Source organism: Aythya fuligula, chromosome 1 (genome assembly GCF_009819795.1).
Source record: "Aythya fuligula isolate bAytFul2 chromosome 1, bAytFul2.pri, whole genome shotgun sequence".
In the NCBI taxonomy this organism is placed as follows: Eukaryota; Metazoa; Chordata; class Aves; order Anseriformes; family Anatidae; genus Aythya; species Aythya fuligula.
This window is the reverse complement of record NC_045559.1, coordinates 181748886-181820974: the sequence shown is the minus strand read 5'-3', so window position 1 is coordinate 181820974 and position 72089 is coordinate 181748886. Positions and strand designations below refer to the sequence as shown.

Below are 72089 nucleotides of genomic sequence, written 5' to 3'. Positions count from 1 at the left end.
CATCACATCTCAGCTCTGTTTTTATATTTAATGACCAAAGGAAAAAGAGCTGTTATTCTGCGAGGCACAGTATATGTGTTGCATAAGACTTTCTGAAAACACAAGAGATGGTCAACCAGCTGTCAAGGTTACTTCAGTTAACTCTGTCCAAAGAAATATGTTCTGCATACATGTAAAGCTTAAAATCTGGTGATGTGACAGCCTTCCAACGAGGGTGGATTTCAGCAGGAAAAGCCTGTCACTTCCCAGCAGCAGAGATGTGGTTCTTTCCATCTGGGGAAGCCAGAGTCCCCTTGTCAGCTCAGCCAAAATGGTGACAAAAACATGACTTGGAGAGCTGGAAGAAGAAAGATTCTTTCTCTCTCTCTCTCTGTCTCTCTTTCTCCCTCTCTCTCTGTATTCCTCAGGTTTTATGCTTGCAAAGCTCTAAGATGTAAACTCTTGTTTTGAATAAGAATTAGAAACACAGAGGTTTTAGCTCACTCCCTCCTTGGCCAGCCGCTGTTTGGAAACAATAATAAAGAGGCAGTAAAGAGGATAGTACATATAAGAGTGGTCAGGGGGTGAAATTCAGGAAAGCATCCTGTCTTTGCCCATAATTAGTGTCTATTAAATATCCTGCTGCCTCCCTGGTGGTGGCTCCTCTGCAATGGAGGTCCAAGTACTCCTGAGCCTGTCCACAAAGAAGTTTTTATTCAACACAGCAAAACATGGGCAGCACTGAGCACAACATTTATTTACCTTATGCTCTCTATCTTGGCTTCTATATCTCATACAGTTTGTTTTGTTTGTTTGTTTGTTTGTTTGTTTGTTTGTTTTTCTCCATTCATTTCTTTCCTCATTTTTCTCTCATTAATTTTACGAGAAATTTCCTACCTTCTTTTTTGTCTCTACTGAAATCTCAAATCATGTAAATAGCTGCAAATACATGCTCTATTTGCAAAATCATAGGAAAACACTCACATCTTCAAATAACCCCCAAGAAGCAAATAAAGAAATACGAAGCACGGATAGTTCCTCTTCCTCCAAATCTGAAAATAAATAAATAAATAAATACATAAATAAACCAGATAACAATGAAATCAAAAGCTTTGACATTGCTTCCTGTATTTTTATCACTTTATAGAGCCAGAGCCAACCTTTGAGAAGTTCCAAATCTTGGAACTTAGAAATCCTCACCCAGTAAATAAAATTCATCGACTTAGGAAAAAAAGATCAACAGCCTGATCATATTATTCAATTCTAAGTGTTTAAATGCATTAATTACTGTCTGTATCTATTTGTGATCAGTAAATTTGTTCTGAAACTCTCTGTGAATCAAGTCTCTATACAACAGGGGACTGCTGTTCTCTTTCTGGAAACCAAGGGAGCAGGACAAGTAAATGAAGAAAGATATTTCAAGGGATTTAAAGACTGAACCAGACAAATTCATCAATGTGCTAAAGAGATAGAAAGCACTTTTAGGAGAAAACACATGGAGAAAAATACCCTAGCATATGTATTAGAAAATTACAGTCTTTCTACATTCCTTTCCAGTTTGCCACTTTATTGACCTAGCAGGGCAATATATCTAATGGACTTTGAAAGTATCATCTCTGGGAGACTGCCAAAAAATCAGTCAAGTAAACTATTCTGTTATAGCACAGATGATATCATTTAAATATATATTTCTCATGTTTCATGGTGTGTGTGAGGAACCTCATTCCATTGGTTAAGCACAAATTTATTTACATTACAGCATTTCTGCAGGAAAAAAAAAAAAAAAAAAAAAAAAAAAAGTTATTGGGGTCCCAGTGAACTTAAGAGTATATAAAACACCAGCCCAGTTCACAAATGGCTCAATGGCTCATCAGACCACATCATCCAGGCTAAACACATCCTAACCCAGCAGTCATGATTTCATCACTCTCTCACTGGATTAGCAAAGATGAGCAAGCAAACAGAACTGAATTAATCTCTGTTAATGAGTTTTCCTCCCATTTCTGTTACGTAATGCATTGCTAAGCCCTCCTTTGTCAGGGATCCAGATCCTTCCCTTGCACACCTTTACAGCTACCAACAAGCTGCATAGGACCAGGATGGCCAGAGCTGTTAGACATATGAGTATATAGTGCTAATTCCTTCTCTGATCTTCAGTAGCAATTGTTGGCTCTCAATTTTCTGGAAATATCTGAGAAATGGAGACCTATCACTTTCTTTGATAAAAGATATATTTAATTCTAGCTATGGATATTGAAAGATAAGTGAACTTCAAACATACTTATTGGCCATCAGATGACCTGATTAGAGCTCTTCCAACTAAATTTCCCCAACTATCTTTTGTATATATTCTATATACAAAGTAGAGTTGAACCAAGTCAGCATATTTATTTGTCCTTTAACCTCATGCTAATGACAGACATAGGCCTGGATGTATGTACATACACTACTGATGTAACGGAGAATGACAGCTTTTTTTCACTGTAGTCTTGCTGACTTGTCTCTGTGTTGAGATGCAAAGACTGTTATCTGGCTAAACTCCAACACCTGAGTCACAGCTCAGGATATGGTTCAAAATCTACTTAAGCTGTTTTTTCTTGTAGCTCATCATAATTTGGCTACTACCTGCTAGTGAGCTATGTGTCTGCATAAAGCATGACTTTCAGTTAATTTATTGTGAATTCTCATTCACCAATTAATCATTTCATCCTCCGATAACTATGCTATGAGAAAAATTAGCTCCTACCTTGCTTTTGAATTGGAAAGGTATGAAATACAATTGTTCATTTCTTTACATTGAGTGACAAAAACTGTTAAGGATAAATTGAGGACTGTGCACATCCTTTGAGAAAAATGCCTGACTTCATTAGAGTAACTTGTCTCTCATAGTCTGGTTTTAAAGTCATTTCAGAAAAATAGCCTAATCGTCTGCACAGAAGCTTATATTATATGGTATTTGATCATTTTATGTTATTCATAAAAGTGGAAAGTTTCTTGAGTACACCTTCTTGGCTAAAAATCTTGCCTTGGGGAAAAAATGACATTTTTACTGATAATTAGATGGTAGGTAGAATAAATAAATAGTATCTGGAGAAACAACTTTTAGAGGACAATTACATTTTCCTGTACAACTAAAATAAAAAGGCTGAGACACAACTGATAAAAATTTACAGCAGCTGTAAAATTGTTGTGATTTTAAATTTAAACATTGAGAAAGGAGTTATTTCCTTGTTAGCACAGTAATTATTTATTTTTTTTTAATGTGAGGCTAGAAATATTTAGAAAGGTGAAAACATTGTTCAGAGTGTTGTGATGCTCTATTCAAATGGTCAAAGAGCTGGTGGGAGTACTAAAGAGGCTAAAATGAAGGCAGATTACTACTAGTACTACTTTGGGTACCTCTGTCACCAAACCATGGGGGTCATTAAGGAGTGATTATAACGGATTAGATGACCAACACAGTTTAGTTGTCTATTTCATAATGAAGTGGATCACCAACTACAACTGTTTGTCCTGGTCCCTTGAGTTGGACAGTCTGGTTCAGAGTCTGCATTGCAGATGCCGTGTTTGGCCATACCACTCCCATCCTTAAAATTCACAAAAAGGGATGGCAAGGCTGTGTGACCTGCAGCAGCATGAATGCTCCCAATGAGGCTGGAAACTCTGCCCATCTGCAGGAACTAGAGAGGAGCTTTCAGGTTGTGTTGCAGAGGCAGAGGTTCATACCTCTAAATACGTGTGAAAAGTCACTGTAAGTAATAGTAGGCTTACTTGTATGTGCAATGGTCATCAAACTGGAAACCAAACAATGCTTAGCTCAATTTTCTTGACTGTAATGTATGACATTGCATTCCCTGAGTTGTCTAATTCAGGCATCAATTAATACCTTATATGGTAGGAGTACTCTGCCACACATCAAGATACCTTATTCTGTTGGCTAACCACTATTTATATTTACACCACATCACCATTACAGGCTACAATGTTACTTTTCTTGATCTTAAAGTAAATGTCAGGCATTAGGATTCAAAACGGCTTGAATTCTGTAGCTATAGTACCAGTTGTCAGAAATGTAGCTCTCTAAACTTAGTCTAAACACATTTTCATTTCAACACATCAGCTACATCAGCACATCAGAGGGTTTGCTACTTTGCTATCTAGTTAGGAAAAAAAAAAAAATTTTTTTTTTCTTGAAAGTAACATTCATGTTCCAATCTCTTCCACTGCAACTATCAAACTCCATTTCAGAAATTGAGTCCCCTTTGATTTACATGACTACAATTGCTGGAATTTTAATGGAGAGAAAATAGATCCTATACATTAACAGGTAATAGGGAAAGACAAAGGAATTAATTTATTTTAAATATTTTTCTCCTGTTGTTAATCATGGTTATAAGAATATGTAGAAACCTACCTCCTGAAGAGCAAGGCATGGCAGAGTCTTTTAAATGTTTTGGTGTCTATTCCTATTTCAGGACTTATGATTTTGGTAGAATTATAGAAAAGGCAAAGTGAAGGGCTATCAACTCACTGTACTGTGAGTCAGGCATCTGTGGACCATACTCAAGAGATGTTCGTCTACATTTCTTTGAAGATAAAAAAAAAAAAAAAAAAAAAAGATTCTCCTTTTCTCCTTCTTTTCTAGGCCATGGAAAGAATGGCAAGAGCAAGAGGCAAGAAAGTGGAGTCAATCTTACTTGAAGGGTAGGAAGGAACAGAACAAGCATGGGTCAAATTTAATTCTTCAGTCATCTGGTGCAGCACATGTCCAGGCTGCACCATACTTAGGGCAAGTTACCTAGTCATGACCTCACTGCCTGAAAAGTTTGTATTCATATTTGGGCTGTGGCATGGAAGGTAGCTAGCAGCTAACTGCTGGAATTTCTGGTTTTGCATGTGATCACATGCCAGACACATGTTCTGCTGAGGTTGATGATGTACAGCCAGTGTGTTAGGTACAATTATTACCTAGTCCCAAAAATTATTTGAAAGTTTGTCAGCACCTGACTTACAAATCAATGCAGGAGGTGCAAGAGATCTGTGGCAGTGCAACTAAGTGTTTCAAGTGCCATAAACAAATGGGGTTTAAATGCAAGCAATTCTGAAATTGTAGTTTTGGAAAAAGTGAATATGGGAGTGCTGCAAGCACAGCCCCCCTTTTGATGATGTGTGGATATTTATGTTGCTGTTGAATACTAAGGAATACTAATTAACTGGACTTCATTGTTTGAGAGAGTCTCCCACCTATTTTTTGAGCTGCAGGAGTTGATGAGCCAACTAATGTAATTATCACCTTTAGGAGCAGTCACTAACTGGTAGTTACCAAACCACTTAGCATGGATTGCAGCCTAACCCTAACAGATTGCAAGAGATCTCTTACTGCAAGCCTACACATACCATATACCTAACATAGTTTTGCTGCCATGTACATTGAGCAAGCAGGGAAAAACTAATTGACACAGACTTAATACAGTGCTGTGCTACTGTTTTGGTGCAATGCTATCCAAGCCACCAAGTGTTCGCAGAATCACAGAATCACAGAATTTCTAGGTTGGAAGAGACCTCTAGATCATCGAGTCCAACCTCTGACCTAACACTAACAAGTACTCCACTAAACCATATCACTAAGCTCTACATCTAAACGTCTTTTAAAGACCTCCAGGGATGGTGACTCCACCACTTCCCTGGGCAGCCCATTCCAATGCCTAACAACCCTTTCGGTACAGAAGTTAAAGTGTTGGGCAACAGGAAGACATGAAAAGAGTATGCTCTGTCTTTTCATAGTCTACTGTGACCACAGGAGACCAGCATTCAGAACTGGACATACTTAACAAAATTAAGGCCTTGTAATACATTTGGTCTTCCCAAACACTGCACAAAGAAAGAGGAAATAGAAGGGAAGGTGGTGGGTGGCTCAGATATGTATTTCATGACCCTCAACATCCAAAGAACCTGATAAAGAAGATCAAGGAAGTTGCTTGGAAGCTTAAATGAAGAGAATAAGCAACCAATGAATAACAGCAATGATCAGAAAGTGTGCTGTGGGTCAACACAAATTTTGCACTATTTTTTTTTTAATGAAAGAAAAAAAAAAAAAACATTAATTTTCTCAGGTTATATGCAACCAGGATGAAAGTGAAAATTTAAGATGCAAAAAAAACCTCCAGGAACCTTAAGTTTTATTAGGCAAGCAAGGACCACATGACTTATGTCCACACGTAGATAAAACTGAGCATGTAGTGTGAATTCTCTCATTGGATAGACAAGGCTGGAAAGGGCAAGAGACCTTCTTGCAAATAGAAGGTTGTTAATCATACATGGATGAGAAAAAATTACTGTGAAAATAATATAATGTGCTAATTAATCCTACAAGCAGAGAGGAGTGTTCTCTTTTTTGCACCTTATCAAAATAATAGAACACAGACTGCTCTGCCATTTGGTTTAATAGGTTCATACAATTTGCAAGCAAACTCAGTTCTGGTTAAAGAAAAACTCACATAACAGAAAAGACACTAATTCTTTTTAATATATATATATACATAAATTAAAAATATTTTTAATTTAGTCAAACAGGCAGACATTTAAAACATATATAATCCCAAGTACTAGTTTTCAGCATAATTTCCAAAAAGTCTGTGGAATTCACTTGCACTTTGTGGTTAATCACTGTGACTGGCAGAGTAACTTGACTGATAATAAACTAAAATATGCCACAGATATCTTCCTTGCTGAAGCATGATAAAAGTCTGGCCACAAAAAGCCTTACTTACTGCAGGCAGAATTATTTCTCCCTGGAAATGTAAGCTCATATTTGTAAGTATTGATTGCAATAGGCTCTTTTTGCCATTCACAACGAAGCTGTCTCAATATGAACTGGAATTACTAGTCATGGTGGTATATTGGTAAAACAGGTCCACAGAAGTCAGTCTGTCAAAGTGAAATTGGACTAGGGAACACATTTTACAGGAAAACCATCAGTTAATACATGAAGTAGAACAAGTTTTGTATCCCTTTCTGTCCGCAAACATCACAGCATGTAGAAAGCCTGATCTGCACCATCAGATTTTTGTTGAAGAGATTTCTTCCTATAAATGTGAAAAAATGGAACTGTGCAAGTCCTGAAGCCTGCTCAAAACCAGAACTGCCCCAGTGAATGCAACAAATATCAATTCCATCAAAGTGATAAGGGGGTGAGGAAACTAAGAAAGCTTCAGCAGTGGGGGGAAGCATATATTAACAAGACATATGTGGGTATTTTCTTGCATAATGTATCTCTTTTAGCAAAGGAAATAAGGAAAAATATTTATAGTTTCTGCAAAATATTTTGAAATAAGAGAGAATCCCATTTTCTTGTGCTCTGCACTGCAAGGATAATTTGTGTCATAAAAGGTCTGTATCTGCATTTTTTGTATTAGGCAAATTGTGTTCCCCCAGATATAAGTATTGGAAATGGATCTCTCAAAAATAATAGTGGCATTGAAAGAAAAGGAGGGCACTTTTTTAAACAAAAAAAAAAAAAAAAGTTCTTTTTTTAATCTGAAGCTGTTATGACCTGGGTCCTAAACTGTTTAATGTCAAATGGAACCATCAGCAAATACACGATCAAGTTGTCCTCTTCATATAACACATCCCATAAATACTTATTTGGAAATAGGATTTTTGATTATGGGTAATGGAAAGGTGGAAGTTGTAGACGTGGATGTTCTGCTTAACAGAAGTAGAGGTGTGTATATGCAGAGGCATACAGATGGGACAAGCATCTATAATAATGTCTAAATTAGCTCCAGCCAACATAGAGAATCACAACACAAAAATCTACTTGATGTTAAAAAGAAAACAGTTTTAGTAAGAAATTATTAACTAACATGGGAGCCTAATTAACTAGAAATTAGTCTTTGACCCTCAACAAGAAGACACTTGCAGGAATTAGCAGTTTACAAAGGGGAAGATAGTATTGCTTAGTAACAGTCGTCTTAGAAAATATATGTCACTTTGCTTGTAATGTCCTTACTCCAGACTTCATTTTCACTCTCCATATACAAGACAGCGTGGGCTGAGCTATAATTATGTGTTTTCCAATCTCTGCAGTGAATCCATTATCTAAGGGGAACCCCACTGTGAGAATGAATTTGGCACTGTATATAAATAAACCTGCTTTTGACATAAGATACAAGCCCATTAGCTTGAAAATAGAAAGCATTATTTGATTACAATTATGGCTGTAATACTAACATCAGCAATTGCATACATAAAGTAGAAGAAACATGAAATGATTTTGCATGTGATGTCGATTTAGAAACACATCTCTCTAATATGTGTATGAAAATTAACGTGGTGGTCCTTTGCAGTCCCAAATGCTCTGAAGCTGTAACATGACTTGAAGTAGTGGAAGTTTGTACTATTGCACCATGGAGTAGCTAGTACAAACATGTTATTCAGATATGTAGCTGGCTTCTTCCATTAGAAGTCTGTTGGTGCTAGAGTAAATTTACAAAAATCAGTAAGTTACATGCATGGTATTCACAATTTATTGTGGTAACACCAACAGAAAGAGCAGCAGAAGTGGTAACTATTTATCTTTTTTATTTTATTTTTTTTTACTGGTGAGTGAAAGCAATGTGACAGATTAGTGAGTCTCCAAATATTTATATTTTATTTTTGATATAGAGAAATTAATTTACTTCTTTTTCTGCATTTTAATCCCATTTGCTTTTGTATAAACTATGATGTAAAACCACAATTATATCATAAATTCCTTGCCTTTATAGTATGACTTCTTATTGAAATTAGTTAAATTAATTAAACTAATTAATTAAACTAATGAAATAGTTTAACTTTGGAATCTCAGTTCTGTGTACATACAGATCCAGCAGACACAAGATCGGTTTTCTTCTGGTGCCTGTGAAACAGGAATGTCTTGGTAGGTACAGTTAGCACAAGGGCCTTTGAAGGTTTGCCAAAATCTGAGTTATTAGGAACAAACCAAGATGACAAAAAGGTGGATGAGATCTGTGAGACTGTGAAGAAATACCTTATCCAATTTAAGCAGAACTGATGGCTGGAGAACTGGATGAATACGTAACAACTCTAACATTACCCATTCTACTGGTAATATATGGACTATTCTTTTTCTGCTGAATACTATTAAATGCCACTGACTTACAATGTTTATGTGACATGTTATTGATCCCCTTTGGTTGAAGAACTGGAAGTTTTTTTTATCAGAAATTTTTTTGCTTACATGCCGGTAAAAATGCTAAAAAAAATAAAATTTACCCCATTATTTGGCAGGGGAATATCTGTTTTCTAGATGAAAAAAAAAAAAAAAAAAAAAAAAGATTACTTAATACATATGACCTCTTAAAGCTGTTTTTTTTTCTTCTACCAAAAATATACTGTTGAATACCAGTAACTGTGTTTTATACCAACATGTTAGAGTTTTAGGTGACTTCGGATATTTGCACACAGTGACAGCCAATTCCTATGGTGTGCTTCTTCTTTCACAATAAAAGCAACACCAAGTCCCACATCCCATCCCTTCATCATATACCGAAACTACAAACTTGTGGTCAGAAGCAATTTTCTTCGTAACAACATTTGGGAAGAAATACATGACTGATCCAGAAATAGGTTTGATATTTTGAGGTATGGAATAGCTTTGCAAGGACATGAAAAAAAAAATAAAGCCCAATTTCAAACATGATACTCACAAGAGTAAGAAACACTTATTTTTACAGTGACTATGGAGCTGAGCCATGTATTATTGCTGTGATCAAGATAAATCTGCTTCCTAAGGGAAGTGAAGAAATATATCCTATATGAATTTTAATTTCAAGGACAAGACCTCAGTCCTGCAGAAGCCTGTTTATTTAGTCTCTTTCGCCATGCAAGAAACTCTATTAACCCTCTAATGAGCAGAGGCAAGTAGGTTGGAATGGGGATTGTGTTTTCTTATTAGAAGTTATTGCAACAAAGGCTCTTATATTACAAGAAAGTGAATTTTACAGATTATATTCCTGACTAGTGATGGACATAGAGCTGATCTTGTCTCATCTGTGTGTAATTTCCTGCCTTTTTATATCTTTTCAACATTGTCTAGTTTCAGTGAAATTTTACAGAGGAGTGAAAAATCTTAAAATTACTAAACCCCATTAATTTCATGCAAATTGGCAAGGCGGTGGAGGAAGCAGATTCCAATTACTTAATGGACTGAAGTGAAGGAAAGGCTGTAGGATGAGCTCTGTCACATTATCAGATGTTGGAGAATCCACAGGGAAAGAAGCCATATAGCTGAAGAGGATTATTTGGTCTTCTGGTATAGACAGAACTACAGCTTGAAGGAAGAGGCAGCCACTGCTTCAGTAAGCGTCTGTCTGGCTGTGGCACAAAAATACTGACACTTTAGACCTTAGTCTGGCAAATAACTAACACCATAATGTTCTTACCTGCATTTTTATATAAGCTACGCCTTTGTAACACAAACACATGGTGAAATTTTGCACTTCTCTATGTCATTTAGGCTTTTAATATTGCTCATAATATTCTGTGAAAGCAAAGAACCCAAGGCGTGTTAATGAAATCTGTTGATAAAGATGAGGAGAGAAAACAAAAAACTGTCTGAAGAGAAAACAATCTGAAACTGTTATAAAAGGTGTCTGCACAAAAGAGAGTTACAGATGAGAATATTTACCAGAAGACACAAAGAAGTGTGCTGGACTGATCCTTCCTGAGCAAGCAGAGCACTCGGCTGCTGCACTGCACATGGGCTACAAGGAATTCAGAGAACAAAAGCTGATGAAGGTCTGGAGAAACTCTTACACCAGCTGATGTTTTTGGCATGATTTCCTCTGTCACCATTAAGAAGATGTACAAGACACATTATAGGAATATTTTAGATTTGAAAAAATGTAATGTCTCTTTTCCATATTAGGTTGATTGAAGATGCTAGCAGAGGCTTCACTTCTACCTGTGAGAAGCAGTTTAAAAACCCTGATAGTCAGCAGAAAATATGAAAGAATGCATATCATAACAAATGTGTAAAACAAAACATGAATCTGTTTCAAATAATTCAAAATTAAGACTACTTTACTACTTCTGCCAAGCATATGCATATGCATACAAACACAGCCATAGAAAAAGTCTCATTATGCAACCTATTTTTCTGGTTAAAATTAAATGTTTTCTGGATTAAAAAGCAAATAAGCACCTAAATATCCTAATAATGGTTGGAATAGTATATTCACACACAAATATATATTTATATTCATGTATGTAGTGCTTTCTAGCAATACAATTGTGCAGAATTATAATACTTATATATGATATATATTTATCATAAATACTTATGAATGTATATGTGACATATATATATGCTTGAACCCAGGAATATTTCTATAAAATACAAGCAGTTATACATCAGACATTAACTAATATGGATTTTATTTATTTTTATATTTTTTATTTGTTTGTTAAGGGGAAGCATACTAATGGTCCAGCTGTAAGTCAGACTGTAAACCAGCAGAAGATTTGTCAGGATTTCTGGTGCCTACCTGTTAGGCTATGAGTTACCAGATATCTTTAGCACATGATCTGCTGTTCTTACTGTTTTATTTCTGGAGGGGGCTGCTGAGGATAGGCAGTGTTACCTGCAAGACATCTGGAATATGTTGTGCCCATGAAAAGGTGATAGACCATTAAAGTTCTGGAAGCAATTGCTGCTGGGTCAGCTGAGCAGAGACACCCTTCTTCCCCTTTGCTTATTCCTGTCTCAGATACATGTTTATCAGATTTATTAGACTGTTTTCAGCTGTAATCTGAAATTTTTCTTAACTCCATCCAGAGAATGGCACAACCTATCCTATCCCAAGAGTTCTACCACTAACAGGCTGCTTTTAAGCCTTAGGGGAACAAAACCAAACAAAACAAAGAACAAGAGAAACGGAGAGAAAAAAAGGACTTGTGCACAAAAATATTGTTTTGTTATAGTTGTTCAAGAGGAGATAAAAGCAGTGAGGACAGAAGGGTTACCACTACAGATGGACATGATGGTACCATGTAAAAATCTCACCCTGATTCCCAGGGGCCAACAGCTGAAAAGAAAAAGCGTAAGTGCAGTGTGCTACACAGCAGGAAGAATAGGAACTAATGTATAATTCAGACAGTGTGTTAATTAGCGGAACATAGATTACAAGCCCTGGGAAATGACGGAAGAAGTAGTTTCTCTTTGAATTTAAAAGCATTGTAAACTTGCGCCTGAGGATTATTTAACAACAGATTTCCTCCTATCAGATAATTAATAATTTATCAGTTTTAAGGATAGGAAAACTTAAAAAAAAAAAAAAAAAAAAAAAAAGCATGAATATCTGAATCAGCCTGGTTACTCTAAAGGTCCCCACATAGCCTCAAATGAAAATACTTTGGGTCTCACAGCATCAGAGGGGAGAAAGAGAAAGGTTCACATGGCAGGGGAGGGTATCCTGGAGTTTGCATTCCCGATGCATTTAAAAGTCAGTTTAGCCATAATAAATCCCAAATGATTGACAGAAATATTTTCATATTTCCTCCTCACAGATCTGAGCTTGACTTTAGTCGCCTGCTACCCGAGTTTGGCAGTAATTCTGCCTGACACTCCAGTATTAATCACAATGCTAAATCAGCACTCTTGGGCACCAGTACACATCAGTAATGCCAGCTGACATTAAGACCACACTAATTTCTTCCAGCTCCTAGGGAATGTGACATACAGTCACTCTCCTAGCATGGCATGCCCTAGGCAGGATGATATTGCTGGGTGTTCGCCATGGCACTGGGCACCATAAACCTCACCCAACATCCCATCACAATCCTTGGGCTTGGGCAGGTGAACAGCCCCATGTATCCTAAAAATTCACTCTCTTTTCAGCCTTGTGCCAAGGCACAGCACTGCACAACAGGTAGCAGCAGCTGTAATGCAAGAGCGGCTGCCCACCCCTCAGCTGGTTTTACTGCGCTCATAAATTGGAGGCCGTGTTATTGATTAAAGGCAGCAGAGCAGGTCTTTGGGGTTTTATCGGAAGCAAGATGAATCTTTAGGAAATGCAGCTCCCTGTCTGAGGGATGTGGAGCAATGCCCAGTGGGGCTTTGAAGCAGCCTCACATTGCAGGAGTGCAGGGGAGTAACTGCGCTGCCAAGCCGTGCTGATGGGCTGAAGAGCAAGAACTGTTAAGACTAACTTCATGCCAGAATAACTTTCTGCTAAAAAAAGAAAAAAAAAAAAACACAAAAGCAAACAAACAATCTAAAAAAAAATAAATCAAGAGCTTCACTTAGAAAGGGAGTGGAAGGAAAGATATGGTTTAAAAAGTCTTGAAATTTCCCTTGATGATCAATGGGGGTGGGGGGTTGGGGAAGGAACTTGTTCCTTTGTAAAAATGAATGCACAAAGAATTCTGCAGCACAAAAAATAAAATAAAATAAAATTATGTTTTCCACTCTTGTTCCTCTCTATTTTATAAGGAATCTCAAGCTCCTAAATCATGCCGCTCATGTCTACACCCTTCTTCCTGCCAAGGCTTCCTAGAAGGTTTATGGAAGGGGTCACAGAAATGACACCATGGGCTGAAATTTATGGGAATCAGATGAACAAGAGAACATTTTATTCACCACTGCCAGCCAGGCTCACTGTCCCTCCTGGCCACACTGGTGGCAGATGTCCCTTCCCTTTTCCAGGTGGCAGGTGATGTGCTTCCCACCTGCCCTGCTGGCCAGCAGCCCTACACGTGCCTCATGCAGAGATGGGTGCCCACCACCCCCAGCCCAGGGAAACTCCCCCTGGCTCCTTGCCCACCCTGTCCCTCCTGCTGAAACCCCATCACACAGATGAGGAATCCTTCAGCATCAGTGCTGGCCTATTACTGTGTTTCCTTCCCAAGTACAGCAATGGGAAAATTCTAAAAATGAACATAAAGGGCTGACACATTCCCCTTTACCTTACCAAATAGTGTTGTTGCACTTCAGCCTACTCTCCCACCTCCTCTCCATCTCCCTCAGCTCTAACCCATCTTATTCAGACTTGCAAAGAGCCATGTATGTCTTGGGATAAAGAATTAATAAATTAAGGAATGAATAATACTACCCAAAGAAGGAAAAGCTTCCAGCAGCGCCTATCCATTATTTATTTGTTGCCATCAAGTTAATAATTGCTGTTTGTCTTTCAGGATATTGCTTTATAACTGTCTGCTATATGTTTTTTACAGAAAAAAAAAAAGATATTCGTTACAATAATAGCCTTTAGCTCTTGCACTTATGCCTTTAAAAGCATTACATAATGTTAATTATATGGTGTACATTAAACTCGTTGCAACAAACTAACAAGATTATTTTTCAGATACCCAGAATGCATGCAGAATAGGGGCATTATGAAGACTATCACGGCACATCCTTTACTTTTATTTCATACTCTGAACAAGCTCTCTCCAAAACCAACCTGAAGCAGCCTGTTTGGCTCACTTGTTTCTGTGAAAGGCAGAAATTGTGTGAGATGGCCGTGCTCAGATATCTCTGCTCTTTAAAATGCAGAGAACAATAAGACCATAAGGTTCACCTCTCCATCCTCGGGTCCCACCTCCCACTGCCCTCCCGCTCCTCCCAGCCCCGTTTGCCGACCTCATGCGTTCCTGGTGGTGGTGTGGAGCCCCAGAAGAGGAGCCAGAAGCTCCATCCTGAGCAGCCACTTCTGCGTGTGGCAGGTACCTCGGCACTACACAGAGCACTTTGATGTATGAAACCATTTCATGGTTAGTTCAGTATTTTTATGTACTTCTGTATATGAAGTTGCTGGGTGCAACTTAGTTTGAAGAATATATTAATGCTATTTAGACTTTATATTGTAAAAGATGATGTTCTGTCATCAGTCTGTGTTTAACTGTTGCCATCCCATTTTCATTTCTGATGATTCTCCCATTAGTAGCATTTTTGATCATCAAAAGCAATGATACCTCCAGACAAGAAGACCCAAAGAAGGCCAAAAGTCAAGTATGTTTTTTTTTTGTCTGTTTTGTTTTTGTTTTGTTTTTGTTTTGTTTTGTTTTGTTTTTTAACTGAAATACAGAACTCAGTCCACTGAAGGAGAATCAAGTATCCTGGCTTTGATTCCCTTTGAATGGATGGGAAATTATCCTTTCGGCTCCATTTAAATTCATTGCTGAGTGCATGCTCACAACATGACTAGTCATTTTATCATCAGCCACCATCCTGCCTAGCTTTTATGTAAGATAACACTGAATGGTCCTATGATTAGGCTTTATATTGGCTACAAACATGGAAACTGTCAAAAAGCTTAAAGCCCATATGATGATTATTATTTTTCTGTATCTTACATCCCTTTTTGCTGAGAGTGTCACCTGAGAGAGTGTCACCTGAGAACTGGAAAAGATAAAAAGCAAATCTACAAACCAGGTTATTTTACTCTCATCTCCTGCAGTAGCAACAAGACACTTCACACGTGATATCTTCTATTTACATGCAAATCTTAGGTTACTCCTCCAAGAATGTACTCTGGTTGTGTAAATGTATTTCGCTCAAGCAACTGACAAATATCAACACTCCGTGGGTAAAATTCAAGTAATGTTGAAAGTTGAGAAATATCTCTAAGATTTTATTATTATTATTATTATTTTAAATATAAAATGTATTGAGTAAGGTTTTTGTTTGTTGTAACTGATGCAATGTCAGAGTAGTTCATTTGATATCACCTGAGGTGTTGAGGATGTATACTATCACTGCTGAGTGGATTCAGAGGGAACTTATTTTCTTTAAATTACAAGACCTTGATGATGAACTTCCACCAGCAAAAGCAAAATGATACATCTTTAAAATTTCTATAAAATCTAAATCTGTGTACATCATGTAAAGTGTCTTGAAATTTGCATGTATCTAGCTTATTATTAACATTATTGAGAAGAATAATAGCACTCAATTGTTTTGGTTACATTCAGAAACAAATAAATCAATCTCAGGGTTTTCAGCTACTTGAGAAGAAACCACCAGCTAAGCCACAGCTTTCAGAGAACATTCTAGATGAAAGGAGACAAAATTATACCTCAGAGAGGAACAATGTTCAATATTACAGTAGACCTACTTGATTAATAGAAGAGACTGTATGAGACCACTTTGATAGCTCTTTTAATTTGAGAAGTAGCCCTGTTCTCCTGACAGGCATAAACCACCACAGCAGTAAGTCACTCTGTTTTGCTCCTCTGTGTACAAAGTTTGGGTTGCTGGGATTGTGGCTATAATTTTAGTTACCCGGGTGGTGAGCTTTTAAAGAGTCTGCAGTCTGTAAAGCTGGTATCAGGGCATTTCCCTCCTTTGACTTGCATCTAGTAATTTAATTTCTCTGCTTAGGTGTTCTTGCTGTGCTTTTGTTTCCAGAAAAGCTAATGAAATTAAGTGCCCTCTTGGAAATGCTTCAGTGTCTCCCAGAATAAGACTAAATGAATAAAAGAAGATTTTTAACATACAAAATAGCACAACTGGGATAGATAAATGAAGGGAAGAGGTGTATTTGTACATCACTGTTGACTTCACATAGAATCAAACATATTTGGACTCCGGGATGGTGATGGTCTTAGCCGCAAATGGCTGTTTGAAATACTGTAATTATTTCCCAAGCTATGACCAGAGACATCTACAGAACCTCAAATACCCTGGCATGGTTTCTGGTGATAAACTCTGGCCTTAGAATCCTGCTGTGGGATATCGAACATGAAGTAAAGGAAGCAGAACTTATTGCTTGTTGAGACCTTGCAGACCTCGTCAACTCACAGACTTTCTCTGCTGTAGTCACTAAATGCCCACCTGGAACTGCACAGCCCACACAAAGCTAACAGAAACATTGATATCTCTCCAATTCAGCAGCCTAAGGACTAAATTCAGCCTGGTGCTTGCTTATCTCATTAGTGGTTTTGTAATAGCACCTTGCAACTATGTCTAAGATTAGGGTACTGCATAGACAGTTGCTATACTCACACATAGAACATTTTATTTACTGAAAGAAAACACGTTTGTCCCCATTTTAATGAACTAAAAAAACATTGACTTTAATGGCTGTGGTCTAACATTCATCCTGGTGTAAAATATGGACTTGAGCACTGCCTGCAGTATCAGAATTCAGGAAAAATGATCTGCTTTCCACCCCTGATCCCCAGAGCTGTCAGACCACTGGGAACTGTACACTTTTGAGGGAGGTGCAAGCTGAAACGATACAGCACACTATAGGGTCAGGGATCTGCCCCCAGCTCTGCCCCCAGACGGAGCTGCTCTGGGTAGTGGAGTGTGGGCAGAAGGCATCACTCCCCCAGCTACATCCTTCCCCTTGCTCAAGGAACCTAGAGGATCCAGATCAGCAATGAGAGGTACTTTCAGGAAACAATCCCATGGCCCCATCACTGCATAATGAGTGTAGGTTTCCAGCATTTAAGTAACCAAAGCCTAATGAGATGAATCTATGGTAGATGCTCCAGCATCCTTCCTACTTCTCTCTACTGGCCATATCAAGGTCTGGTAAATAGAGACACTTGCAGTTCTGGTCATTTCTCTCTTGAGCTTAGAGGGTGTAGTCCAAGTGGGCGGAAGCACCATAGAAACCTGTCTGGAAGCATTTCTGGGTTATTTGCCCAAGACCAGACAGAGTGGAGCAAGAATGGCACTGCCCTGCACTGCCAGCTCCTGAGCCCAGGACCCCATATACCCCGTGCACCCCACGAGGCCACTGCCCTTCTCCACCACCCAGCCCAGGGAAAGGAACTGATAGTTGTGGTCAGGATCCCCCCAGGTTCCCCCATGAAAAACTGAACTCACAGCAGCATGCAGTGAGGTTTAAAGTCTTGGTCCCCTTCCCGTGCACTTGGAATCAGCTCCACTGATATGTGACCAAGTCGCAGTCTGGGCTGGCAAAATTGTTTGTTTGGCATCAGGAGCTGCGCTGTGGCTGGCACGTACCTGAAGGGGAAATAATTAAAGCCTCAGACAGTCTAGTTCAGTAGAAAGAACATCAGTCTGTGCAGCAGGGGACTGCTACAGGAGCTGTTTTTACAAGTTATTTAAAACTTAGGAGTTTGGGCATCTGGTGGCAGCCAGCAGGTAAAGTGGTGGGGCAGTGAAAGACAAAAAAAAACATGGCTGAAAGACAAAACTGGAGGTCTGGTGGTTATAGCCACAAGGCCACCAGGAAGAGAAGCAAAGTAGATGGGGATGGATGCCCTGCCCTCTTCTCTTTCCTCTTAGGGAGCTGAAAACTGCTCACACAGCAGCATAGATAAGCAGTCCCTTGCTGAATGAGGTGCTCAGGTCCAAGCCCTGGACATGGGACTGTCCACACAGCCAGATGCAAGTGCAAAGATAATTATTATATTTCCATCACTGCATTAACTTGAGCATTCAGATCATAGTCAGAGGGCTTCAGCAAAATAATAATCATCATCACCATCTGGGTCAAGAGGTATTATGCTTTGCTGTGGATGAGATGGGCAGGAATCCGCCTTGCTTGGCACAAGGATCCAAACCACACTCAACTCACTCACAAGCTGCTGGGCAGTACTTTCATCCGTCTGGATAAGAAGAAATTTTTAGACCTATAGCTCAGGTTAAGAAACAAAGGAGAACAAAGACTTTGCTATGAGGCAAAGCTAGAATTAGATTGAAATGTCAATATCACTAACATGGTTAATGCCTTTGATTTAATACAAGTGGTAACTTTGAATTTTGATATATGTTTTAGTAAGGCTGTGTCTCTGGCAGTTGTGCAAACAACGTGTCAAAGCAGTCAGTCCAACACAGAGGCTAGCAGCCCACCAAAAGTACACTGGTACAGGTTAGAATTATCACATGCATTTAATACTGCGACTTTTGTGACATAAGTTCACATGGAAAGTGCTGTGTTAATCCACTTAACAGAATGGTTAATAGATTGAGAAAATCAATCTTCCTTCAGATGCACTAGCAAATAACTAGAAACTGGTAAAACTGAAGACTTTGGTCATTACCAAGCTCGGCAAAATGTGAATAAGTGACCCTGGGGAAAGGCTCCAGTAAATGCCTTCTATTGACAGCTTGCAAATTTTTAAAACTGCTTTCCTGTGCTTTTCTATTAACTGGGGAAAAAAATATTAAAAAAAAAAAAAAAAATCATATATTTGACTTCTCTCTGAGAATTCAGTACTGATGCATAATAATAACTCATTTGTTATTGTTAACCAATTTATACAGTTTAAAAGCAGTTTTTTCAGCTTAAGGGCAAAAGAAAATTACTAAATTAAATCCTTTCTTCATCTGTGGAGCTATTTGCTGAGGACTTTGCATCTATTACACTCCAGTGTGTCTAAAACTTGAAAGGTTTACTAAATAGCTCTCATTAGTGTTTTCTTGTTTCCAAATGTCGGGTTCTTCACAGTTCACGTGATTGTAACCAGACACATGAATTTATCTTGTACTGGTAGTTAGGATTACAGGCCAATAAAACCAGCATCTTATTAGTATGTATGCATGTATTTACACTTGTGTATTATGAGAAGGCAACAAACAGAAACAGTTGCATCATAAAAAATATAGTGAAAAAGTAAATCCATGGAAAATCGAATTCTAAGCAGTGATGGGTTTGCTGTTGTTGCAGAGGGTGAAAAACTGGCACCAGCTGAACTTCTTCAATTAGCTATGAATGACAACTTGGAACAGAGATTATAAACCAAATCACAAATTTATTTTCTGTAGCTCTTCTGCTAACAATGAGAAATAGCTGCCAAGCAGAATCATTTTACAGATTTCAGTATTGGAAACCTGGCTAAAGAAAACTGCCTTCCAGACTGAGCAATGGGAATAAATCAGTCAGTTTGTGGATGACTGCTCCTTCCATGGGACTAGGTTCCTTATGGGGTTCCTTGCAGGTGGCTGGCTTTCCCTTTCATGCCACTCAGGAATCACTGGTGTGCATGGAACTGCACGTACACAATATAATATGAGAAGTGAATCATCTCCAGCATGCAGCTAGCAGCCCAACCTCCTGGAAGTGCTACAACCAGCTATCTCAGTTTTTCCTTGAGTATTATTGTCTTTACTGCAATGACGTGTTTAGTTTTGCTCTATTTTATTGATTAACAGCAAATGTTAAGGAAATAAAATATTCTTATAGAATCTTTCATTGGAAAAACTATCAAATAGCTTAGCACATGAGAAAGGATGTTGGGGAATATGAGAGAGATTTCATCAGTGACACTGAGATAGCACCTGTCCTCCAAGCTCTGCCTGTCTCTCCCAGCACTGAGCTCTGTACACCTTGAGTGATTTTTGAAAATAAGTAAGGTTTTCCACACTAGCAAACATTGAAAACCAAGAAAGGGGAAAATCCAGGATTTGGATTAATCAGACTGACAAAATACCAGACATTGTGCTCATGACACAACTTACATTTGACTATGTTAAGTGTTGCATTGCCCCCTCCCTGTTGTCTAACCCCCAATAATAGTCTTGCTTTTAGTTGGCTTGAGCCTGGGATGAAGAGCATAACCCTGAAATCTAATGTGACCGAGATGATCCTTCCTTTCACAAACCTTTCTTTCCATGTGGCTAGAGCAGTCATCTTTTCTTACTGCTCCAGTTCAAACTTCAGTAGAGTTTTGAGCTTTCAGACCTCAAAGGTGCAATATAGGAAGAGCTTGACTGTTAGCCTACCTCTGATCTGAAATAATATCAAATAAATCAGTAGCAAGAAAGAATTGCCTTTGGATAGATACACATAAAATTGGATGAGAAAGCATAACTATCACTCTCCTAAGTTCTCTGTTTAAAACCTGAGGAGACACCACAAAGAAGAACCTAAAGAGTTGGGAATAAGGGAACTGTAGTTTGTAGGTGGTCTGAAGCATAATATCGCATGTATTTATGCTTGCTTTAGGGTAAGAGGGTAAAAAACTGCAGAGCTCCACTTATTACAAGGAGATAAGGCCTTCCAGTGAAGAGTCATTTGCCTCTCTGTCTGTCAGAGTTAACGCTTCAGCATCCTTGGCTGCCATGAAGTGATGCCAAAGGCAAAGGACTCAGTGTTATGGTTGATTGAGAACTCTCCTCATGTATTATAAAGTGTGTGTTTAGGACTTCTTAGAATCTGACCCAACCTATTTAAACACTGTCTCAAACAAATAACAACAAGAACAAAATGCTGTGAAAATTGCACTTGCCATTTGCATACCTGAGTCTTGGGAAGAAAGATAGCTTTTGGCCCTTTTGCATATCATTGGTGTCTCTAACCCAAGTTAACCTCGTATTATTTACCTTTGGTATTACCAGACTATCAACTGGTAAGGAGCCTGCTTTTTTTTTTTTTTTCTAAAGCTTTGAATGTGAATAAATCACAGAAAGAAGGAGAAACAGCTGTTATTTCTTCACTCTTGGTTGGTGACAGAAGCTGAATTTCATTATAAGGTTGAGATGAAAAACTCCTTTCCTTGGAATATAGTCTGGCTTGTATGGATCCTTTCTGAGGAGTTGGTACGTTATTCTACCTCAGTGTTGATGTCATAGCATTTTATGCTACCACTGAATAATTAGCTAGGGTTATCACACAGTTCATAGATTTCCTCTGATTCTGATGAAACCAGGGCACTGCTGGATAAGACAACATTACCCCTCAGGGACAAAAAGAAGCAGCAGCCATTGACCTTTGAGATGCTAAAATTATCAAAAAATCTCTCACTTCTCTGAATTATAATGAACACTTTCCTTAGACTGGTTTAGGTTTTCCTCAGCTCAGAATCTATTACTGTTTTAAAAAAATAAAAAAGAGAGAGAGAGAAAAAAAAAAAAAAAAAAAAAAAGTACCTTTTAAAGAGTTTTAGACCCCTTTGGGAATATTTCATCTGACATACATAAAGAGATGGGCTGCAGTAGCTGTGCCTACATTCCCTGGGTAAAAGGCAGCTCTGTGTGAGATATGTCTTGTGCTTTGGTTTTATTTTCCCTTCCGCTCTCTGCTCCTCAGCCAGCTCCATAGGCTTCAGACAGGAGGCCCCCGATGAGATTTGTCTCTGCGGTCATTCCTTTTACTATATTGTAGGCAGAAGATTCGTCTTTTTACTGGATCATTTCTCTTTGTGATAGAGGTCCTGAATTTCATTTATACTTTGTCCACTTTGGAGTGCTCTGGCACTGTAATTGGGCTTTAAAATCAGCTCGGATCGAATTTGTACTCACTTTAAAGCACTTCTGCTCTGACAGAATGGCATAAAATGGTTGTAGAATACACGGGGATCAGACTTGCTATGTTTTGATTAACTAACAGCTACAGAGCTATCTTTTGAAATTGCATCAACATTAAGACATCACAGGTAAAGGTAGCAGGGTAGCTCTGCCCAGGGTACATACAATATTCGTAAACAGACCATCTGATATAGGTGTAATAGTAACCAAGATTGTGTCCGTGGAAAGAATTAATATAAAATTATACCTAGAAAGACACTTTGAATGTATATGGTAAAGGAAAGAAGCTTTGATCTCAACATTTGTCAGAAACTATTAAAGAGAATAGTGCTGGCTATTATGTGAACACAGCAATGAAACTGAGGAAATGTACTATGAAGGTGAAACCAAGCTGTATGATTTGGAAGCAATATTCAGGCTGTCAGCTGTACACAATAAAATGCACATAAATATAATCTGGACACAACAACCCATCTGATTGTATCAATAAAGTGTATAGGTGTGTCAATGTATAACATCATTTAAATACCAATGAGAAATAGGCATTGTATTGGCCCATGCAGTGGAATACTTTTAGGAAAGGCTGGGGTTTGCAAGGTTAAAGGTACAGAATAAGCCTGGAATTTGGAAATCCTGTTTTGGCACTTAAAGATTTTCTGGCCCCACAGTGAGCTCAGTGTGGTCACACAGCTCCGACCAGACTGCATTTCAGTGACCCTGACTTCAATCATCAAATAAAAAGGGGTGGGACTTGGTTTGTCCTGAAATACTTATTTTTATGCACCTATTTGCAGGTGTCTCATGTGACCTGAGTACCCAAGATCCCATTATAGACACTGAAGAACATGGGCTCAGCTCAGTTGTGTCTAATGCCATTTGAGATGCCCTTATGCATCCTGTCTGCTTCCCAGTTATCAAGTGAGAAAATTGCAGGTTTTCATATCTACCAGCACTGTACAAGGTCTTTGGTACCCTCTGACATTTCAGATGTCATGGACCCTCTATGGGCATCTGAATTAAACCCAAGATGCCACAGTTTATGTGTTTAATTTGATTTTACCAATCCTTACACAAAACAGAAATCACTTCACTGAAATCAAGGAACTAAAAAAATGGAAACTCAGAGCAGGAAAGTATGATCTTGCTCACAGAGAGAGAAGTGCTATTAAGCATCAGAGAACACACACACACAGCCTGATAACTTGCCCTGCCTTGTGGAGTAGCTACAAGTGGAGCTTGCATCATTGTAACGACCAAAATTCATTAGCCTCAAGACACAAATCTGCAAGAAAACCAGTTTCTGCAGTTCCAGCTCATGCAGAACTATTCATTCATCATTAGGTATGTACAAAGTTCATTGCCTTTAAAATCAACTGCAGCTTTCCCACCTGGCTCTGTATTACAGGAGCTGCTGTTGGCCATTTATGTGCCCTGGTTCTCAGAAGCAGCAATCCCTGGACACGAAAAGACAGCACTGGCTGACCTTGGACATTATCTGTGTACTTGACGTACCTTGCTGCAGATACATCCTAAACAAAGAGCTGACTGAGAAACATTGAAAAGATTCTCAGATAAACATTAACTATTAACAGGCAGAACTGATCCATGCCAGTGCTTCATACCATGGTTAAGCAGTGCATAAGGTGCTTGTCCTTTTATTAGCATGTGAATTTATTCATATCATACAAATGGCATTTAGGGAAATGAATTGCCCATTATTCCACAGGGCTCTCGTTAAAGATAACTTCTCCTGTGGTTGCTTGATGGCAAAGTTCCTTCATGGATCAATAGGAAGCATGGAGAGAGCAGATGAACTTTGCAGTGACTACTTCTAATAGTGACTGCAGGTAATTAAAAAAGACTAGAGGTATTAGGAGTATTCTAATAGTGGTCTAACAGTAGTTTAAAAACATATAATAATGAAGTCAACTTGAACTTTATAAATCGTTTAGGATAGTGGCTTTATTTTTTAACAAGTAGCTGCTACGTGCTGAAGGAATCGGAAGTTAAACATTGGCTCAATAGGTCTTTAAAGAGTTTTCCTACTCACAACATTGGTCATTATTAAACAGTAATGTTTATGCAAATTGTAGTACAAAAGCCTTTTCAGTATCCCAAAATGTTACCCTGCAAACTCATTAACTTTCAGCCACTGTGTTCAGCAAAAAGTACAAGACAAGAAATATGCCGAATGCAGTGCTACAAGCTGAGGGCATATCCAGGGGCTAGGACTACATGGTCAGGTTCAGGAAGGAGCCTCTAACTTACTGGTAAAGAATGAGGGGAGAGTCAGTGTTTCTGAGGAAAAGACTATTTGTCCAAATAGCAAAGGGGCTTATTTTTATCCTCGTTCTTACCAGACATGCATTCTCTAGATGTAAATGTTTAAGCTGGACAGATAAGGATCTGATATAGCTCATGCAGCATCTGTGTGCCTCTATCTTATGAGTGTAACAAAGCAGACCTTTCTGTGCAAGTCCCTAAATTCCCTAGATATTCAAATGGCGAAAATTAAATGGATTTAAGGCCATCACAAAAGGTCATGTACACTTAACTCATACATAGTCTTAGATGAGTAAGAACTCCCTCTGGAGGTCTTCACAGTCACCTACCACTTTCTGCTGACAACAAAGTGAGTTTAAGCACTTCAAAAAGCCTGATCCTCAGAGATTTAAAATATGGCCTTGTTTGATGCAAAATTTGGGTGAACTGCACCCAACCAAGTACCTCAATATATATATTACAGTGCCTAGGTGGAGATAAAAAGAACCAGCTACAGATCCTAACCAAGAAGATAAAGGAAGAAATTTGGATAAAACCTTTCTTTGCTGATTGATTTCAAAACAGTTTAAAAAGTTCAGAATTTCACACTGTGGAAGCCCAGAGAATGTTGGCACTGTATCAGGGAAACATATCAAGAACCATCAAAGCAGTAATAATAATAATAGTAATAGAAATAGTAACTTTCACATACTTTTCCGTGTTTTGTGTTAAAAACACAAAACAGACACGTTGTGTCATGGGAAACCTAAGAGCAGTTGGGATGACACAGAGCACTGGAAACCCAACTGGACTAAGCATTGATCAGGCCGTGTCTCCTCAGCAGATCCTTTCCAGAACTGCACAGACCTCCATACCCACAGAGTGCTCTCCATAACTTCAGCCTGCTGCTTTGGGCTTTAATGCAGAGTCACTACATTGTTGACTGTTGCTGCATTCAGAAAATATTTATAGTAGCTTTGTAAGGACTTTCTTTTGTGTGTGCTCTTGCCACTTAAAGAATACCCATGCATTTTTCCGCTTTGCTGCTCCTTCATCCTTTTTTTCAAACCTTCTCTGTAAAGATCTTCTCTGTCCTCCTGTTGCTGTTTAATGCTACATCTGAGCATTTAGCTACATTTTGAGATACATTTTTCATAAAAGACTGTCCGAAGCAAGGGCCAGCTCACACTGTGCTGTTTGCACAGAAAGCGAGGAGGAAGAGCAAGTTAATTACTTTGGAGCAGTCGCGCTTCCCACTACCACGGCCCCTGCATGAGGTCCTGACGCAGCCGCCAAAGCAGCCTGCGAGAGGCAAGAGCTTGCTGACAAGTCCCCTGGTGCTGCTGTGAGCAACGCCACTGAGCAGCTCGCAGCAAATGAACAACCCACAAAGAGCGGCAGGACACCGGTGATGTAACCCTTGCTAAAAGACAAGAAGAAATATCAGTGACCCCTGAGAAGCACAAAAGCCTTCCTGCCCCATTCTCCTCTGCTGAACGAATGTGTGCCCAATCCTTGTGCTGTTCGCCTCCCTATGAGAGGCACTTTGGGAAAAGAGTGGAAAAAAAAAAAAAGGAATACTGTCATTACCTAAGTGCTGGCATTTTTTGTGGCTTCACAGGCTAGGATGATGTGTCCTAACCTACATTGTGATAAATACCGAGCAGACCTGCATCTGGCTTCTGACTTTCTCCCAGCATCAAGGATTACCAGTGGCCATGCTGGCTGCACTGGGGTAAGCACATTCATCAGCAGGAAGCACTCAGGAATCTCCTCATTCCTCAGTGGATTAGGGTTTGAACTGTAATCACCGGAGTGAGACAAGTCCAGGGGATCACGGTTTGTTTTCTTTAGAAAGCACTGATTTTTTGGCTGCTGCTAGTGACTGCATGCCTGGCTTAGCAGCCACTTCGGTTCTGTTGCGTTTGTCTTCTCTTCCTTTCTTCCTGCTTGACCTCAGGGGAAAATTCTTGCTGTTTGTCCCAGCTTGCAATTACACTGCTGGAATAATTGAGCGGTAATGAAAAGAAGCATTTCTCTCGCCTTTTTTTTTTTTCATTTTGGGTTGCAAACATTTTGCTTTACTGCTTTTGCTTCTCCTGTCTCCTCAGACATTTGTGCCTGGGCCCCTGTCTGTATGACAAATTGATATTGAGAAGTTTAATCTACCATCTGTGTCTGTTTATAGCCGGTGACATCCCAGACACAGGACTTGCACCAAAGAGCCCTCTAGTCAGGGTATACAAATAAGAAAGGGTATGGCAAACTCTCAATATTTTGTTAATATGGTTTCAGCAGGATTTTTCACCCCTATAATCTAATAATTGCTAGTGTGGTAGGTGTCTACAATATTTCTTTCCTTACAGTTTCAACAGGTTTCGTGTGTTATTGCTCCAATAGTTCATGCAGTCAGTAAGCCACTGCCACACGCACCCCTTTCTGCAGAGGTTGCCAGCTGAGCTGAGCCAGTGCTCTGCTTTCAGATTAGGGTTATTGGGGCCCAAAGACTCAATTTTGACCCTGAGCAGCCAAGCCTAAAAACAAACCAACCAAAAAGAAAGAAACACCTGACTTCCTTTTTCATTGCTGAAATATGGAAAGCAAATTTTTGCCTCCTGAAAGCCAAACTCATCTCTTTTGTATGCCAGTGAACTCAGGGAGAAATTTGGTTAGTTCTTTGGGAATGATTTTCCCTTTCAGGTTTGTATTTTATTTACTTATTCATGTGCATTGTTCCCTCCTCACTGGCTTTTTTTCATGGCATCCCAAGTTGCTCTTCCCCTGGAACCACGTAGACTGTGTGAAAGAAAGCACATCTCGCAGAAGTGCCTCCGCAGCACATCACAAACTGCACAGCTCCCAAAGAGCAATTTAAAATGAAGAACAACCTTTTCCAACATCCTTTTCAGAGCTGCACGTGGACATTAGCCAGACACAAGACTGAGCTGCGGAGGGTGCATTAAACTCCCCATCTGCTCTTCACACTGCTCGCCGCTGATTTATAACCCACAGTAAAGTCATTTGGCCAAAAATAAATAAATTAAAAAATCAGACAAGTGCACCAGAAGCCAGCTGAGCCTTCTCTCTGACGGCGTCCCCTGCAGGGAACAGGTCCCAGCCAGGTAGCATTTTCCCAATATTTGATTCCAAAGTATATGATGTCTGCAGGTAAGTCATTCTCCAAACAAACTAGGAAAGGCAGATTTTGCTCTCATTTACATTACTTTATAGGTGTTATAGCAGTTGGTCTTGGCACGACTATTTGTTTACCCTTGTGTAAACGATGTCTCAGTATCCTTGAGGGCCTCAGCAACTGGCCTGAGAACTTGAAAGAGTTTTTGGAGAGACACCTGCAACTTTTCACCTCCTGGGGCAAAAAAAAGACTGCTGCCCTAACTCAGCCTTTTGCGGGGCCCAGCTCCTGGCTGTGGTGCTGTGACCTGTCCCTGTAGCATCCTGGTGGGGTGGCTGCTTTGGGAAAGGGCCAGCCCCACGAGCCAAGGGGTGATGCCTTTCAAACACCAACAGGCTAAGTTATGGGTCTGATGAGGGGTGATGGGCTTGCACAATGCAAGTAGCAGTCTGGGAAGAAGGGGCTCAGAGGAGACCTTATTGCTCTCTATACCTACCTGAAAGGAAGGTGTGGGGAGCTGGGGGTCGGCCTCTTCTCACAGGTAACTAGTGATAGGACTAGAGGGAATGGCCTCAATTTGCACTGGAGAGGTTTAGGTTGGAAATGAGGAGACATTTCTGCTCAGAAAGAGCAGTCAGGCACTGGGACGGGTTGCCCAGGGAGGTGGTGGAGTCACCGTCCCTTGGGGTGTTCAAGGAAAGGTTGGACGTGGTGCTTGGGGACATGGTTTGGTGGGTGACACTGGTGGTAGCGGGATGGTTGGACCAGATGATCTCGGAGGTCTTGTCCAACCTTAATGCTTCTATGGTTCAACGACATCCACCCCAGCACCTCGCAGGCCTTTCACCCCCTCCACCAGCCCGAGCACCGCACCCAGCCCCCCTCCAGCCCTCTCCCCTCCCGGGGGCTGGGGTCCGGCGGCCGCCCGCGGGCAGGGGACGGGCGAGGGGCGGGCCGGGGGCGGCGCTGCCGCGGCGGCCGTGCGGGACGGCGGCGGGAGCCGGGAGCCGGGAGCCGGGCACGGGGGAGCGGAGCCGGAGCCGGGAGCGGTGAGCGGGGGGCGCGGGCTTGGGGGTGCTCGGAGCCGCGGCGTTGGGGCTTGCCCTCTCCCTGGGCTCGTGTTGTGGGGTTTCTTCTATTTTTTTTACCCCCCTTTAATTAATAATTATTTTAAGGGAGGTCGGTACTTCATTATTATTATTATGTTTATTATTATTATTATTATTATTATTATTATTATTATTATTATTATTATTATTATTATTATTATTATTATTTATCTCCCATCCTTCTTAAAGCCCGCTGTGATTTATTGGGTCTGACAGGAGCCGGTCCACCACAAAGTGCCTCGTACCCGGTGTCGGTGGTCGCGGGGGCAGTGGGGTGCTTGGCCCCTCGTGTGCCGCAATCAGGGCGTTGGGTTCGCACACCCGTTTGTCCTAGCGCCTGCCTTTGGTCGCTCCGCAAGGCATTTTGGCAAGAACTTGGTTTTGCCGTCGTTGACCCAAGGGCTGTCAGAGTGCTCCCGTAGCAGACTTTCTGGTTTGGGAGAAATTGCTTTTGCCAGGGACAGAGAGAGCAGGAGGCTCCCTGGAGGAACGTGTGGCCGTGGCTGTGCTGCTCCTGGCAGGAGGGATGCTGAGGGAAGCGAGGCACAGGTCGGTTTCTGTTGTGGTCTTTCGGCGAGATGCTGCAGGCTTTGATGGTGCAGAGCATGGGGTCATCACTGTGCAAGCACGTTTTCGGCTCTCTGGGCAAAAACAGAGATTGCCACGCGTGTGCTCTTTCACATTGTTTGCAGGAAGATGACGGCAAAGGAATTGCTCCCTCTGCAAATAAATTCTAAAACGCCTGTCCTGTGTATGTACCGGGAGAGGAATGGAGCTTAGACAGCACAATGTGTTAAAACAAAGCAGGATGGATGCACAGAAATGTGTCCTTCCCAACCACCTGGTGCCTAGCTAAGAGCTCCGGGCTGTTGCAGCATCATCTCAGTAGGGGTAAGGAAGTTTGGGACAGAAAGCAAGCAAAGCAAACTCTTCCTATCTTGTGTATGCTAAATAGTAGTCCGAGGGAGATTATGAACACAGTGGTAAAAGGCTGAGCATTTGCCAGATTTCTTGACATGTATATAAGCAAAGAAAATTAGGAATGCATAGTAAGTATTATTAAATTTAATTTGGAGGTAATTGTAGCAGAATGGTACAAAGCTGAACAGAAGAAATGTGTAAAACCTGGAGATGTAGAAGGTGCATAGTGCTGACAGCTTTATTCTAAGGGATCAGACTGTAGGGAGGACATCTCTTCCCTTACAGTCTTGCCTTTTGCAGTCGTTTTGACCCCACTCTGAGTTTTCTGAGCCTGAACAGACTGAGACAAAGGATGACCTGAAAGCCCTGGTGTCCTTCTCTCTGCCATAATGCCTACAAAGGCTTGTCCCCATCAGGGATGGGTGCTGCTGCTTGTAGCTGGGTACCGGCTGCCTTCCTTCCCCACCTTTCCCTCAGACTTTGGCCATGCACATCACCTAAGGTGAGGGAAGAAGCAGCATGTCATGCCCGCCTCCTTCATGTTTCCCAGGCTTTCCTCTGCCTGCTCTGGCATGCAGGCTTGCCTGCCTGCAGCCTGCTGCTTGCTGTGCATCGCTGGCAGCCGCAGAGATGCTGTAGGACCTTGAGCTGGTGGGGAAGGGGTCCGGGGCTGTTTCAGCACCCAAGTCTGCTCCAGTACCATCACCAAGTTGGTGAGTGCACGTGTGTGGATATATTTGGCTTAGGAAGTTATTGCCTTTTGCATTTCGTTAACCTTTTCAGACGTAACAGGCTGACCCGGGTAGCTTGTGTCTGCCAAATGTCTTGGTTCGTAATTGGGTCTTAGTGGTGCAGTGCAAGTTATAAATTGTATTCTGCAAATTCCCCATCAAAGGCAGGAAGCAGCGCAGTTTTCCTCCTGGCGCCCCGTCTACGTAGAAGCAGAAGAGGAATTAGCTCAACCACAGAGCACATCGAGAAGTTACTGAAAAATACGATGTTTCTGATAGGTTTTGAGACTTGGAATTTAAATATTAAAAAGTCATGACATTTACATCTCTCCCTGTAACAATCTCTTGCAAGCACTCCTCCCCTTGTGTCTTTGCGACTGCAGTTGCCTCCTTTTCCTGGTTGGCACGGAGGAAATCCTGTTACGGCTCGGTCCATCCACAGCACTGCTGCAAAAAGCCACCTCCGTGTCTGCCGCTTTGGCTGTGTCTCCCCTTCTGCCCAGTCCTGTTTTTGCCCCATCTCCACCACATTGGACATGCCAGCTGCAGGCTTCACTTTCAAGCATCCTGGCTAGTCCCCCCATACATGGCATCTCACCTCTCCTGCTTTTTCAGGACAAAACCCCTGGGATTTGGTCAGCCCATGCTCTCAGCATCCACCTCCGTCAAGCTATCATCTTTGTATTTCCCTGAGCTTTGCCTTTTGCTTGTCTGTAGCTTCGTATGGGTGCCTTGTCCATCATTTCATTAATTTCCTTGGTATGTCCCAACACGTTTGCTTTTGCTGTGATGCCTTCAGCAGCTGCCTGGTGAGATGCTGAGACAAGCCCTCACCTGCACTGCTGCACATCCCAGTCACTGGAATTAGTCTGGGGCTGGATGTGAGCACAACAGTGTCCTCTAAGGCCAGGACACTTGAGAGGCAGTGTTGCACAGATAACTCTATCTACCACCAGCAGAAGCTGCCCTTCTGTGGTCTGTGATTAGTGCTAGCTATCTTTGCTTGCTCTTTCTGACATTTCAGGTGCAACCCTGCCCCCTTATGCTTACACATCACAGCGTGGTTCACAGCAGCGTTGTGTGCTTGTGTAAGTTACTGCACACCCCTGTGCAAGCAGTGAAAATATATGCATGTGAAGCACACACCTGTAGATATGGTAATGCCACAGTCTCTTTGTCAAGGGAGGCAATGCAGCCTGCGTTGGTAGAATAAGAATGGAAATATTTTTGGTTATACGCAGAGAATCAAAAGGAAAGGTTCACCCCTTACACCTCTTGGTAAAGCAGGTACCTGAGCTGGAAAGCAGAGTTACAGCAATCAGAGGTCCTGTGATAGTACATCTGTGCCTGAAATTCACCTGGCATTTGAATTCTCAGCCTCAGTACATTGTTCGTACTGTATCTGTTTTTTGGAGGAGAAAAATTTCTGAAATAAAATGATGCATTAACAAAGGTTTCTGGTGAATACACTGTACAGTTCCTGTCCTAGCTTTATATTGTGCCAGGATTTCTAAGGAGATTTAAACGAAGTCTGATTGACATTTTAGGTCTTGATGTGGACCATGTACTCTGTTTTTATAAAATATATGGGAGACAGGGTGTAACCTGAATTTTACTGTAAAAACATGTTCTCTTCTACTCTGGATTCCACTTCCTGCATCATAACGTACTGTAGCTCAGTAGCCACTTCGTGTTCATCAGAGCTCCTTGGAGAAGCCTGCAGGGCTCCTAAGATGTGCTGGAACGATGTGACCGCAGGGGTAAATGTGGCCCCTGTGGAGCACCAGGGATGGGGCTCCCAGCACCTCCTCCGGCATCAGGCAGGATGCTGTGCTGCGGCACCGCTGGGGTTAATAGAGACCTGAGATCCATTCACTTCCAGATTTACCCACATTTAGCCCTTTCTTGGTAGGTGAAGGGGATGGTGCTTGATCTTCCTGAGTTTTTTTTTCTCCCTCTGTTTTCCCTGGAGGAATGCAAACCAGCGGATCTGAGCCCTGCAAGTTGTCAGCTTCACAGGTGAACGCAATGGAGAATGAAAGCAAGCCCTGATAATCATGACTGCTTGCCCCGGGGCTTGATATTTTATCTGGCAGGTTTTACTCTGAGTAAACGATGCGTAGGAGCTGGAACACTGCCCCAGGAGAAGTCCACAGAGGTTCAGGGAGAGCCAGCTGCCCTCCGGCCCTTTGGCCAGAGGTGTGGAGCCCAGTACCAGTTCCCTTGAATCCTTGTATCGGATACAAAAGGTGGTGATCGGGAGCTGCTGTTAAGAATCAGGCACAAGCTAGCAAAGCTTAATTAATTTCTGTTTGCTCTGAGGTAATTGCATCCACACACACATGCTGGGTGGCTTCTTGTCTAGAGAGGCTCATCAGTGCTGGTGGGATCCTCCGCAGAACAGAGGATCTGCAAGAAGGGGCATCGGGAACAGGGTAATGCAGCAATGAAAGGGAAGAAAGGCCAGGAGCAGCTGCAATATTTTCACGTACTCCTTCCACTGAGGGAAGTGTGCTTTAAATGAAAATTGTGGGTTTGTCTTCCTTCATTTTGCGATGTAAAACTGTGCAGTCATCCCACCCCACACTAAATTTTCAAATGAAAGTTTTGAATTTGTGTTTGTAAGAGATTGAACAAGAAGTCACTCCATAAATGCAGAAATTAGGGAATCCCAATCCCATCATTTTTTCTCTCTGCACGGTCTCCCCTTGCCAGCCTGCTGCCTCCACAGGTACCCATGGAGGGGTTTGTTGCTTTGGCAGTGACATCTGGGTCCCTGTGTTTGCCTGCAGAAGTCAATTAGAGAGATCTAAAGCCATCGGGGGAACCAAATGGCTGTTTGAACCTTAGTGTTTCCTCTTCCTGATCATCTGTTGTCACTAAACCTTAGGAGCTCAAATGCCTTTGAGGTTTCTGCTTGGGGTTGAATTTGTCTGAAGGTGACCAACAGGGACAAAAGTTGCTCAGAGTGGGATGGAAGGGAATAAGCTGGGACTGGGAACTGAGACATTAAATATGAGTACTCGCTGTGGTAAACCAGTCTGAGAATGGGATTTTGGATTTTTTTTTTTTTTTCCAGTTATCTCTTTTTTTTTTTTTTTTTCCCACAGGAAGTTTTCAACAAAAGTGGGAAATACATATTTTCAGCAAACTAACATAGGCAGCAGACTGATTTCCCCAGTGACTGCATGTCCACTGGGTGAGATTCATACTCATGTTCCCATGGGAAGCAGAAACATGGAGGGCCCCATCTCCCAGATGTACAGTGATGAGACTCCTTGCCACATTCACATCCTGAGCGGCATGGGGAACAGCTAGGTCCCTGCTCCCTGTGTGTCTTGTTGGCAGTGGGAGAGGCAGATGTGGTCAGGCCTAGTCCTGCTGTGTCAGAACATGGTCAGCATGGGCCTCAGCTGGGGGCTACTGCTGTAACTGAGACCCTCAAAGTAGCTGGGAAGGGTGTTAGACTGGTGCAAGAAGGATGAAAGACTACATAAACCAAAGGAGATCCTGTAGTTTCAGTTCTTGGTCTTCTGGTCCAAATATTTCTGTGTTCTTTTGAGGTAATTAAAAGCTCAGACCTCGCTGTCTCACTGTGTATGCTATCCATTTGAATATGAATACAGACATTTAAAAAGCCTTGAGGATGCATTGTGTTTCACGCTGAATCTCTGGCATGTTCAATCAGCTCAAGATTTCCCAGGCCCTTCCCCTTGCTGGGGACTGGGGCATTGTGTTGCATGAAGGGCTGGATGGGCAAGAGCAGTGCTCGGTGCATGTCGGGAGAGATGTGCTAAAGAAGATCCTGCAGAGACAAAGGAGAGATGGAAAAGAAGCAAAATCATTTATATTTGTCATGTTCAAAGATAAAGTCTCTGCTGCAGAGGTTTGAGCCTCCTTCCCCAAGACATCCATTCTGAAAGAAACAAAGGGAAGGGAAAGGATCTCTGCTATGAGCAGATGAAATTGCGGGGCATGGGATTGAGCTCTTTATTACATGAGGCATATTTGCCCGAGAAAAGGTTTACGGGGGCTACAAACCGCTCTCCATGGCAGTAGCAGCACCTGCTGGAGCCAACATGCTCCTAAGCAGGTTCTGGGGTGCACTGCCCTCATGTCCAAGCACCAGCTGGGTCTATCTCTGGGGAAGCTGACCTGAGGGTTTACCTGCAGCCACACACCTCTCCTCCCAGGCTGGGAGGTGGTCAGGAAGCTGTCTGCCTCTCCTTGGGTGGAACATCATAACACAGTCAATGTTATCAAGTGCAATGTTATCAAAACATTTGCATTTCAACGATGCTGACTTTTAACAGCTGCACTAGATAATTTTCTTTATTGAACTTGGACTGGCTTACACCATAAGTGATTCAGTGATGGAAGGGATGAAAGCAACATAACAATGCATTAACATTCATCCCCAGAGATCTGCTTCTCTAATGCAGTTCAAACCAAATGTGCTGAAAGGGTAGCGCTTTGAGACGGATAATGACTGTGTGAGCGTCTTTTCTTTCCTGGAGGAGAGGATCGTCTTGAAAGTGGCCATACTTTTGCCTTAATCTGTGTTGTCTGGGATTGTTTCTTCAAACATAAAATCAATTTAGTTTGCTTTATTAAAGACAGTTCAGGGGCCAGGTTTTAATTTTAAGTATTGAGTGAATTTAGCATGCAAAAATCTGCTATCTGTGCTTGTGCACATACAATATTCAGATGGCGTGTTTCAGGTAAGTGAATTTAAACTGCAGTTTGTCTGAAATAAAGAGTATAAATAAATAATGGTGTGTAATCCAGAAAGACCTGATTCCTGGCAGAAGCCTTTAGGTGATGACGTGAAGTGAACTGGAAAGGAGATGTGCAGCTTCAGCGCTTAAAGCATCACCAGGTGACAGCAGGCTGTCCTGGTGCAGGAGTACTTTGCAAAAGAAGAGGGGCAGGGTGTTATCCAGACATATCTGTAAAGAGGAGATCAAGAGAGAAGCATGTTTGTTGTTTTTTTTTTATTATTATTTATTTATTATACATGCAGTGCTGTAGCTGGACAGCAGAAGGATGTGGCTACCAGAAATGAAAAACATGCCAGGACTCCATTCTCCTTGTTTTGCCCTGAAATTTCTGCCACTTTTCATCCCTGTTTGTTTGTTTGTTTGTTTGTTTTATGTGTGTGGGGGGGGTGGGGGGGGAGGTAATTAATGCATTTATTACTAAACTCTTCAGCTTTGATTGCTTTTTTATAGGCACTCTTCTCAGCATGCAGTCCCTTTAGATTTGGGCGTGATAACCATCCACATCCTGCACATTGGACATTTGTCCTACATCCCTATATCATCCTGCTTGTAAGTATTTTATTCCTTGTCCTTGCTTGTTTTCTTATACTTTATAGAAGCAGACTCATCTGGCAGTGACTGAAGGGGTAGAAGTTCTGGGTCTGGTCCCAAGTCATGATGTCTTTGCTTTACATTGATATAAATAACTGCATAGGGTGCAGATCCATGGGAAATGTAAATGATAAAGGCATTTGAGCCTATTTGAATGAATTAAGTATCCTTATGTCTCCAAGAGTTTCCTTTTCCCAGCCCCACACAAAACCCCAAACAAAATATAACTTGATTTTAACCTGCAACCAAGCCATCTGGGCTCTTGTCTTCTTAGATTTTAAAAATCATACATTTAAATCATATTAGATCATAATAAAAGATGAAATTAGATCAAAAATTAAAGGGAAGACCTTGCTTGTGGCAGGAAATAGTTTTTCCTTTTCCTTGTGTGCACATTTTATTGAGTCAGTAGGTGACCGATCCTGCTTCCCAGGGAGAGTGGCAAAGGAATTCACTGCTCCTGGAGGGGTCTGGGGACATGAAGAAACAGCACCCTATTTACTTGTGGTCTTTCAGTTGCCAAAGGCATTTATGCAAGAATAAGAAGCATTAAGGATCATATTCTTGCCAAGTGAGCAGTCATTGTTTGCCTTTCCTACTGAATCGTTCTACATTTTCAACTGAGTAAAATACTGCTAACTCCTCTTCTACCTAGAACTATTGTCTGATTCAGTTGCAAAATGCTACATTTTTCAAGTCTAGAGCAAACTGGCTGGAGGGTTCCCTGTATGTAAAGTTAATTTGGTCTTTTGGTATGAGCATGTAAAAGTATTTTAATGGCAATAAATGTTTTGTGTTGCGTATTAGTTGGATAGACAAAATGTGGTGGTTCAGTCCTATATACTAAAGAAACAAATGCATAAAACAAAGGTGTTGGGGAGGAAGATGAGAAAATTAAACCAGAAGCTTGCTGGCCTTCATACATAGATCAAATAAGCAAAGGTCATGAGAAATCTTAATCTTTGTAACAGATCTAGTGAAAACTTGCTGCCAGCTTTTGGAAGTAGTGATAACAACATGATAACAGGACTGGGAATGGGGACACCTTTAAACATCAGGAGGTTTTAACTGGCATCGTCTGGGCTCTCTTCTGGGAGTCTGCACAGTTATTATCCTGCTCTATCTGCTCTAACGCTGAACAAAGGAGATGGTGTGTTTTTTCAGGTCACAAGGGGATGATATCATTATCTGTTCACTCCTTGCTCCAACTTTCCAAAAGGGCAAAAGAGAGCAGAGAACACACTCATGAGTCCTTTAATCGAGATAATCAGTGTCATCTTTAATGAAAGTCTTCTGCCTCCCCTCTCCTATTCAAAACAAAGAACTGTCTGCCTAATACAGAGCAAGTAATTGCTGCTCAGAGCCAGAGTACCATCTTACAACCAATCTCTCTTTCCTAGCCATTTCCTAGCGAGATTGCCAGTCAGTAATTCCAGTGCCTTTTGCTAGCCACCAGATCACCATCAAGGGGATTGTCCCAGGTCATCCTTTGTGGGCGTGTTGTTCCACAAAGACCACCCAAAGTGTGTCCCCATGGGTCGTTACTGTGCTATTTATACATGAAGATGTCCAGTACTGGTTTTTGGCTTCTAAAAGAAAGCAGAAAGGAATGCGAACAGGAAGATTTGTTTCTGTCCCTTGTGTTACCCAGCATCTGTACGAGGCTCCTTGGAGGACTTGTGAGCAGTGCAAGGAGCAGCCGCATCCCTGACTCCCTCCATGCTTCCCCCTGCCTCCCACGTGAGATCAGTGGTGGGGCTGTGCTTCTTCCACCCACACTTCTGTGTCCCTTGGGACACACGTGTGTGCAAGCTGGAGAAATGGATCCACAGGAGGACACTGCACACAGGGGGAATGAAGCCTGGTGTCCCAAGGCTCCTTGGGCAGATGCCCATGGGTGAGCTTCACCAGTCCCTTGTTGGGTCATTGAGCAACTCCCTGCTCTCCCCAGAACCATCTGCTTTAAAGAAGATTGTAGATATCTAATTTTTATGTTGCTTTCATCCTCTGCCTCTCTGTATACATTGGGCTGAAATCAGCCAAAAGGGTTTTAAGCTTTTAGGAAAGGAAAGCTGATGTGTCCCTTATTGATGTCTGAAGGGAAAAGGGAGCTCACTGTTGCAACTGTTGTAAAAGCAAATTAAGCCCTCCACAGTTAGGAGTTGTTTACAATAAGAAAAGGACTTTTTAGGATACCTTCTACCTGCAAAGGAAGAGCTGATGGAAGATCAGGACAAAAATCTTAGTTTATCAAGCATAAAAACACTGCTTTTCTTTGATATCTGTTTGTCTCTCTGCTTAAGCACTTTGAAGCCTCTGAAACAGCCAAGGTATTTCACAGCCTGTAGTCACAGAAAGCCAGGAAGAACCAAGAAAACAAAGCTTTTACCTATGGCTGATAAACTCCAAATAAAATCATAGAATCGTAGAATCATTTAAGTTGAGAAAGACCTCCTGTTCTTCAAGTTCTAGGGCCTTGGTGTTAGGGAGTATGCACCATTAAATTATATTTCATTGTGTCTGGAGAAATAGAGTTGTTGCATCAAGATATGTAGAGAAATATAATACAGGCAACTGGATGGTAAAGGATTTATGATCCTGAGGCTATGCAAAAGCTCTCTGTTTACTCCATGCCATCTTGGGAGAGTGCTGCAGCCCTGTTTGAAATTCACCTGAGACTGAAGAGGGTGATGACGACCGATGTCTCAGTGATGCTCAAGATTAAATTGCATGTGTTACATATAATTTGGCGCTCAGGGCATATGCTAATTAGCAAGGTCTCTCCCCTTGACCACTCTGCAGTGTTCTGAAGAAATAAGTTTTATGACAGGTGCCATCAAAGGTGCAAACAGTTGATAGTTTTGGCGCAGCTACCCAGACACGATGCTTCACATCAGCAGGGATTTAGCTCTTACGTGGTGACAACTTACTTAATCCTCACCTCCCAGTTTGCATTACTTTTGGTAAAGGTCATTTTGCCTGTCTCCCCCTTACTATGGAGAGAAGAAAAGATGAAAAACTGCAACTGAGGCTGTGTGCAGTATCTGTCAGGTAGCCCTGCCCTTGGAATAGGAGTGGGTATCACCTATGGAAAGTGGACATGAATGAGGACAGAGGACATGAATGGATAAACAATGTGAAACTGCAGGATAATACTTGCATAATAGTTCAATATGAAAAGTGAGCATTTATAAATGGCTCCATGTATCTAGTGAAGCCTTTCCTTGTGTGCTGGCACTCATATTTGGAGACTTGAAGTAACAGAATAAGGTTTTCTTCTCTTTTATATCTAAAACTAGCAGAGAGTGGAGGTGGAGTCTGTGCCTTCTTGATGCAGGGAGTAGTTTTGCTAAAATGAGTGAATCTGTATCAGCAATTTGTCGGAGCAGCAAGGCTGTGTAACAGTGGAGTAGCAGCGGGGCAAAAACTTAGCCAGAGTTGGAAAGACAGAGTATGGCCTGGGACAGCAGTCAGGTAGGGCTTGATGACTCATGAAGCCTCCTCAAGCTGCATGTCCCTGTCCTGGGATGACATAGGTGCCTCTGAGAAGGTCATCTGGATCCAGCTACATCACAAATATTGAGTCAATTTTCTCATTATACTTTGAAGTCAGTAATAAACTTCCTAATCTTTTTTTCTGGGACCAGCTTTGGCCTTGACATTGTTCTATTTAGCTTTCAGAAATGCACAAAACCTCTTACCAAGGAAGAAGATGAAGCCAACATCTGGCTTCTCTGGGGACTCTTCCTCTGGGAGGATTAGGCCCCAGGAGAGAGATAAATGGTTGCACAACTTATCTTCTTGTCTTGGAAGAAGCAGGGACCTTATAGCTGTAGTGCACTGAATAAAGCTGCTCTTTAAGGCTGGGAGGTTTGATGTGCCTCGTGGCAGAGGTTCATCCACGTTTCAGTCCAAACTACTCTTGCACCCCTGTCCCTCATGGCCCAGCAGTTGGCAGCTGAGCCACCCTGGCTGATCTCCAGCCTTTTTTTTTGCAGTGCTGAGATAGCACCAGGGAACTTCATCAGGGATCAGGATTGGACCCATTTTATTTCTGTACACATTTTGTACCTATCCTATGAATGCTCTGCAGATGTTATGAGCTCATATGTTCACACTTCTATAGGATGTTGCTGTTAACTTACTTCAACAGGGTACAGATGGTTTGTAAAAATCTTTTTAGGCTGAGCAGGACTCTATGTTTCAGGTCTTTATTTTTTTTAAATGTGTAATTAAAACAATAAACTACAATTTTTTTCTTCCTAAAATATCACCTGAAGAGTCACTTTAGCTGAAGCTATATTTTACAATGAGATACAGTTACATATCACATCCCTATGCAGTGTAAATGAGACAACGAGGATCTGGACCATAGTCATTTGGAGTCAGAGTTTACAGAGCCTCTGATCTCACCACAAAATATTCAGTTAAAAATAGCCCAATTGACATTGTAAAACCTATAAAGGCTCTGATCTAGCAAGGCACTCACATCTCTGCTTAACTGTAAGCTTCCTATTTAAGACCATAAATTTTCTGCTCACTTCAAAGGAAGTCCTATGCTGAAGCTCTTCCTTGTACCAGGGCCAAAACCATTAATGATAAAAGTAGAACAGAGCAGATTTCAAATTTGTGAAGAATTTAAAGGCTTTTAACTTCTGCCATATTAAAGAATTTATGTGAATTAATTCCTTAAGTTATTATAGAGAAATTCAATTATTAATGGATCTGCTTTTCATTACGACGAGTAATCAAGGATAAACATCTTCTATTTCAAAGCTTATCTCTTAAAAAGGATAAATTAGCTTTAAGACACTTAACTACTTCCAGAACATGAAATGAACATGTATTGTACCATTAGTTAATTTTGGATCACTGAATTAAAGATAGTTCAAAAGGAGTATAATCTCATAAGGATCTCTCTGTTCAGTGTATTATGATTCATTTCACAAGGTACAATAAATACTGTTTCTTGTTGGGGTAAATACTATTAGTGTTATAAAAACGGTTTCCTTAAATATATTTTATGTATTTGTATGAGTTGTATACCACAAGGGTATGAATATTTTATCTGGCGTTTGCAGATGCACTTTTGCACTCCTGCGTATCTTGTAGGCTGTTGGGATGCTTGATTAAGACTACCAGAAGCTCTGCAATAAAACAACATCTGGAATGTAACCTTTTATCCATCAGAGCATTATGGATGTGAATATACTAGTAAATTAATCTGGGCCATAGGCCTGTCATCATCTCTCCTGTTGAATTACTAGCACACTTCCTGGCATGGTTTTGGCCAGCTACTCCTCTCCAAGCCATGCCTGGACATATGTGGGGTTAGGACTGTCATCATTCATCCCCAAAGGCAGCTGCAACTTGGCCATCCTGTTCATGGGCATAAAAGGGAGTTCAGATGTCTTCATGCAGTGTGCCATGCAACTTGTCTGTGACACCAAAGAATAGTCTTGACCTGTTTTATGCAGTGGTTTAGATGTCATTCTGAGGTATAGAAAATAAATTTAAAATTTTAAAACTTTAAAATACAGGATTAGATTCTACCTACTCCTTTACGTAGTCTTTGTTCACTCAGGGCTCTTATGGCTTTTTACGTCCTATAGTATAACCTCCTAAATTTAATTTACAGCATGGAAGTACAGTGAGTACCTGGGCAAATAACTTAAGTGGCTGCAAAGCATTTTCAGCAGGTATCTCCAAGGCTTCTTGAGAAGAAACAGCACCAGCAGAAAAGTATCTAATCCTTCCTGAGGATTTTTAGTTTAGACTGAGGGGTTTGTGCTCAAAGAAAGTGTTAAAAATTGTCACCCTCTTGAAGAAAGAGGAACTTTATCAAGTTAACAGAAGTAATATGGTTACAGGAGAAATTAGAAGGCAGAACATTGCATAGAATAATGTTGGGATGCTTCCATGGAAAGACTTCAGCAGTTGTGTGACACACAGAAGGAGACCACAGACTACCACAATACTTTAAGGGTCCTATTCTGTCCTTCTTACTGTTGCTGACAGTTTGCTATCTATGTTGCCATGAAAACCGGTGGGATTTTCCTCAAAACCTCTAGCTGGGAGTTAGAGATAACTCTATTGAGCCAGGCCTAAAGCAAGGTTGAGATGCTGGGAACTTAGGACTGTATGGATATTGTCTTAGTGCAGAATAAATCTGGGCACCTTTCCTTGCTGTGCCAAGTATCTGCACTGAAAGGTTGGCCACAGATGGGTGGATAGAAAGGTTGCATAAGGATAATCATATCCAGAAAATGAGCTTTGTTTGCTCCCCACTTACACCTTGCATTATCTATTTTGTATCAAAACAAAGGCAATGGGTTTCTGTGTATAATTCAGCTACAGCATGTAGGCTTTTTACAAGCAATTCTTTACCACTAAGTTTCCTCTCACTCTTCCAGACAGCACTTGGGGATTGACAACATTGGTTTAAAAAAAAAAAAAAAAAAAAAAAAAAAAAAAAAAGCAGCTCAGCCTGATGTGCTCCTCCTGTTCTAGTCTGACCTTTGCCAGCACCAGAGCTTCCGGGTTTCAACACAAAGAGGCTGAAGGCAAAGCTTTGCTGCTCTTAGACAGACCCCTCATGTTTGCTGGGCTGCCAGGGCTGCCTGTTTCCTCGGGAATTTGCTCGTAGGTGTCAAAAGCTGCAACACTTCACTGAAACGTGTCTGCCATTGAGATCACCCTGGCAGCATGAAAGCAAGATGCATTTTGATCTTCGAAACCATTTGATCCATTTCGTAAATCTATAGTAAGAAGCCAGGTCTGGCAGATTTTCTCACTGTGGTCACCTCAGGCAAGACAACAGGGAATAAGTGGGTAATGGTAGTGGATTCTGTTGTGGAATCCATCATGGCATTGAACAGCCTTCCTCTAGGTTAAAAAGCTGATGATTTGAGAGGGATTTTTCATTCCTTGATTAGCTTTTATCCACAAAACAAATTTGGGTTCTAACACGTCTATCCCACATAAAGTACAAAGCTATTTTGATTGGGCTGTTCCTCAGTTAAAGAGTTCCTGTTGGGAAAGGATCAATTTTAATTTGTTGATGGGTGGGATTTCTCTTATCACTGCATTTTGGCATACAGAGATGTAAAGACAGAAGTTAGCTAATGCCTTAAGAATTGCACCTCACTGCTAAGGACTAATAACTCTTAAGAACTGGATTGTCTCAGGTACACATTAAATCACATTATCTGCTAGTAAATTAATCTTTCCTTTTTTTTTTCTTTTTTTTTTTTTCCCCCTTTTTCTTTTTCCTCACAGTTCTGAAGGATACAATCTTCCACTTTCTTGGGTTTGATCAGTAAAGGATAAATCTGATCACTGGCTGACTTGTTATCTCTTCATTGTGATGGGAAAATGTTCATCTAAAATAAGCCCTCTGTTATGCTGCTAAAACTGCCTTCGAATCCAAGATCTGTGGTGATTTTTAAAACGCAAACCCCGAGATGTCTGAACCCGACCCCTCATCTGGATTTGTAGGAAACATGGAAAATGGGACTTTTCTGGAGTTATACCCCACATCCCTTTCAACTTCTGTGGATTCATCACCTGGCCGTTTATCTAACGTCTATGTCTATGTTTCTATATTCCTTAGTCTCCTAGCATTTCTCCTTTTGCTATTAATCATTGCACTTCAGAGGCTGAAAAATATAATTTCTTCCAGTTCCTCTTACCCAGAATATAACAGTGAAGCTGGAAGTTCTTTCACTAATTTAGAAGTCTGTAGTATTTCTTCCCAGCGGTCTGCTCTTTCAAACCTTTCTTCCTGAAACTAAATGAAGTGGAATATGTGGGGAATGGGAAAGCTTTGTCTAGTTTCTCGGGGAGGTAGTGCATGCAACATTTGCCTTAGAAGACTATGATGAAGAGGTGGCTTTTAAAGTTTCCTTATTTTTCTTTCTTTCCTTTTCTAGTCTTCATTTTCCCTTTTACTAATGTTGCTTTTCATTTTGGATAATGACTCTTAATCATTGTTTCATGTCTGTAACTGTGATGCTGTCTTTTTCTCACACATACACAATGTACATTAGTATTCCTGCCAAATTGTAATATGGTTCTAACCAGATGTGTCATTTTTCTGCTCTAGTTGTGACTCCTTTCCTTGTTTTATATCAGTAATACTCTGAATGTTGGGTTTTTTGTTTGTTTGTTTTTAATTTTTAATTAAATAAGAATTTCTGGATTAAATCCCCATTGCAAAAGTATCAAAAATTAGCTTTAATTATAAATATAGTCCTTGGGACAATTTAAAGTTGTTGCTATTGCTTCTTTTGTAATTTCCTTGTTTTTTTCAGTATTTATTGGTGTTTATGAAACACAACTAAAACCCTTTTCCTGAAGAATGTTACTTTGGTTTATTTGTACTTAAATCTTTCTGTATAAAGTGTCTGTATTTCAGTTTTTGAATTGCTGAAATCTTTGGTTAATTTAGTAAAGCGACTACAATAACTGCTCACTGCTGAATGTGTAAAGATATTTTTGGACCACAACTGCATATAATTTGCCTAATGACTTGTTCCTCTGGGGGGCAGCTTTTGCTGCTGAATCACAAATATTGCACAACTCCTTTCCATCCTTTGCTGATCACGCAGCGTATTCATGACGGGTACCAGTACAAACTGATACTTTCTTTTAGATCCACTTACTGTGACCATCACCGCTAGCTGAATAGCACCTGTGACTATCCTTTCTTTAGGCACAAGATGTTCGTACTCATTTATGCAGAGCCAGCAGGGACAGATATTACTTGTGTGGTGAAGACTTACTGGGACAGATTTTGCCTTGTAATTTCATGAACGCACACTGGTGTGGACACAAGGATGTGCATAGTTGCCAGCCAGACCTGTGCTTTGACACTAAGGAGGTGTGTAATAGATAACTAGCAGTATTGTGCACAGGATCCTGTGGTCAGCTGTGAATTAAATCAAACCAAATGGTCAAAAAATGAAGAAAAAAACAAAAAGAAGAAAGACTTGAAATGCCAAAAGTGATCTATGAGGATTGCAGCTCTATAGTATGCCATGTTATTTCTTGTAGTCCTTATTGCAACACATGAGCACAGCCCAGTCCTGCCTCAAGCCCCTGCATAGTCACCTATAATGGCAGTGTCCAAGTCAGGAGACAAGAGGAAGGGTGTGGAAATGTCCCTGCTGTATCTGTTCCTGGTGCAAGAACACATCTAGCTCTGGGTCATTAACAAGGCACGTTCTGTCATTAACTATGCAGTCTTTGAAAGAGGAAATTGGAAACTCCAGTGTGAATATAATCATTAAAAACACAGCTGCTCCATGCCAAACAACATACAGATGATGTTGGAGTTGCTGTTTTCAATTTTTCAAAGTGAACCTACAGCATGGTAAGTGGTAATCAATTATGGTGTTGATTAGCACCTTACAAAGGTCAAAGAACTTGCTGACTAGCAGAGGAATTAAGCCCAAAGAATCTCTGAGCCAAACTGTTCTTATGAATATATTTAGTCTCTTGAATATTTTATTCATCTGGCCAAATATTCCTTGTAAGTCGCTTTTCACTGTAATTGATGGGGAAAAGAGTTTACTATTGGAAAGTCATCGGGAAAGATTTTTTGTTTCTAAATGCTGTTCAAAATCCCAAATCTGTAACAGAATGTATTTTTGTGTTGACTTGTAGATAAAAATAAATGAACTTTAAATCAAGACAGAGCAGCCATTCCACTATATTCTCTTACCTACAAAGTCGTAAACTTGTTGCTTCCTTTGCTGCAAATGCAGGAATTTAATCAAACCCAGAGATGAGACCACAGTCTGACAGAGTTTTTTATTACCAGTGATATGTTTCTTTTTACTAGTTTATGTTTATGGATGTACAGACATTTCATATTAAATACAGACTGTTGAACATCCATTGGCTTTGTTCAATGAACTATTATCAAACTCCACAAGAGCAAAAATTATTTTTTCAGTTTGCACAAAGTAGAAGAGGTAACTGAAAACACACATTTGATTTTGCTTTGTAGTTTATTAGATGCTATTAGCTTTTTTTTTCCACTCTGCAGTGACATATGGGACTATATAGAGTCATCATGTTTTCAGCTGAGTTGCACCTGTTCTTCTCAGGACAGATTTGAGTAAAAACAAGTTGGATCCAATAGAACAGCATCAGGAAAAGCCACAGGCAAAAAGCACCATGTCATTTTGAGGATTGCTAAGCACTTGGCCTTCAAGAAAAAAAAAAGAAAAAAAAAAAAAAAAAAAGGAAAGGTTAAAAAAAAAGAGAACCTGACCTTGAGTTCACTTGAGCTAGTTGCAGGGATTTTCCATGATGGTAAATTGAAGAACAGATTAGATTATTCATTTTTATCAAAATTCTGTGTTTTCTCTGTCTCCTTCTTTCTGTCACTGACACACGAACACACTTGGAGGAGTGGGCAGGGAGGAATCTCATGAAGTTCAGCAAAAGAAAATGTGAAATTTTGCTTAGGGGAGGAACAACCCCATGCACCAGTACATGCTGGGGGCTGACCAACTGGAAAACAGCCCTTCAGAGAAGGATCTGCTGGTTCTGGTGGACCTCAAATTGGCCATGGGCTGTCAATGCAATGTTGGTGCATAGGAGGCTTCATTATGAGGAGCACTCTGAGATGTACCTGGAGTGCTGGGTGCAGTTTTGTGCTTCCCAGTATAAGAGGGGTGGGGACATACTGGTGAAAATCCACCGAAGGGCCGTGAGGCTGATTAAACGATTGGAGCACCTCTCACCTCAGGAGGCTGAGAGAGCCAGGGCTGTTCGCCTGAAGAGGAGATGGCCCCAGATAGCTCTTACCCACATGTTTAAGTATGGGCCTGGGTAGCCTACTGCAGCTGACCCTGCTTTGAGCAGAGGGGTCTCTAGTGGTCCCTAGAAGTCCCCCAACCATGCTGTGATTCTCCCACTGTCAGTGCAAAAACCTCAGTGGCTTCTAACTCGCTGCCTCCTCTGGTGTGTTTTCCCATCTCAGGAGCTGAGTGAACATCTTTACTGGGGATGATTAGTTCAATACTTTGTAATTAAAGGGTTGTTCTGCTCTTCCTCCTGCCTGCAGTCATACACTTTTCCATCTTTTCCACTGCCTTTTCGTGGAGAGGGCTCACAGGCAATTTTTGCCTTTTTGGTTTTGTTTTGCTGTTACAGTGGGTTTTTGTTTTGGTTTTTACTAAGCTCTCTGAATGTGACTGTGCTATTAGCTCTCAGCTAAGAGACTGCATTGCTTCAGATAGTTGCAATGCATACTTGGAAATTTGTAGAAAGAAAAATAACAGTAAAGCATGGATAAGGAATGAGTTTCTCAATCACACAGGAGGAAAAAAAAAATTACTTTAGTTTGACATAGATGTTCTGTTTAGCCATATTTAATCCAAAAGTACCTGTTGGAGCCCATGGTAGCCTCTGTTTCTAAGATTAGACTTTCTTACACTGCTGGCCACCCTGATCCCACAGCCAGGTTAACCCGTGACATTTACCTTTCCTCACTTTTAACAGATTTTTCTGATCCTCTTCTTGATACAGTGTCACACACTTCACTTAGCAGCTCTGCAGCTGTGTAGAGAGTTTATTCCATTGAATAAATTTTCTCATTTCAGCCCTTCTGTGTGTGCCAGCTCACCTGAAAGAATTTTCTCTGTAAGCTTCAATTCTTGCCTGGTTTTTCCTACCTTTTGACTTGGAAATGACTCTTACTCTCCTTCCATGCAGTTTGTTTGCCCTCTTCTTTTGCTATCTGGCCCTGTGGGACTCTGGTGAGGCTGAATCCCTGTGGAGCATCATTGTGTTCTGCTGTACTTGAGCTTTTTTCCTTTAGTCTTCTTTTCAGTGAGATTGCTGGGAAACATATCTGCATGGGAAGGTCCCATACACCTTACATTCTCCTTGATGGGACTGTTTTTGCTGCATCTCTCACAGTTATCTGAGGAAACAGTGCGAACTGCAGCCCAGCTGCTTCCCAAGCTGAATGGCCTTTTCATGTCTGCAGCCCCTCACAAGCTCCCAGGGACAACGGCCCCACGCTGTGGCTACAGCAGAGGATTACATGCCCCAAATTCAGGGTGCAACAGTAGCCTGTAGGTGTTCTTTTTTTTTTTTTTTTTTTTTTTTTTTTTTTTTTTTTTTTCCTGTCTTGAGTCCAGGCTCAGCAGTTACTGATGAGTGAGAAATAAGTGCAAAGCATTTTTACTGTATTGGAGGACTTCAGATTTTTTTTTTTTTCGTTTGTTTGTTTCCCAGAAAAGTCTTTTCTACGCCAGGCTGATGAAATGGATTAAATCCTTACTGGTCCCCTTTTCCCAAATGGCTTTCTCGGGATTCAGAGAATGGAAGCAAACACAGAGACTTGCAGATGATATTAAACCAGGACAAGCTTCAAACACCTGCCAAGACAGAGGAATAATACCCAGGCACCTAGTGAGAACAGAAGCATGGCAGGAAGCAGAATGATATGCAGCCTGAAAAACATGCAAACTAATGTTTGAGGTAGAAATAAAGTGGAAAAGAACCACTCTGGGGGTGGGAAAGAGTGGTTCATGGGCAGCAGTGACAGAACAGCATCTTCTGATGAGAGAGGGCAGGGAATTGGGCATAAATGAGTGATATTGCAGCAAAAAGTTAAGTAGGATTACCATCCCCCAGGAGGCACAAGGTCCCTTTTCCTCCCATGCTTAGTGTGGCTGCCACAGGGGGACATGGAGACAGGCAATGTGTGGTGGGCACCAAAGTCAGTACCTGGGCAGGTTGCTTCACTGGCCCATGGTCACACACCTCACAGCACCTCCCTAGGCAACAGCTTTTCTGCTTCCCTCACTCTCTCACCTCTGGCAAATTATTTTATGCACAAGGGCATGTAAGTGTCCTACTTCTTCTCATGCATTAGAGATTTTTTTGTGTGTCTAAAAGCTCCAAAGAATTAAAAGCTCTTTGAAGGGCCATGAAGATGATGGAGGGACTGGAGCACCTCTCCTGTGAGCAGAGGCTGAGACAGCTGGGACTGTTTAGTGTGAAGAAGAGGAGGTTCAGGGGGATCGATGTTTATAAATACCTGAAGTGAAGGAAAGAAGACGATGGAATCAGACTATTCTCTGTGGTGCCCAGTGCCAGGTCAAGAGGCATTGGGCACAAACTGGAACATGAGGTTCCGTCTGAACATCAGGAAGCACTTCTTTATTGGATGGGTGATGGAGCACTGGCACAGGTTGCCCAAGAGATTGAGTCTCCCTCCTTGGAGATCTTCAAAGGCCATCTAGACGTGCTCCTTGGGCAACATGCTCTAGGTGTCCCTGCTAGAGCAGGGTTTGGACCAGACAAGCTCCAGAGGTCCCTGCCAACCTCAACCATTCTGTGATTCTCTTATTTTTCAACAAACCATGCTTAATCTGGGATGCCACCAAAGGGCTTTCTCATACCGTAACACTGAATCTCCACACAGCCTGGGCTGCTGGGCAGGCACCAGTCACAGACCACTGGAGCAGCCTGGCAGGAGCACCTCATGTCACCCCTGTAACACAGCCCACGAGTCTGCATCCCATGCTCACACTGAGACACCGAGGAGACAGAAGGACAGCTGTGGCTTGAATGTTTGCCAAACTCCCAGCACCCTGGGGTGCATAGCTTCCTGAAAAGTGGCTGGGTCTGGCAGCGTCACCAGCAGGTACCTCAGCATCTGGAGATACAAGTAGTGCAGACACTGAATTGGTGTTGCCAGCCCTACCACCTGCTGATTCCCCAGTTCTTGCATTGCATAGCTGCAAGCTTCAACACGTGTGGAACTAGCAGCTCTTCAGGAACAGCTGTTTGCATGTCCACAGAGGGCTTTTTTGTTCAAAATACCTTTATCTTCACAGAATTTTTTCATGTCATTGGGACACTGTTGGAAAACCCAAAGGTCTGTACCTGGTCTCTATGGTAAAAAGACTGGAGAATGAGTAACATATAAAGTTTCAGTAATTTCTGTAAAATAAAAGCTGCTTCATTGCTTTCAATTTTCATTCACGTTTTGAGAGGTTTTATTTGGAAAATAACTCTTCAGTAAGCATCTCATATCTCTGCAGGGATAATTTTCCTTCATTATCTCTTCTGTATTTGAAAAATTTTCAAATGCACTTTTCCAGATTATATCCACATGTTATATTCATGAAGAAATGGCCAGATGCACAATTTCAGCCCTGAGTATAAAAACAAGAGCCCTGCGGGGAAAACAGGTAAGACCAAAGTCTGAGCTCATGGCGTTGTTCTGGAGACACACAAACATTGACAAGAGAAACACCTCATCCTCTGATGTTTCTTATAATTGCACCTGTAACACACATCTATTAGGCCAGCTGCAGTCTTCAGCTGTTTTTCTGCCACTGCTGGCATGTGGAGTCAAAGATTACAGACTAAAATGTTACTGGCATCCCATCCACTCTTGAATCTCTGTTTGGTTTTGTTGGGCTTGTTTGTTTGCTTTTCCATCTAGGAGGCAGAACTTTATTTTGTTTTCCATATCATAAACACTGTTAAAGGTAAATAAGAATATTAATTCACTGATGCACACTTCAGTTGTTTTCTGTATCAAGTGTATGTGTTCGCAAGGGACTTGGCAGCTGCTTGTAATATCACCAATCCCACCCCCCAGAATAACCTCCAGGAAAATGTATGGGTAAACTCTCCATTGTATTAGAGAACATTGTAACTCATGTTGAAGTTAAAGAAGATTGGACTGACAGATATATAATTGCTTGGATCTACTGAGAATTCAGAACAAGGCAAGCTGTTTGACCAAAGGCACTTTCTAGCATCAATCTCATCAGTATTCATTATGTGGAAGTGTAGGCTGCTGTGATGAAGAATACCAGATACAGTAACTTGAACTTCAGCAACATCAAAAGCAATTAGTTAGGTACTAGAGTCAGAGTGCTTCATTCAAAGTGGAAGGGAAGAAAATGAAAAAATATAGCTTTGCAAGATTTTGCATTACAAAAATGATTGTAATTTCATGATACAAGGGTGGTTACAGAGAGAAGGGGAATGTGAAAAAAATAGCAACTGCAACAGTCAGCCAGATTCCCAATAAATGTCTTTGTTCAGCTTGGGTCCTCCTAGCTCCTGTCATCCTGACTTGTTCAAAATGGTGGTCAAAATACAGAGCTCTGCCATTGCCCCCTCCCATGCCCTAGTCTGATCAGTCATCCTCTTAAAAGAGCTCTAAAGTCTGTCTAGCTCAGAGCCTAAGCAGGGAAAGCTCATAACTATCCGTATCCATTCCTGCAGACAAGATATCAATCATCCTTTTGTTGTACTGGTACAGACATCAGGTAATAAAATATAGGTACATCCTATAGAGACTGTGGAAACACCATCCCTGGAGGTACTTAAAACTCACCTGGGCAAGGCCCTGGCAGACTGCTCTGAGTTTGAGGTTTGCACTTTTGTGAGCAGGGGTGTGGGCTAAATGACCTCTGTAGACCAGCTCCAATTTAATTTTTCTATGATTCCATGAGTTAATCTGAGGCCAATGCTGACTAAGGGAAGATATTAATGGAGAAATACAAAAATTGTCCTTTGATATTAGTTGTAGCACCAGTTTTTACACTTAGTAAAATCTAGTTCTGAATAAAACATAATATGTACCCTATAATGATTTGAGCACTTTCTGTGTTTATTCTTGATATTCTCATTTCAAAATGTTTTAAGAATCCTACTGAAAGCAGCAGCTGTGCCAGTTCATACACATTCTCCTAGTGCAATGCGAGGAAGATGACAGTTCAAGTCTGCGAAGGAGACCGCCACCATTTTGAGCCCTGAAGATCACTAGCCCTAAAGTAACACCATGCCTTCAGTGCAGAATTAATTTTTGGTGTGCCAGCCCTATCCAGTTCCTCAGGTGGGACATCAGCACAGCCTGCCATATGCCTCCACTTTGCTTGCTCTCTTTTCCAAAATACATGTTTTGCATAAGTTTCAATACACCAGTTTGTGTTTCTGCACATTGCAAGTGAGAGAGGTGGGAAAACAATAATACTACAAGTATGACTTTGCATTACTTTTTTTTTTTTTTTTTTCTGGTTACATGTTTAGCTTTCACTTGCCTTGTTATCCCTCATAAGTTGTATTAAAATAGTACTCAGAGTGACTGATGCCTCATTACAGTGGACATCCTGAAACATAAGGATGGAGCTGTGCTCATCTCCACATCATTTCAGTCTAAATGGTTTTCACTTCAGTCATGTTCATGTCTCAGGTCCATTTAAAATCAGCCACTGTGCTTATTGGTCATTGTATCCTCTTATTATTCAGTACCATTCACCTTATTATATTCTACAAAACCCTTACAGCTAAAGACAAATGAAAATTGTTATGCTTAAAACAATGCGCCTGCTTAGGAAGCAAGGCAGGAGGCACTGGTTTCAGCAGGAGGAAAAAAAATATATAATAATAAATATATATTATTTACTGTGTTTTTGAAACAAATGATGTGCAGGCAGTAAGCAATGACTGTACCAGAATTAACCTGCTGCAAACATTCACACCTGTGGGAGCATCCTGTGCAGATGTTTCTTATCTTTCTTATCATTTTTTTAATTATTATTATTATTACTATTCCCTGAAAAATACAGATTACAGTTTAATGGTGGCTTGAATAGAACATAGTATAAACTGAAGTGTTTTATAATGATATTTTTGGAGCAAGTACTACTCTGAAAGATTGTTTTGAAATATATTTGAATATGATTTAAATACTTCTGATTTAAAAAGAAGCATCCAAACATGGCTGTACACATCAAATCAAACAATTTTATTTAACCTAAAAATAACCTAAAATTGGACTTAAAAAAAAAAAAATAAAAAATGGCCATGTCTTTGTGAAGAAAATTTACTTCAGATTGACCTGTGATTATTTTTTTTCAATTATTTAACTCATCCGGAAAAACAAAAAGTCAGTTATTTATAAAACTTTAATCTAATTTTCTTTCATGACTCAATCCTAATGCACACTTGCACATAGACCTCCTGTTGACCTCCATGGAAGTTATGCATCTAAATGGAATGCAAAGCCAGACTCAGCAGACAAAATTAGTGTTTTTCTAATTGCTTTAATTGGTGTTTAATTTTTCCGCTGTTTAGAGCCCAAGTTACTTTTAATGGGAAAAAGAAATCTATGCTGGAATGAGAACGTAATCAGATAAGAAGAATGGATAACATTATAATAGAGCTCCAGAAACAGAGCAATTGGTAAATGTGAATGTTTTCATTTGAGTTACAAATACCACCAATTTCCATTTCCGTTGCCACTTCAACTAATTTGTATTCAGGAAACCACATCCCTGAAAATGTGTAAAACATCTGTTTTGAGAAACCGAGTGTTAATAACTAATATGTGTGCATCACCATACATAGAGCTCCTGAGCTATAAAGATTGTCTTCATTAAGGACAGTGATTTGTGAGTTGCCCACAGGATGGATCTAATCACATTATTCATTAATTCAGCAGGGCGGAGAGGGGGGAATAGTTGATGATGATGGAAGTATGCTGTTTTTTCAGATGAAACAACATGACAATGACTTTAAAATGCTCTCCAAGAAGGCAAGTAGTTCAGGAAGCCCTCTTTTCCCCTATTTTCCTTAGGTCCAGAAATTACTCCTTACCCTATGTACACGGCACTTTATGCAAAGCAATCTGAAACCCTCTGGTGCAGTAACTAGGTGTGACTTTACCTCCTGCTGATTTACTGAGCCTAGAAAAACCTGTGCAATAAAAACCACAATGAAACAGTAGGGTAATGTGACAGCAGTAAATAATAAGCATACCTTTACCAATGCCCTTTTACTGAATGCTATCAACTTTGTTTAGTATGCAGCACAGGCCTTCTGCTGATAATAGGTAACATCTGCTTGAGATCAAAAGAGTAGGGAACAAGTATGTCTTGCAGGCAGACTCCACGCATCCTGGGTGTCTGTAGTACATTTTAAGTGGAATGGGTGTATAACAAAAATCATAGCTGACAAGATGTATTTTCAGACACATACCTCTCATCTTGAAATCAATATGCAGCACCTCATTTGGGCTTGGGGTTTGTAACAGTAATGAAATCTTTGTATCTCCAAGCATCTTCTGAGTTCTAGTAAATTCACTGTGCCTATCTGATGAGTATGCAATCTGAAAAGTCCCTGCTGTTAAATAAGGATGAGCTGTAAATACATTTTTAGGCAATATGCTTACTAGGTAAGATAAAGATCAATTACTTTCAGTACTTAAAGGTGGTGTTGCAGCAATTCTTTACAAAGCCGTTTTATGAAATGCTCTTATCACTACTGCAGGTGCTATCACCATTCACTGGAACCACTTAATTTCTTCATTTCTATGTTAGTCATTATTAAAGAAAGCTAGATCTCCTGGAGTGGATCCTGCCATAAAAACAACCAACCAAACCAAACCAAACCAAACCAAACCAAACCAAACCAAACCAAACCAAACCAAACCAAACCAAACCAAACCAAACCAAACCCCTCAGCCTTGAATTAGGTGTCTTTTCTCCTATAAGCAGGCACCGGGAAGGATATGTGATCAAAAATGGCATTCAGAAGGGGGCAAATCACTGCTCAGACTGGGAGAAATGGGGATGAGGAATGTAGCATAATCATTTTTCCCTTTCCTAAGAGTTGGACAACCTGAGCTAGCATGTAGGAAAGGTACTACTTTCATACTACATCTGGAGGGAGGCATTCCTCTTTTCATTTCTGGAAATGATTTTTCTTTCCCATGAAACTCTGAAGAAAAGTCTTCTCAGTCAGACAACTGGCAGGGAACTTTCAGCCAGAAGGAACACAGCATGGCAATAGAGAAGTAAACAAACAGGGTGTGGCAACCAAAAACTTTGTTACTTGTATTAATAATAATGGGTTGCTATATCAGATGCATCTTCATTAAAATTTCACAACACAATCCTAATAAAGTTCAGTATGATAAAATGATTAACAGCTCATAGTTAAAGTACTAGCATATGCTTACCATAAATTAACACTTGTGAAAGCAGTAGTCTTGGTTCCTTGAGGGCATCGGGCTTTTTGAGACTCTTCTACTGTCCACAGCTGTATTACAAAAGCTAAAGAAAAGTTTCAGTGATTTCTATGAAATATCTGCATCCATAATCTGATAGCCAAATTCTGAATAATTTGTATCTCTGGGCTAACGTCCAGTAAAGAAATTGTTAAGTAATCACTTCAAAAGCAATTTTCTTTAGTGCAGACTAACGTCTATGAATTTTAATAGGTCATAAGTAGCAAACATTTTGTTTCGTGGTATGGTTTTCCTCCTCTAAAATTAAATCATTGCCAAATGTTCTTGAATACACATTAATACACTTTTTGATTTAAATGAATTCATAGAAGCCAGGCTTTATATGGTGGGATCACCTCAGAGATTATTTTTTCTTTCTCTTACAATAGTACTGGTATTATTCTGAAATATGAATTCTGAAAACATTATTTTCTAATTTATATAAGATAATTTCTGTTTTGTTTTCATAGCACCCCACCCCAGTCCTGCATGTGAACAGTCAGACTTCTGCACCACTGCATTCTGGTTTTCTTTGGTTTCCCCAAAGATTTGGGGTTTTGCAGAATGGAATCTCAATACTTTAACTAATATACTTATTATTTAGGGATTATTTTGTTCCCCTGCAAAATCCAGTAGCAAAGTCATGTCATTAGAAAAATATTCAAGAAACATGCTTTTGGACTTGTCAAGGCTATCATTTTGCAAAAACTATGGACCAAAACTAGCCTTTTTATGACAGTTTTCAGAACATCAGTAAGAACCTCCCTTGCCTCCAGATAGCAAAGACTATACAGCCCCTATGAACATCAGTGAGGAAGAGCAAACCTGAGCAATGACAGCACTGTGGTGCATCTTGAGCAAGTGAAAGAAACACAATAAAAGGGAAGACAGAGCAAGAAGCTAAATTTCCACAAGTCACCACTGAATCACAGAATGGTTTGGGTTGGAAGGGACTTTAAGGATCATGTAGTTCCAACCCCCCTGCCATGGGTAGGGACACCTCCCACCAGACCAGGTTGCCCAATGGCCCATCCAGCCTGTCCCAGAGCAGAACGCAGTGCTCCAGGTGGGGCCTCAAGAGAGCAGAGAAAAGGAGAATCACCTCTCTCACTCTGATGGCTATGCTGCTTTTGATGCAGCCCAGGTCACAGTTGGCTTTCTGGGCTGCAAGCCCACATTGCTGGCTCATGTTGACTTTTTCATCCACCAACATCCCCAAGTCCTCCTCTGCAGGTCTGTTCTCAACCCGGTCATTGCCCACCCTGTATTCATGTTTGGGATTGCTTTGGCCCAGAAGCAGGACTTTGCACTTGGCCTTGTTGAACTGCATGATGTTCGCACAGGTCCATCTCTCAAGCCTGCCTGTGTCCCTCTGGATGGCATTCTTTCCCTCCAGTGTGTCGACTGCACCACACAGCTTGGTGTCATTGGAAAACTTGCTGGAGAAGCCAGATAATAAAAACCCAACTGGTAAAGGTGAACTAAAACTTAGTTTTCTTCAACTAGAAGAAACTCAGAAACTATGTCACCCCAGAGACTTGCCCAGACCACTCTGTAGTGTTCCTGTGGAAAAAAAAAAGGGAAGGTGACCTTGTGCTGCCTTGAGCAGCTTCGCCTTCTGCATCATGCAAAGGAATATGGGCACCGATCCGTGCACAGATACATCGGGGTAAAACAGGTAATATGAAAGGTGGGAATGTGTCTATCCTTCCCCCCTTCTCCTGTGTAGTCACAGCCTCAAATTTACCACCAAGCTCCTGGATCATCATCAACACAAATGTGTGGAGAGTGTGGACTTCCTAAAGAATATATGTGTAAAATACAGATTTGTCTGACATCCTGCAAATGTTTGTTGATGATGTCAAAGGAGTTCATTTTGCTTTCCCTCACTCTCATGCATACATCTATACATTTGCATGCTTGTGTGTGTGCCACAAAACTCCTCCATTCTCTAAATCACTTCTGTCTTTCTTCACTGAATTTGTCAATAGTTTCTGGGAAGATACTTAGCATCCCACACAATATTGCAGCTCCAGTCACCCCATGGACATAAAGAACTTTTGCTGGATTTCAGCTTTGCAAGGAGATATCATTGCGTAAACAGCCCCAAATTGGCCATATAACCTGAGGCAACCTTACATTTAATCATTTTTTGTTCCTCAACACACTGAACCTTGTTATGCTGTTGCCCTGGTTTCGTGGTACTGCTGGGAATCTCTGTCTCAGCTGAGCTTTCCTACATGCAGTGTCTCACCTTTTTCCAGTTTGAAATTATTTTTTGTTGTTGTTGTTCTTCCCATATTTTTCACAAATCATTGTTATCTGTTTGCCAGCAGTGCTGTAAGGTCACGAAAGAGGCTGCCTGGGGCCCTCTCCATGTTAGACTCAATATCTGAGTCAAATCTAAACAGGACTGGAGGAAGTAAACACAAATATCAGGGGTTTAACCTGTGGATATACAAGCTACAGAGAAACTGTTACCCCTATCATCCAAAGCATCTCTGAGAATCCGAAATCAATTAGAAACTTTGAAAGCCTGGGCAGAAGGAAGATGTACATGGCACAGTCAGAAAACTGAACCCTGGTCCATCCCATTAACCCCAAGCCATCTGTTCCCTTAGCATCTTTTCACTAGCTCTTTGCCTCCACTGTACTCAACTTGTTCCAGTTTTGCTTGCCCTTGAGATTTCTTTTAATACTCTGTTTACTCCTTCTTCCAGATCATTAAGTAAAATGTTAAATAAGCTTGGATGTAATACCAATCTCAGCAGTAAGCCACCAAGCACCAACTTGATACATTAATGTTTATCATTACCCTTTGTTTACAATTCAGGGAGTTTTCATCCAAATCAAAGTAGCTATTCAGACAATTATGAGAATAATATTTCATAAGTGACTCAGTGAAGTGCATTGTTAAAATGTAATTATATTGGTACAAATTGTCAGAGCTGTATGCTGCATCTGTAGATCTGTTGCTGTTACCTCATCTGCTTTCCTTCTCCCTCATTTGGCTTGTATCAGGAATACTGCAGGCAGCAGGAACAGGGAGGTGATCGTCCCCCTGTACTCTGCTCTGGTGAGGCCACATCTCAAGTACTGTGTTGGGTCCCTCACTACAAGACAGACATCGAGGCCCTGGAGCATGTCCAGAGCAGGGCTACGAAGCTGGTGAAGGGTCTGGAGCACAAGTCCCGTGAGGAGTGGCTGAGGGAGCTGGGGGTGTTTGGTCTGGAGAAGAGGAGGCTCAGGGGAGACCCCATTACTCTCTACAACTGCCTGAAAGGAAGGTGTGGGGAGCTGTGGGTCAGCCTCTTCTCACAGGTAACCAGTGATAGGACTAGAGGGAATGGCCTCAAGATGTGCCAGGGGAGGTTCAGGCTGGCAATGAGGAGACATTTCTGCTCAGAAAGAGCAGTCAGGCACTGGGACGGGTTGCCCCGGGAGGTGGTGGAGTCACCGTCCCTTGGGGTGTTCAAGGAAAGGTTGGATGTGGTGCTTAGGGACATGGTTTAGTGGGTGACACTGGTGGTAGCGGGATGGTTGGACCAGATGATCTCGGAGGTCTTTTCCTATTCTAATGATTCTATGATTCTATGATTTGCCTGTCTGAGACAGAGACAAGGCCTAAGAGCAGTTGAGGGGCCTTGGCAGTGCATTGATCCATGGAATACTGTGGAGAAAACACAGCTGGGAGAGACATAGACTGCTGTTTGGATGGGTAATATCTACAGTATGGTCCACTGTGGCTTCTGCTTTCCTCGCACAGCCCCATCCAGGTCTTTCTCCAGCTCTGGGACTTCAATGAAGCTACTTGGTATTGATGGCGTCTCACAGGCACCACCTCAACTCTCCTGGGCTGTGCAGGAACCAGCAGCAATGTGGCTACTCCCAGTTAAACCCTATGTTTCTGCATAAATATCACAGTCACGACATGATCTGAATCCACTGACTATTTTATGTTTATATTTTCAGGAGTCCATGGCTGGTTTGCAATTAACAGGTCTTTTATTAAGTCTCCTTTACTTCCTAAACGTTCTTTTTCTTTCTAGTTACAGATATAACCTTTTTAGAATCAGAGATAAAACTCCTCTTGTGCAAATTCAGTCTCCTCCCTGACTTCTGGATGTTTTCCTTTATGGCAGCCTTTTTCAGGCAGGAAGTGTCCTTCATTAAAATGCATTACGTTTTTCATTTGTCCTTTGATCACTTCCAACTGCACTTCTATTGGCTTTTTTTACATACACCTTTTCCTTGAAAGTCTTAGCTGATTCTCTCTTTTTGTTTGGCTTTATTGTTGCAAATATTTTTAATCTCATTTCTTTCTGTGCAGCTCCTTAGTCTAGACTTGAAGATAAAGATGGTGAGTTGAAAGTAAAAACAAAACAAAACAAAAACAAACAAACAAACAAAAACATTCCTGAGATCTTTAAGAAATTAAATGCAAAAAAACCTGCTTTCTGCTATGAAGGCTTAACAGTCCTACAGGTAACCCCATTCCTGGCCATTGAAAACACTTAGACCCCCACCCAGTGGCATGCAATCTCTAAGCATGGCAGTGCTAGAACACAGTACACACCTTAGCTTTTATTCAGAGAGAACATTTGCTGAAATTTCTATTAAGTGACTGAAAAAGTATGAAAATCATAGAAGGGCCCTGTGTTCTGTAGAATCACAGACTCAGGTCTTCATCCCATCACTTCAGCCACTGTTAGGTTTATCTGCTGCAGTAAATTCTGGTCCTACATTCTGGTCCTGGTCCAATGGAGAAAATTCTATTCAACCAGAGGTAATGAAAAATAAATACTTCAAGGCATTTTGTCAACTCAGAGGCATTTGCCTTACCACAAGATGCCATGCTCAGTGAAAAAGCTGAATGCAGAATCAATGTCTTTTGCTTTCCTTAGTTTTAAGCACAAAGATTTTAACAGAAGTCTACCTGAAATAGGGAATGTTTGGATGTCCATAAAGGAAAAGTTAATAGGGCATGAAATACTATATCTCAAGCCTGACTGCATTATTCAGAAAAGAAAAAAAAAAAAAAAAAAAAAAAAAAAAAAAAAAAAAAAGTTTCTTTTTAGAGGACTCAAAACTGTGCTTTCAAATATGTGGATGTGGTTGGCCACTTTTCTTTCTCAGTAGTCAACTACAGTATCCATTTAAATTCATGAAAATTATTTGAAATAGTAATAAAAGCAAAATCTTCTTGAAAGGATTTTTGGAATAATTCACAATATATTTTGGATATATCAGTGTGTCGTATCAATGTAGTCACATCAGAGTGAATATTAGACATGAATATATTTATGTAAATGGAAGAGAAATGTGGGTCTGTCACTGAATTTGAAACTTACTGCATGAACTAAAAGCCTTGACAAAAGCATTGTTTTTGCAGTAGCTGTTTCCCTGCTCATGCATTTCAGAAGGAAGAGTTTTCATAGTGTTTGAGATCCCTCCTGCTGCAATCAGGCCATGCAGGCACCATGTATACTCTGCTGAGCCCCTGTGCTTGGCAATAGAAATAATTGGCTTTCTGGAGCAGTGGTCAGACCTGCCAGAAGATGTGCCAGATACCTTTGCAAAGCATTTCAAGGGAGCTATCCTTGCCTCTGTTTCTAGTTTACCAGCCCCATCCATGAAGCATTCTTTTTGTTTTGCGATTTATTTGTTTTATTGTACTTGCAGCCTGAAAGACATTGGAATGCAGGAGTACTGGGCAATCCCTGTCCCAGAGAATGCCCAGTGCAAACACAGAAAGAAAAGGAAGAAAAACAGAGCTATTTTTCTCTTTTGCAGCTGACTGATTAGGTCTTTCAAGCGGGAAGTTAAATGACTTTGCCCAAGTCATATTAAAGGCATACAGCAAATATGTGAACTGGACTTCAGTATTTTGAATACTTGGCCAGGGTCCCACCTACAAGGATCTCTGCCTCTTTGAATATTCAGTTAGATATGCTCTGTGTCTCTCAGCCTCTGTCTAAAACAGCAGACAAAGCTGTATTAGGCATACACTCAGTGATAAGTTCCCATCTCTTTTATATATCAGCTGATAAAATGTCACAAAACTTTACAATATAAAAGGGTGCTCAAGATGAGGACCTGCATTATCATAAAGACTTCAAAATATTTCACTTTTCATTATCTTTTTGGTATGTTGATTTCTGTTGGTTTTGTTACTAACTGCTAGTTAGTCCAGAGAGAATAAGCATCTCCTACTGAAAGGGAGACACATGTAAATACATGCAATGGATCTATCTGTCTAAACATAAATGCTCCTGCATAAGGTCAGCTGAGTCACTGTCCAGGCTTCATCAGTGGCATTGAACAGATTTTGAGCAGCTGGAATGGGTGGAAGGGCACTGAAGTTGTTTGTAAATACCTACATGTAGATCTCATATCTGAAAGCAGAATCCCACCTTAGGTACCTACAAGGTAGGCATCCACTCCTGAAGCAGCTATTACAGATTCCCATGACAATGAATAGAGAGAAAGGATTAACGGAAACACACTTTCCAAGATCCAAAACATCTGGTCTGCTTCAGGTATCTATTTTCTGATGGGGCACTTCATGACTTAGAACTGAGTTTTGACAGTCAAAGGAGTCCAGAGTGAGCAGTTCAGGTGTTGGTGCTGCAGAGGCTCATGCCAGGACAGGAGACTTCCCCACATGTCTGCTCTCTGAAGGCCCTGATGCTAAACTATCAGAGACGAGCTCTAACTCACTGTTTTTTTCATTTCCCTTTTCTAGACATACCAAGGCCAACCAAACAGGGATCAAAGATTTATCTTTCTTAAATGACAGCTGAAAATACTAGTGCAGACAAAGCTTGAGGTTTGCTTTTTATAAACCTATTAATTCTACAGCTCTTTTTATCAATGGCTGCTGGCTGGAGCTGGTTTCATTCTTTTCTAAACTGGAAATTGACAGTTGAAAACAACAAATCTTATCAACAAAGTAGTGATTTCCAATGGAAAGATTCCTTTTGTGTCACCAGCCAAGTACCTATGTATATAGCAGGGAAAAACCACCTAGTTCTCATAATTTAAACCAAATAAGCACTGAAGCACTTTACTGATTTGTTAATGGCACGCAATTTACCACAATACATTCAAGATCAATATCAGCAATAGAACAGATAAACCACACCTCCTGCAGGAGAAGGAAGGTCCCTCCACAAGCCCCCCATACATAGAAGACAACCTCCAGACAGTTTCTTGTATTCAGCACACACACATACAAATTATGCTCACACTCTTGTCTTACGTGTTGTTATTCAGGCCACTTGTGGCTCTGTGAGCACCCTCACATACTTATTTTTTGAAGTGTTGTGAATATTAATCTCTTCCCTGGTTATTTTTTTATTGTTTAATGTAGACTGTGGTTTAGTTTCATATCTCTGTGGATGCTTGAAGCTGTGCACTCACCTGCAAGCCTGTTATTCATTAAAATGCAATCAGCAGCACTGCCAGTGAATTAAAGGTTGCATATTGAAGCTTCTGATAATTACGCAGGGAAAAACAACTATGATCATGCCCAGTGCACTGAGTTACTAAACTATTGGTAAGACACAACTGAAGACAAATTATTGTCAGCTTTGTTGCTGCCAAGTGGACTGAGCAAAAAGTGGGAAGCTGAGAAAACCTCTGCTTCCAGACTTGCACTTGCTGTTAATGTGCCATGTTATATTGAAAGCAAAGTGTGCGAGCTGGGAAGGGCCTGAGCAAGTACAGGCTCTCCACATCTACTGAAAGCTCTCCAGCAGATTGAATAGACCTTTACAATAGTGGAGGGATCTGCTCCAGCTTCAAGAGAAATGGGAGCTGCTCTTGGCCTTAATAAACCCACTGCGTCTCGTGCATCCTATCAGGAACCCAGGACACCAGAACTAGCCAGCGTCATGGGAATATTGAACTCTGCTACCTTTTGATCCTCTGCTGTCCTAAGCTTGTTTTGGGGCTCCTTGGTACCACCACAGAAACCAGTAGAATCTCGTGGATGCTTTTGTATGTCCACGGGCTTCTCACCCATGCCAGGTGCTCAGACTGCATCTCCTGGTCCTGTCCCATTGGAGTTATGGCCTGTGCTGGGGAAATCAGCCCTGTCTCCTCAAACCCCCAGAAGTTACTTTGCAGACATTTGTCTCAGGACAGGATTGTGTTCATGGAGAATAAACAGGTGATAAACAGGTGGATATGTTTCTAAGCTATGTATAGAGTGCAAGTACAGCTATAACACAGCATCAAAATACTGGCTTGGTTTGGTAATTGACTGTTGTAGGTAGGAAGAGTAACAGTCTGAATGAGGAACATCCCAAGGGAAAATAAAAAGAAACTGAGAAAACAGCCAGCTAGAATCTGTGAAATAGAAAAAGGCTCCAACATAAGTTATAAAATGGAAGGGAAAGGAAAAGGAAAAGGAAAAGGAAAAGGAAAAGGAAAAGGAAAAGGAAAAGGAAAAGGAAAAGGAAAAGGAAAAGGAAAAGGAAAAGGAAAAGGAAAAGGAAAAGGAAAAGGAAAGGGAAGGGGAAGGGGAAGGGGAAGGGGAAGGGGAAGGGGAAGGGGAAGGGGAAGGGGAAGGGGAAGGGGAAGGGGAAGGGGAAGGGGAAGGGGAAGGGGAAGGGGAAGGGGGAACTGCTTGCAGGATAACCTACAGAGACACCAATGAAGGTGAAATGACATAATGTTTGTCTTGGGCAGGTCTTGGAGGAACCTCAATTTTAGAAAAAATCTACTGAATTAGCAAGAAAGGGCTAGGATAAAGGCTCTGTTTGTTTAAATCTTATTCTTTCTGCTTGTTACATTTCTATGAATAAATAAATCAGAATAGTCTGGGAAGCAGCTGTGCTGTGTTGTTTTGATACCAGAAGAATGAAGGGTGGCAAATTGGTGTGATGCTGATTTTAAAAAGGCTCCATGGGAGTTCTGAGGAACTCGAGGTTCCTAGTATCCATGTCTATACCAAGCAAATTAATTGAAGTTATACCAAAGATTAGAACTCGTAGACATCTGGATAAAACTGGTCTTTTTGAGAATCAGTGTGGCTTTTGTGAAGAGAAATCCTGCATTGTGAACAAGTTATTTGAGGGGGTGAACAGGAATGCAAATCAGAGGTGATCAAGATCATCCCATCTACTTGGATTTCCAAAAGCCTTTTGACTAAGCCCGCTGCCAAGGGTCATTTAAGAAACCAAGCAGCCATGGAGGAAGGAAAACAGTGTTTTCATGGATAAATAAATGCTAAGGAGGATAGAAAACAAACCCGGGGAGTTTTTCAGACTGGAGGGAGGGAGAAGCGTGGAATCTTCTTGATTTTTGACATATTTTGAATGAACTAAAAGAGGGGTTTGGTAACAGGCTACTGTGATATTTGATGTTGAAACTAAGTCACTCAGGCATGTAAGGATGAAGTTGACAATGAAGAAAGATGGACATCCGAAAAGAGTGAGTGACTAGACAATAAAATGACAAATGAAATCCACTGTAGGTAAATATAAAAGTATGTAATTCAAAATAAAAACAAGTAAATAAATAAACCCTAAATTAACTTTTGAATTAACGGGATCCAAGATGATCATCCTCACTCGGGAATGAGCTCGTGGAGTTATAGTGGACAGACCCATGAAAATGATGGCTTAGTTCTCAGCTGTGGTCAAGTAAACAAGGAAATCACAAAGAAATGGTGGCTATCCTCAAACTACTGAAGAAATCCATGGTTAATCTGTATCATGAAAACTGTGTGCAGTTCTATTCCATCATCCCAAAAAGGTTGTAGTAGGACAGGAAGAAGACAGTAGGATATTTAAAGGTACGGAAAGACTCAGAAATGGCTTTTTGTGACAGGTCTGGAGAACATACGCTGAGCAGAAATATCACCTGAGGTGATGATGTTTATTGGCTCATGAGAAATTGTCCAGCACAACACTGTTTAGAAGGGGGAAACTGATTTATAAATTATTGCATAAATCACTTTTTGTTGTAAAACTGAACTTTCCTATCTTTTAATATTTAAATTGCAATTGGCTTGTAAACCTAATAAGGATAACTGAATTATTTCCATGCTTAACTAGATGACACACTGAAAATTATAAGGTTATGTGAACTAATAAAGAAGTGAAGCAACATAATTACAAGAGTAACCTTGCCAAAACAAGGCTCTTGCATCACAAAATGTAACACTGAACAGCTATGACTTAATTTCACAGTGTCTTTTTCAAAATGAAAAGTGATGTAAAATGACATTCTGGAGTTCCATGTGTGTTGTTTCTTGGTTACTTCCAGACTGAACACACTGCCTTTATCAATAAGTGATGTGCTCTGCCAGCCCTGGAAAGCCTGCCTGCCTTCTAAAACCCAGCCTAGCTTCTCTTCTCCTTATGTCTGCTTCAATGCGTAGAAGATGTCAAGCTGTGAATTCATTTAAGATTTGTCAGCCCTAAGATCTTTCAACTGTGCTTTATTTTCTATATTTTATTTATTTATTTATTTATTTTAATTTGTACACAACTCTAAAACCCCAGGTTTGGTGATTACTTTGTTGAGATTGTCCCTAAGGGATTCTCTATAATCAATTTTAACTGTATTATGTATATGAGGTACTTGAAGAACTGAAACACCAAAAAAGAGTATTTCTGCCACAAAAGATCTGAGTGCAAGCACCAGGGAAGTGATTTGTTGAGTAAGAAGATGGCATTTTTACATATCTGCTTTCTAGAGTATGACTACACTATAATTATTTTTGACAATATATTAAAGTACTCTGATGTATTCTGTAAAATTAATGAAGCCATAGTAATGTCAGGTAGATCAGCAGCACTTTGCTGTTATATCCTCAGGGAGTGGTTAATTATAGAATCAGGTCTGTATAGCAAGTATTTGTCCATTTACCTGCCAGCAGAAGTAGAGCCTTGTGCTTTGGAAAATAGATTATTTGTAGGTTAATGAAATATAAATTAACAAAAATAATATAATAAACCAATAAGGTTCCTCTGATGGAGGATGGTGGATCTTTTACAGAAAGAAACCATGTGATTATGTTCAAAAAATTGATCAGTATACCTGCAAAACTGAGTTGTTTGCTGTGACCTGCTTCTTTAAATGCCACCTACCTTGTTCTGTGTGATGCCAGTCACAAAGAGTGAAGTCATTCCAATCTCTTTCATGGACTCTTGAATGCACTAAAGTGCATTTATTGTAGCTGTTTCTTTTAACTCAAGAATGTTCGGCTGCTGAGAAAGCATGTCTTGCTCACTTTGGGGTGCAGTTTTACTCTTTCTAAGTGTGGGAATAAACCAAAATTCACATTCCTGTTTTGTTGGATGTCTTCAATCCAGGAAACAATGTTGATTTCATCTTCCTGAATCAATAAACTCCTTTCTAAATAGAGAATCATCTAATTTTGTTATCAAAGTCCCTGAGGGCTTTATTAAGGGGTAATAATTTCTGAAACTACATGGGCAGTGAAGGTAAATCCTATATGGGCTCACTAAGAACCAGATCTGAGATCTCTCTGGAGCATGGGGTGGTTGAAACACTAGGCAGATGGCTTGTTCATACTCTGTCAGTCTACCTTCATAAGTTTTTAAACCTTATGCCAGTTCATAACAAAATGCAACAAACAGAAAGGAAATGTTGACGTATCATCAGTGGAGGAGGAATTACAGTCACTTTGGGTTTGATAATTTAAATGAAAAGAAGATAAATCATAGAATCACAGAATCATAGAGGTTGGAAGGGACCTCTGGAGATCATCAAGTCCAATCCTGCTGCTAAAAGCAGGTTCCCTAAAGCAGGTTGAGCAGGAAAGCATCCAGGCAGGTTCTTAAATATCTCCAGAAAAGACTCCACAACCTCTCTTGGCAGCCTGTTCCAGTGCTCTGTCACCCTCACTATAAGGAAGTTCTTACTCATGCTTGTGTAGAACTACCCACGTTCCAGTTTTGGCCACTGCACAGTACTGAAAAGAGCCTGGCCCCATCCATTTATCTCCCACACTTTATATATTTATAAACATTGATCAGAAATCACTCTAGTATCTTCAGGATAGGCCTGGGAGCCAGACTTGCAGAATGCTGTTGTCTACAACCATGCATAATTCTGCAAATTTATGCAAAAAAGCTGAGTCAGTCCTGCATAGATGCTGAGCTTTAAACTAGCCCATTGACTTTGCCAGGACTGAGTGTGCTTCCAAGTATTCTACAAGCCCATTATTGCATTGACTTCACAAGGAAAGCTTACAGTGTATACTGGTAGCCTTGTGTAGAGCTCTCTACAAGAGAAAGCAGGAAAGTGGTGGTTGTATTGCTCACTGCTAAGTAAAGAAAGATCTTTGCATTTAAGTTGATAAGCCATGGTAGGGAAATCAGAGTAAGTGGAAACAGAATCCTAAGACTTTTAAAGATGTTTAATTAAACTGATATTCCCCAACACTTTGGCACTCAAAGCTGCATTTTCAAAAGGTTTTTACAGGGTTATGAGAAACAGCTGGTGAGATGGAAAAATCAGTTAATCATATTCATACGGTGTATGAATAAATTAATAAATTCCCTTCAGTCTTATCATTTAACAAATCTTCCAGCTGAGCAGATAAGAAACCTTTGGCAAGACTACAATACCTTCATCTTGTTATTTTTTTACCTGCTGGCGACAAAAATGAGCCACAGGAATCTAGTAATAAAAAATAAAGAGCACACCAACTGATTTCTCTTTCTACATTTCTTTTTGATGTCTGTAATGTCAGGTGAGAAAAAATAAGGGTCTTCTGCCTCGTAGAAATGTAGAACATTTTAATCTTCAGTATAACTGCTCTCATCAACTGTGTTTCTAATAGAGATGAGAAACCTGTCACTGAAGAGAAGTGAAGTTAGTTATGGGCTAGTGAGGAAGAAATGGGCTCACCACTGATGAAGGTTGTCAACACTTCCCCTAGGTGGGAAGTTGCCAGCTTCTGTTAGGGAAATTACAGTATCACGACTACTCAAAGTGTGATCCTGGGCACATTCTCAGTAACGCTTTGTTGCCCGGTTTTTAACTTTCTGTTAAAACTACTGGAGATGTAGTTCAGTGTGAGAAACATTTCAAATTCATAGGCTGCCTCAGATATCCTCTGATCTTTTCAGTGTGGGGATGACATAAAATCCAGACATATAGCTAATGGAAACCAGAACAGATCTTTGAAGCTGAGGCCTTGAATATCCATGAGGATTTTTTAAAATCAATTTTGTATCTTCAGGGCATGAAACAGAGCTTCTTTTTGCTCAGATATGTAAGGAGAAAGAGGTGTGTTAAAGACTGTCAATGTATCTTTTTAATAGGCTACTAAGTGTAATATAAAGGGGTCCTAAACAGATTTACATCAAGACATGTCTTCTGAATATGTGTCAGTGTCTTTTGATGGAGGTATGGTGATACAGAATTTAACAAAATGCCCGTTCGGTATACTATGCCATGTCTTAAAGTTCCAAACCACATTGGGATTGCTGTTTGTCAGGTAGACACCTGAAATCCTGCTCCTTTAAATTTTCACTGTTTTGTAAAATTTCTCTGTGCAATAGAATTAGATATGTCAAATATGTCACTATGTATACCTTTACATTATTTGGCCCAAATTATCTTCCTGTCATGGATTCATGGATTTCATGCTGACTGGCCACAGGTAAGAAAAAAAAAAAAAAAAAAAAAAAAAATAAAAAAAAGATCCTGACAAAGAATATCTTGTCCTTCAGTAGTAGTGTGGTAATAGAAGAGTTGATAAGATCTGTTTTGTTAAACTGATTTCAGGGAAAAAAAAAAAAAAAAAAAAGCAGAGTTATAAAATATTTAGTACACAGTGGTCACTAATACTTGTGAGTGCCTCTTATTTTCATTTTAAAAGACCATTCAGAACAGACAGTTTAGTATTTACACAACTCACAAATTATAGAGCAAGATACTGAAGTTCTTTGTTCGTCACCCAAATATTCTTAGGATATCATCTACCAAAATGAAATCCAAAGTCATTCTATCTTCTTATATCAGAATAAATTAGCACTGAAATGTATTAATAATTTACAAAGGAGACTGCATGAACCAAGTGATCAAAGCAATACAAATCTGTCATGGGAATTCACTTCCTGAAAGCATCTTTGCTTCTGTGGGCTTTTAGTGTCCCTTTCACAGATTTTTTATGACTTAAACCCTGGTGCCTCACTCAGTATTTCTACAATCAAAAGACAATGGTGGCTTTGCCTCAGAACATCCAGTGTGGCTACTGACCAAAGAACTCCACAAGTCAAACTTGTTCTGCCTAAGGTGCTCTCTTCCCCACAGCTGGAGGCTCACCCTCTCCGTTGAACTTATGCTAGCGGATTGGACAAGCAACTGCACAAAGATTTATCTTTCTGAATTTGCTTTAGGATTGATCTAGGTCCTTACCATACTCACAACATACCCTCACAAATAGCCCTGTCAGCACAACTGAACTGCAGAGAACTACATAGGCAAGGGGTAGGGAAAATGGCAGTGCCTTGAGGTGTAGTTGAGCCACAGCTTTGGATGCTTGCACTTTGACTAGAGAGGTCTTAAATTAATGAATAGCTTTTACTACTGCTTCTGTGTATTGTAGTGATATATGCAAACACATCAGTGAATTCATTGCCAGGTCATCTAAGAGAAAGCTGGTCTATCTAAGACTGAAATCTGGCTAGAAACTCCTGTAAGTATGGCAACTAACTCCAGGGAAGGAGTTAGTGAGGTTGATACTGGTTTTATCCAGCACTTCTCTGACAAAGATAACCTCCTCTGTCCAAGGGGTACTTCGAATAAAGTAACTTTAAATTTGTATTGCACATTGTAGAGAATCAAGACTTAGTAATACAATTTAATTCTGTTAGATAGACTTAGCAATAGAATTTGGAGAATAATTCTAGCATCAGCATCACATTGATTTCAGCATCAAAATTTGGAGGTGAAATTAAATACAATGGCTGAGGCTACCTAGCAGTTTTCTGCCGGAAGGGAGAGTTTTGGCTTCTCCCTCTTTCATATGCAGCATCCACATGAAGGCCCTGAGTGCATCACCGCCTTCACCCCACTTCCAAGGGTATGGCTGCCTGTGCTCACAGACAGTTTTTAAGTGGGACAGCCACACAGCCCTAAACACCTAAGTGATAAAGACTCTCCTCCAATGCTACTAGGTTTGGGATGGTGTCTGTGGTGGCATTAGATGTCCAGCTGGTGTCAGGACAGCTTACAGGTCTCAGCTGCTCCTGTGGTAGCTGGCATTGGGACCCTTCTAGGAAGGATGCTGCAGCCAAGCCAGCAGTTCAGTGTAACCAGCAGGCTATCTGAAAAGAAGGGACAGTTAAAGCAAGCCAAGTCTGCTAACATCTAGGAACATCTGAAAGACAGCACAGGTATGCCACAGTGGGCCATAATGTACCTCTGTTTTTCACCCTGCTAACTGGTTGAGATTAGTTACATTGTTTGTCACCTTGATAACATCTTAAGTTCTGCTTTTAGTAACTGGGCTATATTGCAGTAAAAATTAGGAGGTCTTGCTTATGTATCTCTAAAATCTTCAAGCTATCTTCATTTTTATGACAATTACAGTTTTTATTCATTTTTCTTAATAAGAAAGCCACAATAAGGAAGCCACAATAAGGAAGCCACACACCCCTAGAAAATTAGCCTTTTCAAAATTTTCAAATTCAAAATGCTGCTTTGTCAGGAAAGCAGCACAGTGAGAAGAATGCAACTGCAGCAAGAACATTCCCTCTCCCTTCTCTTCTCTTATGAAAGGTGAAAAAAAAAAAAAAAAGACCCTTTTTCTCTGCTGTGGCTGGTCATCTTGCTTTCTCAGCTTATTCAGTTTAGAAAAGAAAAAGAGTGGAATCCATAGAAGCATGCTTATCTCTCCACAGCAAAGGGGCTCAAAAAAGCAGTAACCAAAGGGGCTCAAAAAAGCAGTAACCCCTAATAATATGCTCCCCCCCTTCATCAGCTCGAGTGCTAACTGGGACCTGCCTGGGAAGTGGTGGTGTTGAGAGCAGCATAAAAGCTAGCACAAGAAAAGAATAGCTGGATGCTTACTGAAGCTGCAATGCCAGAGGTCGTAAGAGGGCTTAGAAACACAAAAATAGTGTTAGGTGATAAAAAAATACTAGTTTCTATCACGCAAAGTTGTGTGTAGGTCTTTTCTCATTTACCTTGTACACTGAGCACCTACTTCAGAGAACCCTGGGCTGCCTTTTCTACCAATGATGAAACACAGGCACTCTGAGGGCATACACGATGGAAGCTTTTAGCTATCTACTTTACACTTTACACTGAATTCACTTATTCCCTTTGCTGACCAAAAGGAAAGCCTAAAATGGCAGCTATAAACATCCCAACCATTACCTCTTTCATCTCACAGACACCCTTTGAACACCTCTCAACACAGAATACTTCTCACTGCAAGAACTAAGAGAGAGGTTCACTCAAAGCATACGAGCAGAGTACAAGAAAGGAGAAGTAAAGAAACCATCCATTTCTTTAGGAGTGTTTTCACATCACATTCAGAACTTTTCTTTTAAAAAAGGTTAGTGCCTTTTCAATGAGTTGTCTCAGCCCTATGTAGATAATTATCTTGAATGAAACCAATTTGTCATATTGAAATGCTGCTTGGTGTCACATTACAGAGATTGCAGCCAAAAATGTGCATCCAGTTCAGTTTTTAAAAGGATCTTCTCACTGATTTACAAATGTTAAGTGGTCTGAGATATCAATACTGTGCCTAGAATGAAAATAAGGTTGGATTCTTTCAGAGTAGCTACATATTCAGTTTAATTTGTAAGTTCATTATTTTATTCATGGTCATCCAAAATCAGTGTCATAGAGAGCTTTACTCTGTATTGAGAGCTGACCAAATGTGGTAGAGCCCATCGGGGTCAAACAGCTGAATAAAAATGTGAATAATGCGTGATAATCAGTAGGTAGTATTTTTTTACAAATTCAAAATGAGTTGATTTTGTTTCAAAATGACAGCCAGCAGAGGGGAAAAGCTATCAATTAAGGAGAAAAGAAAAGAAAAGAAAAGAAAAGAAAAGAAAAGAAAAGAAAAGAAAAGAAAAGAAAAGAAAAGAAAAGAAAAGAAAAGAAAAGAAAAGAAAAGAAAAGAAAAGAAAAGAAAAGAAAAGAAAAGAGAAGAGAAGAGAAGAGAAGAGAAGAGAAGAGAAGAGAAGAGAAGAGAAGAGAAGAGAAGAGAAGAGAAGAGAAGAGAAGAGAAGAGAAGAGAAGAGAAGAGAAGAGAAGAGAAGAGAAGAAAAGAAAAGAAAAGAAAA

General features: G+C 40.6%; 1 protein-coding gene across 3 annotated transcripts; it reads left to right on the top strand.

Annotated features, from left to right (window-relative positions):
- The first annotated feature begins 28593 nt into the window (after positions 1–28593).
- On the top strand, positions 28594–44697 carry SERTM1 (serine rich and transmembrane domain containing 1). 3 transcript variants are annotated; one of them, XM_032200905.1, is made up of 3 exons: positions 28594–28651; positions 35595–35693; positions 43014–44697. In XM_032200905.1, exon 3 carries the CDS (start codon positions 43199–43201, stop codon positions 43520–43522), a length of 324 nt encoding a protein of 107 aa, XP_032056796.1. In that variant the 5' UTR covers positions 28594–28651; positions 35595–35693; positions 43014–43198; the 3' UTR covers positions 43523–44697. The 3 variants fall into 3 exon arrangements, with proteins under 3 accessions (XP_032056796.1, XP_032056806.1, XP_032056814.1); XM_032200915.1 differs by lacking the exon at positions 28594–28651 and adding an exon at positions 35263–35341; XM_032200923.1 differs by lacking the exon at positions 28594–28651 and adding an exon at positions 35472–35490.
- Positions 44698–72089: the final 27392 nt, after the last annotated feature.

Excerpts from the sequence above, each read along its gene's own strand:
- SERTM1 (XM_032200905.1), top strand. The coding sequence starts at position 43,199 with ATGTCTGAACCCGACCCCTCATCTGGATTTGTAGGAAACATGGAAAAT.